Genomic DNA, 60,948 nt, shown 5'->3' on the forward strand with positions numbered 1-60,948 from the left:
GGGGACAAGGAGTCTGTTTCTTGGTTTTGTTAAGTCTGGGTCAGAACACTTTATCAGTCAACAGGAGTGCTAATTTGCCACCAGCCTATCAAGTACTTAGTAGGCTATGGCTAGGCAGCACAAGAAAACAATAGCCAAAGACTTAATAATCAGCCATCGACACCTCAATCAACATCTTAAAAGCCATACAAAATGGGCACCATATATAAATACCACACACAGAATAGCCAAAGCACACATTCTGCTAGAGAGAAGCTCCTTGAGGATGGGCTCCAGAATGTGTCCAAAAGCTCGGAAGGCAAAATCTGTGTGGCCGACCTAGATTGATCCTGGAATAGTTTGGGTTCTCCAAGAAAGCCAGTTCATCATGCCTCTAATTAAAAAATGCATTCTGCAAAAATGTATTCTATATATAAAAAGGGGTGGGGGGGCAGAAAATCTGTTCAATAAGAATGGTAGACTTACAAAGGAAAGATGGCATCTCCTCCCATAAGTTCTGCAATTAAGGAAGGATGACTGCACAGCAAACTCCTATATCTACGATGAGAAGATCTTAACCTTTAAAATGCGAGTGTAAAGTCAGGGAAAGCTTTAAGGGCTTAGATTTTGATATCATGCTTTCTTGGATCATCAGACCGAGGCCTAAACACAGGGCAGGAGATCAATGGGACTCCAGGTTTGTTACTTTACGTGCTTCTAGGTAAGCACAGGATATGAAAACATTTAAAAGAAACCTGCATTCAACCAAAGGTCCGTTTCTTTTTGTAAGAAAGACCAGCAGGAAAAAAAAATGTGGCAGATGCAGAGACTAATGGGGAATGCAATCCACAATCTTAGATGACCTAAGTAGCCTCTTCCAGCTCTAGGGTTCCATGAAGCTCGACTATAAATATAAGCCACTATGCATAAAAGCTAAAACACCCTGCTAATGTTAGGAGGAAAAGATTGATTCATGCTGACAATACATCTCAGCCAGGACTAAAAGGAAGCCCATGTGCTTGAAAGTTTCTAAAAAAATGGGGCAATTGTCAGCAAAGCAAAGGCATTTATCCACCGCTACAAGATTTATAAGAAATGAGAGAGGATCTGATCGTTTCAGGGAGGTTTAATTGGAATAATTGAAGTTTTTAATATCCCTCTGATTAGAATTCATTTTGCCAATTGAAGAGAATTTCCAACTCAGCAATATGTAAACAAAATACAAGAGGCCAGAAGCCATGCCTTTTATAAGGCATGGCCCACATATCTCTCTGTGTTGTTGTTTTTTAAATTTCTAGGCGAAATATCTTCCTATCCATATTCCTTTCCAAATGCCGAACAAAGATTGCCAGACAAATTAGTGAAATTTTTATGACTGTCAGCTTTGGGGAAATTGTTTTGGAGTAAATTTCCATCATGTCTTCACCTCCAACAGCAAAACAAATACACATATGGCAGTCAAAATGATGCAAATCTGAAAGGATTAAGAAGAAAGTTTACAAAACATCAAATAATATTAGAAAAGGTTAACATGAATTATTACAATACAGGATGAGCAAGCAAGGCCACTGCTCCACACCAGTTTTTCTCTCACATCAGTTGTGCTAAGAAAGGAGGAAAGGAAAAAGAAGAAAGGAAGGGCAAGGCAAGGCCAGGACAGAACAGGACAGGGAAAGGAAGGGAAGGGAAGGAAAGCCAAGGAAAGGAAGAAAGGAAAGGAAAGGAAAGGAAAGGAAAGGAAAGGAAGGGAAGGGAAGGGAAGGGAAGGGAAGGGAAGGGAAGGGAAAGGAAGGGAAGGGAAGGAAAGCCAAAGAAAGGAAAGGAAAGGAAAGGAAAGGAAGGGAAGGGAAGGGAAGGGAAGGGAAGGAAGGAAGGGAAGGGAAGGGAAGGAAAGGAAAGGAAAGGAAAGGAAAGGAAAGGAAAGGAAAGGAAAGGAAAGGAAAGGAAAGGAAGGGAAGGGAAGGAAGGAAAGGAAAGGAAAGGAAAGGAAAGGAAAGGAAAGCCAAGGAAAGCCAAGGAAAGCCAAGGAAAGCCAAAGAAAGGAAAGGAAAGGAAAGGAAAGGGAAGGGAAGGGAAGGGAAGGGAAGGGAAGGAAAGGAAAGCCAAGGAAAGGAGACATATTTTTCCACATGTAAAATAAGTATGATGCTTCCATCAAGCCTCATGGGGAAATTATGGTGATGATAACATGGGATCCAGATAACATGGGATCCATATTTATTTCAACAGCAGCCCCAAAAACTTTATTAACAAGATTAGAGGCACTTCCACGTTATTTTTGTCTGATGCAGTGTTTCACAACTTTTGGTATTTTAAGATGTGTAGATTTCAACTTCCATAGTTCTGGCAAGGAAATTCTGGGAGTTGAAGTCCATAAATCTTAAAGTTGCTGAAATTGAGAAACATGATTTCATGTGATCTGTGCCATCACCTGTTCTTCTGGATTCTACATAAGACAAGCAGGCAAATTCTAGCCAAAAGAATGAGTGGATGCCAATTTGAGAACAAGAGGAAAAACAAAGTCAAATAGCTGAGCATTTTATCTTCCTAGGTTACTCTTTCAGATCTCAAAGTAGCCATGTTGGACAAAAGAAATGGTACCAATGAAATTAAAAATGAGATTGCAGAAGTCAAATACCTTAGAATAGAATCTTGGGCATAGCTGTCTAGGGAATTCTGGGAGCTGAAGTCCACAAATCTTAAAGTTGCCTTAGAAGATTTCAGGGGAACTCAGAAGGTTTCAACAAAGTGTTGTTTTTTTAAAATACATGGCAATTGTTTATTGATGAGGTACTTATAATATAGTTCACATGCAATCTAATTCTACCCAACTACCTTTTCTTCCTCCAGCACCGCTTTGCCACATCCTCTTTTCAATTCCTCCCTTGGTTGAACCACTCCATACATCTGATGAAGTAAGCTGTAGCTCACAAAAGCCTATGCTTTTTAATAGCATTTGTCAGTCTGAAAATAACTCCATGCAGAAATTTGATTGTAATTCTGCTTTCAGAACTCAATGTCTCTAGCTCTTTTTTAAAGGATTCATTTTGATTTAATATTTATATTTTATTGTCTTTCAGAGTTTTATGTCCTTTTGTAAAGGTTAATGGACCATATACAATAAAATATTCCACTCTATTCTTGTGGCTTTCTCCAGCTCTGAAAATCCAAAAGCCATTAGTCCCCAATCTGTCTCCTGCCTGGAAAGCACTCAAAGCTGTGTTCAAATTTAAAAAGGTAACAAGCAAACAGCAATTGATTGCCATTCGAGCAATAATAAAACACGATAAAAATGTACTCAGAGAACAGTATTCAAGTAGAGCAAAAATGAGAAAGCCATAGCTTCCCTGGATCTTCTTGTCTATGACCACGGTTACTTCAGAATAAATAGTCTTAATATTAGTAAAGTAAACTATGCATTATGTTGAGGTATTAAGATTTAAGAGCTGACCAGCAGCAGTAATAGCTGCCAGCTGCTGTAGGTTTGGTGTAAGTGTAAGGCTGGTGCAATTGAGAATGAATCAGCATAGCATGGGTTTTTTCCCTTTAAGACTGGGATATGTTCTATCCCTTTAAGAGGTGTTTATATAAGGCAGCCATTAGAGAGCGCGTTCTCTCTCCTTGTGTCCTGTATCCAGAACAGAGTTTCTCAGTGTAGAGTTAAGAAGGCATTTGCCTACAACATATATGTTTGTATATAACACCAATGTCTAAATCTCTGTGTGCTTTTGCTCCTGGGTTATCCCATGATGGTAGTCATGCTACAAATACTCTGACAGATTAGATTATTTTCCTTTGTCATCCCAGCACCACATGGAATGTTTCCTGCTAATGATAGAGTGTTCTTGTCAGTTTCAGGACATTTTGTCCAGGGTGCCATAGGCATTTTTTACCCCAACCATGTTAATGACATTCTATGCAAGTTCATATCTCTAATCTAGAGAGTATGTTGCAAACCAACGTATTGTTGCTGATATTTCACCAACTAGGAGGCATTTGTATTGCATTGACACCAGTGATGGGATTCAAATTTTTTTACTACCAGTTCTGTGGGTGTGGCTTGGTGGGCGTGGCAGGGGAAAGATACTGTAAAATCTCCAGTCAGAGGTGGTATTTGCCGGTTCTCCAAACTACTCAAAATTTCCGTGACTGGTTCACCAGAACTGGTCAGAACCTGCTGAATACCACCTCTGATTGACACCATTAAGATTATTGTTGTTGATCAATTATAAAAACAGAAAGTCCAGTTGCCTCTTGAAAAAGCACCTTTGGGACAACCATGACCTGGATGACTGATAATTTCCATAGTCAATTATGGACAGTTATTTTCTTTAAGTGGGTTCTTCTTTCCTGACTCCCAAATTCCCAGTTTAGACTTTAGCACTGGGCTTTACAGATAGTCTCCATCCGAGTACTATCTAGGCTTAGCTACCTAATTTTTGTAAATAGCCAAAGCTAGTTAGGGGCTACTATCAAACTGTGACTTGTAATATCATTATAAAACAAGAAATTTCCAAGGGTTTTCCAAAGATGCAATCAGAAATCGTTTTATTAAAGGCAGTAAACCCAACAGAGCTACTTGTAAGTAATTGGAAGAATGTTGAGTAACTCAGTATTTTTTTTTCCTTGTAAATTTATTTCTACCTTACTTTCCAAGCATTTTAGGAAGAAAGCTAAAGGCATATTTCTTATAAATAGATCTTTGTAAACTGATTTTAAAGTGATGTAATGTAATATTTATAAAACATTTTTAAACACAAGAATCCAAGGTGCTCATGAGCTGATAATATATTCATATATGCATAAACACCTGCAAATACCTGTCCCTCCTTCCCTCCCTCCCAACTCCAGTTAGATGCAAGGAACACTCAAATTCATAATAATTTCAGAAACAGAAAATCGCAAAAACATAGGGAAAAAATAAATAAATTAAAGGAAAATATGCAACATAAAAATAATAATGTTCACAATTATAACCATCTGAAGACTGGAAGGTGAAGTGAATTACCATTATGATGGTGTGAGTGTTTTATAACAATGCCTGTTCCTATATAATGATGAAAAAATATACAGTGAGCAGGAAACAATGAATCACAGAAATATCAGAGGTAGCATTTTAAAAACAAAGGCTTGGTCTTTCTCTTTTTTAGCTCTTGTTTAAAAAACATTAGCCATAGAGCTAAAAATGTAATCTTCCTTCAGAAGAAATTCTACAGATGGAAATAACTTTACTTAGAACAAGGTTAAAAGAAAGTTAAATTCAATTTTAAAGGAAGGAAGCTACTGCCATCTGGTGGATTGTGATATTTTTCAGCTACTGCATTTTTTGTTTTTAAGACCCCCTAAATACATTCCCAAACTAGCTGTACTAAGTCTTTTTTTTTCAGAAAAGAGGATTATGTTTCTCTCAGGGCCCTTCTAGATGATCAACGTATAGCAAGACAAACCTCCCAGTTGCACATTTGATGAAGGCAAATGCTTTCCCTCAAATTATAACTTCTATTTCCTTAGTAATATAGCATTCCGATGCTCACAATACACGCAGCGACATTGACCTTTTGTGATTTATTTATTTGCAGACTGAGGATGAGACCTTGGAATGGGAAGGACCATCAACTAGTAATTAAGCTCATCTTTTATGTTCAGAAATCCAAGCTGCTCCAATTGTTCTGCCGATAAACCTGAGAAGCAAAAGTGGCTGAAACTCTAGAAAAATAATGATGGTCAATCTAGACAGAAGAGATTTAGAACAAGGCAACATTTAATGTTTCAGGGAAAATAGGAAGTATGTGTGCTTGGAGAGAGACGGAGGGAGAAAGAGGGAGGGAGAGAGGGAGGGAGAGGGAGAGGAGAGAAAGAGACTAGGAGAAAGGGGGAGAAGGAGAGGGAGAGGGGAAAAAAGAGGGAGGGAGGGAGGGAGGGAGAGAGAGGGGGGTGAGAAAGAAAGGGAGAGAGGGGGGAGACAGAGAGAAAGGAAGAGAGGAAGGGGAGGGAAAAGGAGAGAGAGAAAGTGATGGTCAAAATTTGGTTGCTTGGCATCCAACATGTATTTACAATGGTATAGGGTTCTGAGGTCATGTGACCACCATTTACAGCCTTCCCAGACAGATTCTGGCAGGCTGTCAATAGAATTAGAATTCTTTTATTGGCCAAGTGTGATTGGACACACAAGGAATTTGTCTTGGTGTAAATGCTCTCAGTGTACATAAAAGAAAAGTCAAGAATCATCAAGAATCATAAGGTACAACATTTAATAATCATTATAGGGTACAATAAGCAATCAAATCATACTAGGAAACAGTCAATATAAATTGTAAGGATACAAACGACAAAGTTATAGTCATACATCACAAGTGGGAGGGGATGGGTGATAAGGAGTGATGAGAAAATTAATAGTAATAGTAGTGTCACGCCCTTGTTAGAGTCAGACTCTGAGGGAGAGGAGGAACAGCCGACAGGGACTGGAGGTGTGACTCCAGATGTTGTGGAGGAGGCTGGGGAAGGGTAGAGACTGACTGGGCAGTCAGAGGAAGAACCAGGCCCATCCCCTCTTCATCCTAGGACATGCATAGAGGAATGGAGAAGGAAACAACTTGGCTTACAAGAGTGGAAGCAGCCATGATCCTCTTCATTGTTTGCAGCTGGGGAGAATAGTATATAAGTATATTAAAACACAGTGTTGCTAGAAGCAGAGTGTGTTTTATTTTGGGCTTCAGTTATCTTGGTTGGCATCCTTCCAACAGACTGTGCCTTGTTATCTCCTTGAAGTTAGTAATTACTTATCCTGGTCCATTGTGGAAATTCCTTCATTGTAGTTTGTTTTGGTTTTTTATTTCACCTTTATCTGCTGATTGAGTTCGGAATGTATTGCTTTCTCTTGAAGACTATTTTTGAATAAATTTAATCCCCAACTGAGAATTATTGAACAGTGGGGCCAAGTTGGAGGCATTAAAGGACATTTATTTATATTTTGGATTTTATTACATTTGTATTACACTCCGGATCATCACAAGTAGTGCAGACTTTGTAAATAGTTGGACAGTGTTAAGGGAATTATTTGTTTAGCACAAGGGACTTCAAACTTGGCCAATTTAAGACTTGTGGACTTCAACTCCCAGAATTCCTGAACTAACATGACTGGAGGAGGAATTCTGGGAGTTGAAGTCCAAAAGTCTTAAAGCTGTCAAGTTTAAAGACTCCTGGTTTAGCAGAGTGATGGCATTCAGGAAAAAACTGTTCTTGTGTCTAGTTGTTCTGGTGTGCAGTGCTCTATAGCATCGTTTTAAGGAAAAGCTTAAAGACCACATGATTCACTTAACAACTGTGGCAGAAAAACAAAGATTGCAAAATTGGGCACGTCTCATTTAACAACCACATTGGTTAACAACAGAAAATGCTGGTCTCAGTTGTGTTTGTAAGTCAAAGATTACCTGCACTATGGTTGCTATGACTTCATTTTTCCAGATATTTACACACATGGACGATTAAAAAGGGAGCAAGACTATTGCTCCATTGCTCTACTCGACTGTATGTCCATAAAAAATGTAACAAGGATTTGACTGGCTCCAGGCTCAGCTTTTTGTTTTTGTACCAGCTTTGAAACAAAATCTTGGTAACATCTGAGTCTTCTCTAGACCTCAGTAACCCTTGGAACAGGTATTTTAACTTTACTTACTAAACTGTCAGATATATCTTTTCCCCCATGTCCGTTTCTTTCGGATATCAGCATAGGCAATGAAATATCAAAGCATGGTTTGGACCCAAAGAAGTGGAATAGCAGAAAGAAAGTATCAAAACTGTTTTGGTTGTGAGAGGCAGAAATGTACCACTAAGCTGGCAGGAATAGCTAACACCCAAGAAGATAGGCTCAAGATCCAGATGGATCTTGATAGACTAGAACATTGGGCCCTATCTAACAAAATGAAATTCAATATAGAGAAAAGTAAAGTCCTACACTTAGGCAAGAAAAAACAGAAGTACACATATAGACTGGGTGAAACCAGGCTCAATAGAAGTAACTGTGAGAGGGATCTTGGAGTCTTGGTGGACAACCAGCAAAATATGAGCCAGCAGTCTGCAACAGCAGCCCAAAAAATACAATCCTAAGTTGCATTAACAGAGGGATCCAACTGAGATCAAGGGAAGTACTAATACCACTCTATAAAGCCTTAGTAAGACCACACCTAGAGTACTGCATCCAGTTCTGTTCACTTCATTACAAAAAAGATGTTGAGACTCTATAAAAAGTACAGAGAAGAGCAACCAGGATGATTAGGGGACTGGAGACTAAAATATATGAAGAACAGTTACAGCAACTGGGCATGGCTAGTCTAGTGAATAGAAGGACCAAGGGAGACATGATAGCAGTGTTCCAATATCTGAGGGGCTACCACAGAGAGAAAGGGGTCAAGCTATTTTCTAAAGCACCCAAAAGTCAGACAAGGAATAATGGATGGAAACTGAACAAGGAGAGATTTAACCTGGAAATAAGGAAACGATTTCTGACAGTGAGAACAATCAACCAGAGGAACAGCTTGCCCTCGGAAGTTGTGGGAGCTTCATGACTTGATGACATGGATCTGACATGGGAGAGAAAAATGGCAATAGGACAGTTCCAAGCATCAGTAGTAGAAAGCTTGTGCAAAATCCTTCAGAAAAACGTTGCTCTTCTTTGTGCATTAGTCACCTCATGCATATTGTTTTCCTGGTCTGGAATCCGGTTGTGTGTTATTTTTTATATATATAAAAGTAAAACACTTCCTAGTTGTGGAAGACAAACTTTACCTGTGTTCCCACAACTTACAACCACATGTTCAACCACTATTCAAAGTTACAAAGTTAGTCATGTGATTGCAATTCATGCATTTGGCAACTGGCGATCATCTAAAAAGGGATTTGCAGTGTCCAGTAACCCCATGACTGTATTCTTCAACTTCTTTTGCTGATTTCTAGAGGGGAAACTCCCACCTATTGAGGAAACTGGACTTGCTTAATGACTGCATGATTTATTTAATGACCACAGAGATGTACTTGTCAACTGCCATAAAAATTATTGTAAAATTAGGTCTGGCTCAATTTACAACCACAACAACTTACGATGGAAGCTCTCATCCCAATTGTGCAGTAAGTTGGGATTAATTCCCGGAGTTCCAAGAATCAAGAAAGAAAATTATTTGAAAACAGCATTACTTGGAAATAAGTCTATTCATTGTTTGGCTTACTGGGCAATTTTTAAAAGCTCTCTGCTGCAAATGCCAGGCTACATCTAACTTGACTAGGTTGCCTGAAAAAACAAAAAAAGCAAAATTTCTCCCATTGTTTTTAGAAAATAAGTTGATATATTTATTAACCTGCTCTGGGATTAATCACTTGCCAAGTTTGTTTCTTTTGAATGGATGGTTCTTTTTTTATATAAAGCAGCAATGATGAAGCAGAATACTTTATCGGGGCTACCTAAATTTTGTGTTGACAAATGTGGATCAAAACAATCAGGCATACAGTTTTGCCAGGCTTGAAGCCACATTATTTGTCTTGTCCCCCCTGATTCTTATAGTGTAATTTATGGAAAGTGGTGGTGGCAAGACCACCAATCTGAATAATCCGCAGAGATTTTTGCGACACAAGTCGAAGCTGTTCAGATCAAGTTCTATCTAGTTGCTGGGCTTGTGGGATTTCGGGGAACTATTTATAGTCCTCAGTTTCAATGTCAGTGTCCTTTTCCTTCTGGCACAATGAACTCCATGACAAAAAGATTGGAGGCCCCTCGTTCTTGAATCCTGCAGCTTAAAGGATAACCAACAACCGTTCCAATGGTGTGATGAAGACTTAATTGATTTTGTTACCTGTGGTCATTTCAAGCAGCCAACTCTGTCACTTCAGCTCTTTTGTGGTTTCTTATATTTCTAAATATATATATTTTAGACCTTTTATCAATGCCAAGGCCCTTCTGGCAATGACTGTACTCTTTTTCTGTCCCAAGAAACACTAAATGATTTTTTTTTTACCTTTCTGTCTGTTCGCAAACGATCCAGGATCAGATTTCCCTGTAGTTTAACCAAGAAAGAAAAGCAATTAATGTAGGTTTAACATATACATACACACCCCTGGAGGACTGGGCTTCCCAATCCTTCACATTTCCATTTCTACATTCTATTGTTTGGCTCTTCATTCAAAGGTCTTTATCATGTACCTTATATACATGGTAAGCTACAAACACACATATTTAGCTAAAATTAATCATTCATATAAAACCATTGAGATCTTAGTTATTTGAATTTAATCCAAGTCTGCTTTCCTGATACATGTACAAATATAAAGATATCAGTCTTGGATCAAATTCAAATGAATGAACAAGATCTCACTTGGGACAGTTGTTGAACTGATGTTTCATGTAAATGTGTATCTGAAAGGAAACACTTATACTCCAAGAAGAGTTTATTCATTCAATAAACTCCATATGCTATTTACTTGACTCAGCTAACATCCTTATGACAAAGTTAGAAGACCAAATCAAGTCCATATTCTACCATAAAATAGTACTAGAAGGCCCATCACCCTCTTTCAGTTCAAGCTATTTCACAAGGTGCTTGGTTATAATTGAAGAAAAGATTATTACTTATATTACCTTGAGATCTGGAAGAAAAGTAGCATATCAATCTAACAAAGAAATAGAAAATTAATAACTGACAACAGAGGTCAAATGGAACTATGTTTAGAGTGAATTCTAGCTGAAAAAAAACCATTAGAAATGCGGCAGGTGTGCAAAAGATACAACTTTTTAGAAGAAAGGAAAGATAACGAAGTTTGAGAGGAGGACAAAAAAACCCAGAAACTGGTTTAGTTATTAACTGAAAAAGATTGGGTGATTAGTGGAGCTAATATTGATGACTGTTTATCAGATTACTATTTCTTCTTAACATTATGGCTAATCAATAGACATATATTATAAATGCAAATTACACCAGGTGAGATATACTAACCTACATACCCAAATTAATAAATCTGGTAGATAAATCTCAACACAAATATTCAGATGACCTAACCAAGAGTATAAAGTAAAGTAAAGAATCCAGTTCCCTGTCAGTAAGTGACAGGAGCAAGTCCTTGTTGGAAATATTACAATATTAGTCTTTCCTTGAGCCTCTAATAAGGCACAATGGATTACAGGTGGTAGATAGTAGGATAGCCTGCAGAAGTGCAGGTTAGCTGTGATAAATCCATTGCAGTGAATAAACCATTGCAAATTATGAATGTCGGTGTAAACAGAAGCAGGGAACTGTGGGAAGAACTCAATTCCATAGAAATCCAAGAATGGCCCTGTAGCAGGCAAGTATGAGCTACTTAAAAGTCCAATTCCAATTTTTGAATTGCAGTGAATGGTGCAGTCATTAGAGACAAGATAAACTATATAGCCTGGGCTCATGACCATGCAGTCATATAAGAGAGTCCAGCAACTCTACCAGGTAAGGCATTGTGAGGAAGAAAACTATGGCAAGCTATTTCTTCAGGTATGCTGAGAAAACTCATGGAAAGAAAACCATCAAGAAAGAATCTCATGTTGCCAAAAGATGGGATTTTCCAGGGCTAGTGGCAACTCTTCACTACTGAGTCTTTTCCAAATAGTTGTAGGAAACATGAGATGATTGGATCTAAGCCTTTAAGAAGTCTACTTGCTGACTCAGTCAGAACTAAAAGACAAGGGTGAAGCTTAATGAAAACACTTAAAATGGGAACATGGAATGTCCACATTGTGAACCAGGGAAAGTTGGATACTGTTAAAGTGAACATGGCATGAACTGAAATTCCTGAAAAAGTGAACTACAGTAGAAAGAACTGAGATATTTTTAATCAGACAAAATCAAAATTCAATTCTGGAAAAGACAGTCATTTAAAATAGCATGGCAAGTATTGTAACATGTACCATTGCATGCATAATGCGATACAACCCTGTCAGTAATATAATAATTTCCTTCAAGAATGGACACCCATTTTCACAATTTTACAGATGCATACACCAATGATGGATTACTGAGGAAGAACCGTTGAAGAGTCGGTGAAATACTAAAACAAAGTCATGAGTCCAATTTTTAAAAAAGAATGTTCCAATTATGATCATTATTGGTGACATTAATGTGAAAAGTGAAGTCAGAGTTGGACTGAAAACAGTTGGAAAATTAGGAATCCACAACAGCTAATAGAATTCTATGTAAAAATAAAATAAAAAATAAACAAAAGAATTATATGTAGAAAATGATCTATGGCTAACAGATTATTTTATCAACACAAAAGACAGTTTTATATCAGGAACTCTCCAAATGGACAATGCTATAATTGAATAGATTACATCTTATGTTGCAACAGATGGCAGAATTATCTGCTGACTTGCAAAATACTACTTGGTGCTGATTGTAGATCAGATTCGCAGCACAGCAATCAGAAAAAAAATGCATTAGCCTGAAAAAGACTAGAAAGGACATCATACCAATGAGATACAACCTTGAACATGTTCCTGAAGAATGTAGGATTCAGGTTCGAAAGAGTCAGACCTGAATCTTGAAGAAGAGAGTTTGAGATGTGCGGGAAGAATTTAAAATAATTGTACAAGAGAAAGTTGGAAGGCATTTAACTAAATCCAGAAAGAACAAAAGACACACTGACTATCAAAGTCATTTCCTTGTTCAGGAAAGAAAATTAGTGAAAACCAAAGGAGATCTTAAGAAAACTAGAGAGTTTAATGAAAATTTCCAATGGCAGATGAGAAGACATAAAGTGGTATAGCCATACGCAAACCCTAGACAAAGAAAAATGTGGCAAAATAGAAGAAAACAACAACACTGGGAAAGCAAGGAATCTACTGAGGAAAATTAGAGAAAGCCATTATTATTCCAATATCTTAGTGAACATGCATGGAAAGGATTTAATGATGATGGAACATAATTTGAAAAACAAAGATGGATGTAATACATCCACAACCTTAAAGAGGATTCAGATATGATTGTATTAAAGAGTGAAGCATATCATGGATTTAAGATGGAAGCCGAATAGGCTAACTAGAAGATAGGAAAAGCCAAAGAGGGAAATGAAATCTCACCCCTTAGCTTAGCCTGATCTGATGTAGACCACTTAAAGGATGTGAGGGACCTCCAGTGTATCAAAAGGGATGATTGTAAGAAACAGGGACCATGAAACAAAATTCCTCTCACATTCTATCTCATTCAATGGGATCCTTTCATCCTTCAAACATTTTCTCATGTATGCAGGAGCTCTGGTGAAAAGGAGAATCTGTGGGGAGAGGGAGACATCTTTTTAAATTGAATCCTTATATGTTTAAATAAAATCTAACAAAATATTTGTCTGCACTGCTGCCAAAGCTAGATGGTTTATTGTATATACCACCTCATCTCTATGTTCATGGCTTCTTGGCTTCGCTCCCTTTATTTCTCAACTTGGCTTCTAGACAACCCTCCTAACCATACTTGCTTCTCTGTAACCTGTTGTTTTTATAGGGTTTATAGGTTTATAGGTTTATTGTGTGTTTACTTTGATCAACAATGCTGGTAAAAGGTTTTTACATATGGATGCCATTGTGGGTGGTTTTACATGTTCCAGTTTGGCTGTGAACTGTACTCCTGTTAACAATTAAAGAGAAGAGTTGTAATGTCAAAATGTGTTAACATCACTGTATGAGCATAGAGTAATATTGAAATTTCTTTCTTCTTAGATTTGGTTTCTTATAGCAACTGCTGTAGACCCAGATCATAACTTCCAGGGCAAGGTAGTTCTAATTAGCCTTCCCAGAGTTATATATATATTCTATTCCCTTTCAAGCCCTGTGCAGATCAAATATGGTGTTGAGATTTGGCACAGGGCATAACTTGGTGGGCCCTTTAAGTATCTATGGCTCCAGGACAGCTGTCAAATATTGACAGGTGTTGGCACCAATCAAGGTGTCAAATACAGAGAGTTGAAATGATTCTTCTAACATCAGGAGTGTCTCATCGAGAAACACTGAATTATTTACATCCTCAAGAGGCTTTCTCTGTATATAAAATATCAATGGTTTTAAGGGGAAAAGAAAACAAATTATTCCACACTTATGTGAAAGCCCTCAGATGAGGGACACTATGTTGAAGCAAAAGATATTAAGAGTCTGGAGCATCACCTGATGTATGTTTGAATTCCTGCATAGAAGTCAGCTCCTCATAGACATTTGTTGAATTGAATATATACATCATTAACCACATCATTTCTGCACAAGTCAACCCTTACAATTCAGTATAAATCTTTGTTGTATGGACTAATGTGAAGTGTATAAGTATAGCAGCAACACACATTGCTGTCTAAATATAGAATTCATGTAAATATAATCTACACTGACTCCTGGGTTGGAATTGATGAACTGTCTTCTTTTAATTAGATTCACCAGATAGCCTTCAGTCATAGGGTACCGAGAAATTTCTGCTTGTGCAGTTTTAGCATGCCGAGCATAATTTTATCCATTATGGTCAGGTCCTTGTCTGGCAATTTTTTCCCTAAGCTCAGAAGTCTCAAACTTTCTAAACGTTTTTTAAATGAAAAAGCTTAAAGCCACTGATCATTTTTGTTGCTGTCTTCTACATGTATTTGCATTAACTGCAGCCCTTGGATGAAAAAAAGATCACCTACTCCTGTCCTAAATTATTTACTTCTAACGTCATTAGAAAAATTGGTTTTCAAGAATGAGAGAGTTACAGTACTAATTAATGTCACTGTAGCCATATACCTGATATCATTCCAATATTAGACCCAGAAAAGGTTTTATCTCCCCATCTCTCAAAACTTGAGCAGGCAATTTCTTCCTATGTTGTTATTCTCTAAAGAATAAGAAGAAAGTGCTAGTAATTTTAATTATTTAATAGAGTCTATTTAATTTTCCTTAACTAATTCATCTAACCCCTTCATTTCGCCTAGCAATCTTATGGCATTTATTTAGCAAAGCTGGGAAATGCTTAGAGTAGATCATCCATTATAAATAATTTAGGATTATTTATGGATGATATTTCTGAGTAAGCTTCTGGAAAATGTTTCCGTTTATTTTCATTTACTTCCAATTTTAAAGCAATGACAATTTACTGGCATCCATTCTTACAATGAAAGTTTGACAGAAATGTAATCAATTCCAGGTTTTGTTTCCACATGCTTGAGAGACATGATATAACAAATGAGTGTAAAAAAAAATGATTTCCATTTTATATTGTATTCAGATTCTCTATATTTACCTATTCTTTCTTTCTTTCTATCATCCATCTATCTATCAACATCTACCATTTATCACACATAGACTATTATATATATTGTTCATGAAGCTATCATTCAAAGCTATAATCCTAAAGAGTTTTTATTTTTATTTTCTCCAGTCTTTCAGTCTTCAGTCTTTTCTGTAAACTGCACCTAAGATTGTGAAAAGAAAAATATCTTGGAGCATGATATCAAAATCTACAATTCAGTTCGGAGAAATATTAAGAAATATTAAAATCCCCACTGAATAAGCACATTCTAAAATACATATTGCCCCTACATTTCTGTATATATTGTACTGTATATACATATATGTATATGGGAGGACCTGAAGCTCAACAGTTAAAAATTCTGAGCTTATCAGCCGGAAAGCTGACAGCCAGAGTTTGAGATCTGAGCACTATGTGAGGGGTGAGGTCCCGCTACTTGCTCCAGCTCCTGCCCACCTAGCAGTTTGAAAGCATGCAAATGTAAGTAGATAAATAGGTACCATTTCAGTGGGAAAGTAACAGCATGCTGGCCACATGACCATGGAAATTGTCTTCAGATACTGCTATCTCCCTCAGCTAAGAAATGGAGATGAGCCCTGCCCATAAAATTGAACATGACTGGACAGGGGAAACATTTACCTGTGCCTGTAAGTGTATGGATGTGTCTATTACGGTATCTAAACATATACACACACATATATGAGATGTGTGTGTGTTTGAATTAACCATAAATAAGTAAAAGCAGACATTTCTATAAAATTTGTATAACCTACTGCTAGATGCCTTTACATAGGCACAAAGTGCCTGTGCTGTAAAAGTCTACAGGATCACTATAATCACTATTAGATATCTACAAAAGTATCAGAAAAATTATAGCAACTCTATGCAACTATCAAATAGTAATCTAGTAATTACTACTTGTTATAGCTCAAATATACTATGCCCATCTCAATGGGTTGTACAAATTACTTTGTGTGATTCAAAAATAAAGAATTTTTCTCTTTCTCCAAATCAAAAGAAGCAAGCTACTTCTTTTTTAAAACAAGCAGGTGAGCAATCAAGTAGTAGATTCTTTGTTAAAATAAATCTTAATAAGAATTTCTAAGCTATCATTTTGGCTGAGAGTTGAAGTCCATACAGCTCAAACAGTAGTGGGATTCAAATTTTTTTTACTACCAGTTCTGTGGGCGTGGCTCGGTGGGTGTGGCAGGGGAGGGATACTGTAAAATCTCCCGTCAGAGGTGGTATTTGGCGGTTCTCCGAACTACTCAAAATTTCCGCTACCAGTTCTCCAGAACTGGTCAGAACCTGCAGAATACCACCACTGATCTCGAAGTTGAGTCACTCTGCTTTAGATTAAATTATTGAGAAAGATAGAGAAAAATAGCTATGGGGTGCCTATAATTTTAGTGTCAGCATTCCAAGTAAACCCACATTACAATTCAGAACTCCAAGACAAAGTTCATCAAAGTAAGAATTTATTAGAGAAGTCATGTTGGCACATCTGGGGAAAACCTGAATCTAAAATCCTGCATTTTCCCCCAACCACACTAAAACTCACACCCTGCCCTGTCCATTGACATTCATATCACATGGCCTGATCAATCTCCTTTCTCAGCTGCTGCCACAGTTCGGTCATTCCCCTCCAGGTGCCAGCAGCCTGTCCTTGATCTCATGTGAAAGAATGTTGTTGTGATTATACTCCCTTCACTACTTTCCCGTTCCCACAGCTCAACCATCCCCCACTGTGGCAGCCCTGTAAAGTCTGTCCCAAGATGGATCAAGGGCTGACATGCTGCCTCCCCTTAAGCAATGACAATGTCCTGAAAGGAGACAATTGACAGGAGGTTAGGGATCAAGGTCCAAAGCTCATTAAAAGAGGCTTTATAGGGTCAGAGGTGGTATCCAGACAGTTCTGACTAGTTCTGGAGAACAGGTAGTGGAAATTTGGAGTCCTTTGGAGAACTGGCAAATACCACCTCTGACTGGCCCTGCCCCCATCTATTCTCTGTCTCCTGAAATCCAGCTGATTGGCTGGGTCTTCTTTTGTTGCCCTGCACAGGAGAAGGGAGCTGGAAAGCAGGTTAGTGGGGTGGGGTGGGGAGGGAATGGGGATTTTGCAGTAAACTTCTCCTGGAGTGGGGAGGGAATGGAGATTTTGCAGTATCCTTCCCTTGCCACACCCACCAAGCCATGCCCACCAACCCACGCCCACAGAACCAATATTAAAAAAAAATTGAATCCCACTACTAAATAGGGTACTCAAAAATTGGTACACTGAGTTTTATTTAGGTGTTCAGAAGGTAGGATCTGATGATATTTATTGAAGTGATTTAAATTCCTATTAAAATAAAGAGAGAGGGGTATCCCCACCCCTATATGAAGTCCTCTCTCTCTCTCTCGCCCCGGAGTCAGATTGCAAACCAACATACAGAACGCAGGGAAAGTAACTCCTAATGTATTACCCATAAGTAGACCAATAAATGAGAGTTTGGGTGTATACCTATATCTGGCAATATTTCTTCTTCAAATCTTTACGGTTGTGCTGTAGCTTTGAAAGATTTAGTGACATAAATGATGATGGGGTGGTACTTATTATTACTAAAACTACCAATATGCTTTCTATGATGACTTACCAACATCATCATGCTTCTGAAAGGAGAAAGAAACCACAGCTCAGGATGATATATTTGAGCTAAATAATGGTTCTGTGTTATTTGTAGGCAGTTTATCAATCTTTGTACCACCCAGGAAGACAACAGTTCAGTCTGGCAGGAATATAATTGTGTGCTGAGCTCTTTCAAAGTCAGGAAGATAACTAGAAAGATCTGCCTTATAGGCAGGTCATCGAGAACAGAAGAAGTTGAAGGCCTTTTTAAGTCTGAACAAAAAGTACAGTAGAAACCTTCTTATTTCCCCTGTCTTATACATTTGGGTCTGGCTTTATGGCAGGTTAGCATGTTGATATGCCTAAGAAGTGGAGAACTACAATATACAAAATGATTTTCAAGCACTTCTCTGGAATTTTATTTTACTTTTTAAATATGATTTTCTTAATTACAATAGTAAAATAATGCAACCTTTAAAAAGCTAAATTTAAAGAAAGAGAAGAGAATAAAAAAAATAAGTGCAGGAAAAGAGAAAAAGAAAACAAAATAAGTAAAGGGAGAATAGTCCCCTCTAGTGTTCATTTTCTTAAATCATCACTTATCTTTGTTTTGAATAAAAGCAAATTGCCAGGCGAACCCAAATAAATCTGTTTCCCATGAGGTGTTGTTTGTTTTTTATAATTAATTCCAAAATCTTATAGTAAATGTCAACATTCCAAGCTATCTGTGCCCTTAATCCATTTATAACTTTTTTAGATCAAACTCTTATTTATCTGCTTGCTGTTTATTTCAAATTCTTTTAAATTCTTAAGCTTGTAATCAGTTTTCCTGTTGTTCAGAGTTGAAGATAAACTTACCTGATGAAGACTTTCCAAACCTGTCATTCCAAAGCTAATAGCTCTAGAATAATTAACAGGCTATTTCGGAAAAAGACAAGAGAGTGAGGCTTGTGGACGTTGTGCTCTTTTAAAGCTCTCTGCAGTGATTGCAAGCAAGGTGGCTGATTCCATCATCCCAGTACTCCAACTCATAGAAAAATCACTTCCTGAGGTCTTTTCATGAGGAATAGCCATCCAGAAGACATATGGGGGATCTCCGGTCCTCACCTTATCTGGAGAGGTTCTAAAGAACAAGTTTACTCACTAATCCCTTAGTCTTTACTACTTTTGCAGAACTATTTTCAATTCACCATATCTCCCCAGGAAGTCCATCTGGAGTTTTATTTTCATAGTTTCACAAGAAAGATGTTTTCAATAAAGACTCGCAATGAATCTTCCCTAGTTTCTTGGACCATAAAGGCAAGTGGGGAAGAAATGTACCGTACTTTCAGACTTGCAAGATTCTGTTACTATAACTTTACAATAAAAGTAGAGTTAGTTCGTACTCATGATTGGTTCTTGTCAGGACTACCATTAAGGGCTGACAGTGGAGGGAAAGTGGAGAGAAGCCTTAGCCATTGACCACATACATTCTCTCCAAGATGGCTGCCTCCATATCTTGAGGGACAACAATTGTTCTATCCTTTCAGGCAAGAAGTCTTATGATTGTTGATCAGGACAAGAACTACGCAGCAGTTTAAGTGTAGAATTATACAGGAAAGCCTAGGCTGCAATCCACGTTTAGCACTTGAAGCATTCTGGATGAGTCAGGTGCTTTTCAATCCAACCTACTCTATAGGAACATTTTTCTTAAGATACAATTCAAGATGAAAGTGCTAGATCAGAGGTGTCAAACTCAAGGCCCGTGGGTCAGATCTGGTGCTTAGATCTGACCCTCAGGACCATCCTAGAAATAAAGAAGGACCAGCCCACAATGCCTCTGCCAGTGAAAACAGAGCTTGTGAGGGCCATGCACAGTCCTTCTGGGTTCCATTGCTGCTGCCAGAGAGCTGCAAGAGTATACCCCCCAGCCCCTCCCGGGCCCCACAGTGCCCCTGACATGAATGACATTAAGCTGGACATGCCCACACTGCCTATGCCCACCCTGGACATGTCCCCCCAACCCCTCCAAGATCAAACAAACCCTCAGTGAAATTGAGTTTGACATCCCTGTGCTAGATAGATCATCTGAAGCTCCTGGAGGAAAAATGAGATTTAAATCTAATGAATAATTGTTTTTCCCAAAGACTTATTAAGTGGACCACTTTATATATCAGAAAGGGAATGTCATTTCCCTGAACTTAGGTTCCTGCTAGATGCCCTCCAAACACTAGAAGTAAGAACAGTTCTGATAGAAAAGGCAGAGGAAGGTATACATCAAACCAGAACCATTATGTGAAAGACAAAATTCCTAAATACTTTAGCTTATTTAGATTCTAAATAAAGTTAATAAAAAGGTGAATCACTGATGAGCAAGATAGGCTGGAAACATACAGGTAATTCTCAATTTACAACAGTTCATTTAGTGATCATTCGAAGCTACAAGGGCACTGAAAAAAATGACTTATGACCATTCTTCATACTTGCAATCGTTGCAGCTTCTCCATGTTGACACAGTCAAAATTCAGATACTCATAGTTATGACGGTTGCAATGTCCTAGGGTCATGTGATCACATTTTGTGACCTTCTGACAAGTGGGGTAACTAGATTTACTTAACAACTGTGTTACTAAGTTAACAACTGTGATGGTTCACTTAACAACTGCTGCAAGAAAGGTTCTAAAATGGGGCAAAATGCACTTAGCATAAATGCTTAAATGCTTGCTTAGCAGCATAAATTTTGGAGCTCAATTGTGGTGGTAAGTCAAGGACTACCTGTGCGTCACAGTCAATCATGAAGTGATGGGAAGGCATTCTCACTCTGATCCACCAAATCCCTTCTCCTCGCTTTCTAGTTGGATGGACAGGACGCTGGTGGATTGAGAGGGCCTAGTGCACCAAACTCTTTCATAATGGTGGCAATGACAAAAAGCAGCTCATCTCCTCCTCTGAGAAGCAGGTTTAAGCATATAGAGATTATATACTTAAGTTATAAATAGAGAAAGAAAGATTTTCTTCGTCGTGATTGACACTTTTGGGTTTTGCTCACTCTTCAGGATGACTTATGGTATTTCTGCAATGAGTGACATCCAAATGCCGTTTGCTATCGCAGCCCACTGGCGCCTTTTCATTCTTACAGTTTACTGATGTGCATCGATGTATGGGTATGCATTAATGAGGTCACTGCACAAAAGGGCACGGTGATATGATTGCATAATCGCATCAACACTTCAGTCAATATGACCTCTAACCTGTCAGAGTAAAATGCCTGAAAGGTGAAGGGAAAAAGGGAAATGGAGCTGAAAACTGCACCAGGCAGTGAGCAGAGCGATCAAAACGATAATCTGAAGAATAGTTTGGTGCTTGATATTTATTACGATCCAATTTTTCAGAGCTGATAAACCCAAGCAGATATTCCAAAGGAGCGGATGAGGTGGGGGAATAACATTTTAAACTCTGTAGGAACAATTACATTTCATTCTGTAGAACAGCATGGGGCCATCTTGTGGAGCCTTTGAGGGCTGTCATGGTTGGAGCTATCTATGCATGGAAGTGGAGGGTTTTTTTTTAACTTGGGATTTGGGAAGATTTTCTTGGCTTTGAAAACAATGTTGGGTCTGCGTGAGTAAATATCAGTTATTTTCATCAGTTCTGGTCAGAAGGGGGGCCACTCATGCAGTCCAGCCCTCTATAGAAGAATCCAGATAAGGCTGAATCTTAATATAGAGAAGGCAGATGTTCCAAATTCTTAACAGAGCCTTTCGGTGGAATTTAATTCGGTCATACACTTATACCCAGGGACACAGTGAAAGACCTCCCTCTGTTTTGCATAAACTTTTGCACCTGTCACATGTCAGACAGACATCTTAAAAGGGAGTGGGGCTTCAATCAACCATCTTGCCCCACTGGGATTGGCCATTCTGCTCATGCTGGCAGAGAAGGCATTCTGCAGGTCCCATCAGCCCAATTATTTCAGCTGGTGGGGTCCAAGAGGAGGGTCTTCTGTGCTGTTGCTCCTACCCTCTGGAATATCTTGCCCCCCTGATGTGAGGTTGGCCGCAACTCTCCCATATTTTCTTAAGGGCCTAAAGATGTAGCTCTGCCAATGGGCTTGGGCCCCCAATGGGGGAACAGCTCCGTTGATCGAGTAATAATAGATCCTGCCTTCCTCCCATCACTCCACCCCGCCCTCCCCATGTATCCTTGGTTTTAATGTCTGATTTTATTTTTTTATGTTTTAGTTGTATATGTAACTGTAAGCTGACCAGAGTTACCCTATGGTAAGATGGGCAGCCAATACCTTTTATGAATGAATTAATGAATGAATGAATGAATGAATGAATGAATGAATGAACGAACAAACGAAATCATGCAGTTGAGTCCAACATCTGCGCCTTTTGGGTCCCCTTCTTCTGGATGCCCTTGCCTATTCTGTTTACCCTGAACCCAGCTTAATTGAAGAAAGATCCCTGCATAAGCTTCTCTGAGCTTGCAGAGAATAGGCAGGATATAAACTTAAGCAATATATGTAGGCATAGTAAAAGCAAGGCCCCAGTATTTATACTTGTTAAACTACAGTATATTGTTATTAGCAAACGTGTGGTGTTTTTATTCAAACCACTTATTTCCATTTTTTTCTTACAAATTACTCTTCTGGCATTGCTCACTGTCTTTATTAGTCAGTATAATATTATCAACCTTACTAGATGCAGCAGACTAGGCAATCAACTCCAAAGAAAGATTGAAACATGAGATGAATATGGACATTAGCAGGGCAACCAAAGTTTAGTTCACTCTGTAGTCTTCCCCATAGCTATCTATGGTTGTGGGAACTGGAGCTTAAACAAGCAAGACAGGAAGAAAATGGACTCATTTGAGCTGCAGTGCTGGAGAAAACTTTTGTGTATTCTTTGGACAGCAAAGGTGACCAACAAGCAAATACTGGACACATAACACCAGGCGTGTCACTGAAAGGCAAAATTACAAAACTCTGTTTCGTATATTTTGGTCATGGCGTTTGGGAGAATTCACTGGAGAAAGCAATTGTGTTTGGAAGTGTTAGCAATAAAAGGAAGCCAGGCTACTAAAAAACATGGTGGGGAGGCTACCAACAAAGCTGACACCAGCCAGAGAGTAGAACAACTCAAAGAAATAGTGCAAGATCAGAAGATGTGGAAAGACCTGGGCCATAAAATCGCCAAGAATCAGACATGACTGAATCAGACATCATCATCATCATCATCCTTCTTATAATTCTATGAATTGAAAAATGAATTATTATCTGTTGTGGACTTGACATGTTTCACTCCTCATCCCTTTGGTAACATCGCTTGTATATTTCCATCAGGGTCTTCTTCCTTACTCTCTACAAATATATACATTTTTTTTTCCAAGCAGCAATTAATCATATGTAATAAAATGGCCCTCAAGCGTACTGGCATATTGCTTTCCAATATGACAACTTAATGCTGGAGACAATATCTCAAATGGGTCATGTTCCACTGCAGCACAACATAACCAATTTCCTGTAGTCTAATCCATTTTTGAAACAAAACCAGACAGAGCAAAAGCTGGCAAAGGAAAAGATACACGCGGAGTTATCTGAGAATGAATAATATTACAACCCCGTGTATTTTGAAGGGAGGAGAGAGAGCGCTATCACATGAAGGGATGGAAAATTGCATGCTTGTGACATTTGTCTAATTAGAGGGGGATGAAAATTCATCTTATTTTTAAAAGGCTTCCAGGAAGTTCCCCTCCAAGCAGTTTCAATCCAACAGAACAGCTGCCTAGTTCACCGAAAAGTTAAATTCAAAGGATAGTTTCAGATCACAGTTCCAGTCATTTGCCTGGATTAAAAACCTTTTCACCGTAAAGCAAATTCAGAAAGAGGTGAAGTATCTCAAAGAGATCTGCCCTTTCCAGTATCTCCAAGGAAGCCACTCAAGAACACAGAAAGGCTGAGGAAGGGACCTATTCACACATTTATAGACTCAATTGTTGAGAAAATTAATAATTATACCTAATGGATTATGCTTCTTTCATGCCTTATTGACTCCTCCCGCATTCACATCATAGGATTTAAAGAACATGAAAAGAAGGATTGAAGATGGTCCCTTAGAAAAGCTCTCCCCATTCTGCTAGTTTATGATATTAAATACTTGAAAAATGTTCCTTCCCAGTAGAGGAGAATCAAGTGCCAAAAACAGAGAAGTTGCTATTGTTACTTTTGCTTGCCCTGTGATATTATTTGAGTCTGTGTAGAATAAAAAGCCAGTGAATTCAACTTTTCTCAGTTCTAGGCTTTCTTTGGTTTTTTTTAATTTCAGGAGAGGAGCAGAACTCTCTAAGTTCCACTACCATCCCATCATCTCATTAGTCAAAAATTAAACAGATTGAGAGACCTCCTTCCAAGGCATCAGGCCTACTCTTGGGTCCAGCACTGGCATATGCTGGGAATAGCAGAGGTGTTAGCTTGGGGCACTATCTCAGAGGTAGAGAAACTAGAAAAAACTTGTCCACACCGAAGACGACTGGGTAGCCATGAGACGGCAGCAAAGAATGAGAGTTAGTCATCTGGTGGTTCCTTCATCTGTACACACAGAGGCTCTCTGCTGTAGCGGTCCCCAATTTTCCAGCTATGAAAACTGTCTCTCGGTGGTGGGGATGGGAGACAGAGGGGATGGTTTTGCACACGCATGGACTGCTTGCACAAATGCAGCTTTGCAAAGACGCACTCACCAGCTGCTTGTGCAAACTGGTTCCCAACAGATGGAGGCCCAGCATCAGGATGTGGACTGGAGGCTGGACACCCCTGATCACATGTCCGAAGTCTCTTCCACCAGCTGTTCCAACCTCACAGGTCATGTCACCCGGGGTAGTCTTCTGGGGGTTTGCAGGGGTTCGGGAGAGCCCCTAGCTAAGATTCTGTGCAGTTTGGAGAACCCCCAAATCCCACTCCTGACTAACCACACCCACCCTGTCCCACCCTTCCCAAGAGTCCCCCTATGGCCCGTTTTGGATGCAAGAGAGACTGCAGAGCCCGGAGAGGCCTTTTTTGACCTCACGGAGGCTCAAGGAAAGCCTCCAGAGCCCAGGGAGAGAAAAAATGACTCCCCCCAGGCCATGGTGCAGGAGGCCAACTAGGCCATGCCCACCATGGCCACACCCACCTAGCAACTGGGCAGAGAACCCTTCGCTAAAATTTTGGAAACCCAGCCCTGATGTCACCCTATGCAAATGCTTAGGTTTTGTCCAAAATATATACTGCTCAGGAATAAACTACATCTAAGGTTGGGTTGGAGGTAAAAGTAGAAGGGTTTGGGGTCTTCTATGCCTGCCCTGACTATATTTACACTACTAGTTTCACCATTATTAAATGACAAGGAAGAAATTGCTTTGCTAATCTGGTCTGATCCTCTTGGAACACATTCATTTACAAGCTGTAAAAAAAGCAGTGACAGCTAAAAAGATTATAGGGATGCAGGCCAGAGGCTCCAAATTTCAGTAGAATCAAAACCATGTTGATTCTGAGTTTTTAAAAAACACAAAACAAACGGAACGAAGAGCTTTTTTCCCCTTTGCATATATTCAAGCAATCATTTTGTTATTCTGAGAAATTATAGTGATTCTGCCATTAGCAGTACATGATGTATAAACGGATGTGAGGAAGGCGCCTTCTGTTTCTTAGCTTGGCTTGATTTGCAGTCACCGTAATCACAAAGTTTTGCACTTGTTTAACACAAGTCTGATTTTGGCTGAAAGGAAATCGGTGATCTGCATTGTATATTAGGGCATTCTGTGGCAATTAGCACACAAGCAATCTTGCCATTTAGGGAATTAAGAGTCAATGATGAGCTTTTCAGTTAATTCAATAATCTTATTAGGCTTGTAAACTCTTGACTGTAAATGGTGACATATATTAGTATTGGAGAGGGGGTATGTGGTACAATGTCAATTCTAGACCTAAACTTTCCTTAAGGAATTAATTCTATCCAGTGTTTGCCTAAATGTTATTTTAATCAATATTTAAGCAATTAAAGGCAGCAATATTCTGAACATTTTACAAGCATCCTTTAAGCTGAATGGTCATTTTGCACTGAAGTTTCAAGGAATCTTAGAGCTAAAAACAAGAGCATTTAATCTTTTTTATGTGGGGATCCTTAATCACTGGATTAACTTGTCATTGTATCAGCCTCATGGCTTTACTTTTAATTTTCTTAATGCAGAGCTGTCGAATATAAAGATGCATGGATTGTGTCATTAAATGCTTTAGGCCCATGGTGGGGCTGAATTTATTTATGCCCAGGTGGAGAAGTCTCTGTTTACTTAAAACTGTCTTTTTCTGGCTTCCTGCCTACTCTATTCCTCCAATTATGTCAAAACAAGTTGTCAGTGAAAAAGAAGAGAGGGTCTCTGTGAGGAATAGGTAGTTGTGCCACACTGTACATCTGAATATATTTTGATGGTTTCATTGACAGGTTTTCTGGATGGGCAGGGAGGTTCCCTATTACTGGTATGGTGGGGGAATGCTTCACAGGTGCCTGAGTAGCTATAAAATCATCTCCTAAAAACTGGAGATACCTAGAGTGTTATGTTCGGCAGGTCGGGCTCATAGAGACGAGAGACTCAGGTTCAGTGAACAACAGCTCTTTATTTTACAGGCTAGTCCCGAGTAAAAAACAGCACTCAAGGTGGCTCTTCTTACAGAGCTAGCCGCGGCTAGGCGGCCAATGACATCGCTTTGAGCTTCCCACGATTGGTTTCATCCAATCTCGGTAGGCTCCTAGTGAACCAATCACAGCCGTCCTGACTGTCCAATCAGGTAACTGTCTTTGTAGACCAATAGGAATGCAGGGTTTCAAGCCTGCTAATATGGAACACCCCTCCCCTCTTGGTTTCGTCCAAGGGGCGGGGTGATGTAGTCGTGTAGGTAGGCGGGTCTTCGGACCTGCCTACTTGACCTGCGCATCTCAGTAGGTCTCTGGTCATTGCCTGGTTCAGACGGGCTCCGCGTCACTCTCAACCATCTCGGTGGAACCGCCTGGAATGGTGAGTCGGGCCTATAGCTGTGACTCCCACCTGGTCTGCCCAGGTTGGTCGAGTCATTCACTCTGCCGCTCTGGGCTGAGTCGAGCTTGTCTGGCTACTCCTTTCAGGTGAAGCACCCGTCTGCAACGGTTCTGTGTTTTCAGGTGAGTATAGTTGGTTGATTGTTTGGCTTCTGATTGGGGAGTGTTCTGCTTGCGTTAAGAGTTTTTCTTTTTCAATGTTTGAGGTTCCCCTCCCTCTGATTTCTTTGTTACCATCTGTGGGAGGTGTGCTGGCTAGCCTTGACCGTAACTGGTTGATGTGTCGCTTCCAGCTTTGCCCATCAGTTGTTTCTAGGCAGTATGACCGGGGTCTGGTTATTTGGGTGATCTGTGCGGGTACCCAGAGAGGGTCTCCGGTGAAACTTTTTGCAAAAACAGTGTCGCCGATGTTAAATGAATGGTGTCGGCTGGTGGAGCCTGGGGGTTTCTCTGGATTATATATGGGGTGTAAGCGGTCTAGTGGTGAACGGAGTCTTCTGCTCATAAGTAATTCCGCTGGGCATTTGTTTGTGGTTGTGTTAGGTGTAATATGTTGTATGAGTAGCATTTTATTAATTTTTTCCTGAATGTTGCCGTCTTCTATTTTTTTTGTATAGTTTTTTTGGTAAACTGAACCATTCGTTCTGCCCGCCCATTCGCCGCTGGGTAAACGGGCGATGTTAAAGCATGTCTGATGCCTCTATCAGACAGGAATTGTTCGAATGCCAGCACCGTGAACTGTGGTCCGTTGTCAGACACTAGCTTGTCTGGCAAACCGTGTGTGGCAAAGAGTTTGTTTAGTTTCGTTATGACGGCTTCAGTAGCTGTTGTTTTCATAGTGCTAACTTCCAGCCAATTTGAATAAGCATCGACGGTAATCAGAAATATCTGTCCTTTAGTGGGGCCGGCGAAATCTATATGGATCCGCAACCAGGGGCCTCTAGGGGTTTCCCATTCCAGGGGTGGTGCTGTGGGGAGGGGGCAGATCGTGTTTGTTGGCTTCTGTTGCAAGCGGCTACCCATGTTTCAATCTGCTTGTCCATCCCTGGCCACCAAGCGTAACTTCTGGCCAGGGCTTTCATTCGGATGATGCCTGGGTGCCCGTCATGCAACATGTCCAGTAGTCGTTTTTGTAAGGTTTCTGGTATTACCACCCAGTCTCCCCAAAGTATGCACCCTTTTTGTGAAAAAAGTTCAGTTTGCCGGTTCCTAAAGGCTTTAAAAGGTTCGGTTTTGTTATTTTCTGGCCAACCTCTCTCTACCCAGCTCAGGACTTGCGCCAGCCGCTTGTCTTTTTTTGTTTCGCAGGCGATGTCTGGCATGGTCAGGAGTGGGCTGGGTAAAGTTTCTATTTGAAGGACTGGTATCGTGGGTGCTGGATCGTCTTGCATGTCTGGAAGGGGGGAACAGCTTAAAGCATCAGTGTGCAAAATGTCCTTACCGGGTCGGTGCGTGAGCTGGTAATTATAGGCGGCCAGGAACTCAGACCACCTAGTCATCCTAGGTGACAGGATGTTTGGGGTGGCCTTGTTGCCTGCCAATATGCCTAGCAGAGGTTTGTGATCAGTAATGATTGAAAAGGTCCTACCATAGATGTATTCGTGGAACCTTTTCACTCCGGAAATGATCGCTAGGGCTTCCTTGTCCAGCTGGCTGTAGTTTCTTTCTGGTCTGGACAAGGTTCTTGAAAAGAAGGTGATGGGTGCCTCTTTCCCATTCAGCAAGGTATGACTGAGGATTGCCCCAACTCCAAAAGGCGATGTGTTGCATGTAACTATCAGCGGTAGGGTTTCACTATATTGGATGAGGACTGCGTCAGAGGTTAAGAGGTTTTTTGTCTGTTGAAAGGCGTTTTCCTCCCATTTTCCCCAAGTCCAGGAGGCGGTTTTATCCAACAGTCTATGCAATGGTTCTGCCACGGTCGCCTTTTGGGGTAGGAAAACATTATAAAAGTTAATGAGTCCTAAAAATGCCTGAAGTTCCATCTTGTTTTTCGGTCTGGGGGCTTCCTTGATGGCTTTGAGTTTTTTCTCGGTGGGGTGAATTCTGTGTTTGTCTAGGAGGTACCCCAAGAATTCAACTCTCTCGGTGCATAGTTGGCATTTCTCTTTTTTAACTTTCAGGCCAGAGTCTTTGAATTTTTGTAGTACTGCCCTTAGACGTTTTTCTAGTTGTTTTTTATTAGCCGCTGCCACTAGCACGTCATCAAAATAAGGCACTACTCTCTTAATTCCTTGTAGCAGCCTTTCCATGAGGCTTTGGAAAACCCCGGGTGCGATGCCGATGCCGAATTGGAGGCGGTTGCATTTAAATGCCCCCCGCTGTGTTACAATCGTCTGTGCCTCGGCGGTTTCTGCATCAACCGGCAGCTGTTGATAGGCTTGTGCCAGGTCAAGCTTTGCAAAGACCCGGCCTCCCCCCAGTGAATGCAGGAGGTGCTGAACTACTGGCATGGGGTAGGCACTTTGCTGTAGGGCATGGTTGAGGGTGGCCTTATAGTCCTCACAGATTCTTATGGAGCCATCTGGCTTGATAGGGGTGACTATAGGTGTTTCCCAGCGGGCATGGTCAATAGGCTCTAATACCCTTTGCGCAATGAGCTTATCTAGTTGCTCGTCAATTTTGGGCTTGAGCTCAAAAGGCACTCGCCGCGGTTTGAGACTGATGGGGGCAATGTCTGGGCTGAGATTGAAGGAGATTGGGGACCCCTTGTACTTGCCTAAAGTGTCGTCAAAGACCTCTTGGAAGTCTCGTGTGAGCATTGCCTCCCAATCTTCTTTGTTTGTGTGGTGGATGCCTGCCATTTCTATTCCTAGTGGCGCGAACCATTGTAGCCTGAGCAGGCTGGGGAGGTCTTTGTCCACAATGGTGAGTGGCAGTATGTTGATATGGCCTTTGAACGTGATTTTGAAGTGCCCGATGCCAGCTACGGGAATGCGGTTCCCTTGGTAGTCTCTGAGGATCAGCTTTTGGTCACTTAGCTCATGTCGGTGTATGCTGGGTATTAGGCATTTGATGGTGTGCCACAAGACCATGGAAAGGTAGGATCCGGAATCCACCTCCATGGTGCATGGTTGGTCTTTGATGTCCACCACTACGCGTACCTTTCAGGCATCTATGGTTGAGGAATGGCCGATGACAACCATTTGGTGGGTCTCTTCTCTCCGCGGCACCTCGTTGAATCATTTGTTCTGGCCATCTCGGCTCCATCGGCTGTCAGTCTGGCGATCCCGATGCTTGGGGGGGGGCGTCTCATCATCTAGGGGACTGTGGTTACGTTTATTTTGGCATACTTTTGCGATGTGCCCCCACTTCTCGCAATGCCGACAAATGGCATCAAGGAAATGGCATTCAGAATGGGGGTGATCGCCTCCGCAGCTGGCACACTGGAACCCTGACTTACGACCCCGCCGGTCCCGTCGATCGCGTTCCGACTGGAGTCAGTGGATCTCTTCTTTCTCATAGTCGCTGTCAGAGAGGGATTCGATGTTGCCGTGGTGGGTGGTGGTGGTGTGTTTCTCCGATGTTGAAACCATCTCACTGACAGGATGGCAGTCGGTTCCGTTTGATCACCGCATCCGGGCCGCCGATTTGCGGGTGGCTTCTGCTGCAGTCGCTTCAGCTAGGGTGTCGGAAAAGGAGATATCACCCTTGGCCATCAGCTTGCTTTGTAGCACAGGGTCTTTTAGGCTGAGGACGACCCGGTCTCGCATGGCCTCATCTAGGCCAGTGAATCCACACAAACCTCCAAGGTCCCTTAGATCAGCCACGAACTCGCTCATGCTCTCGCCCTCGCGCTGGTCTTGTTGGTAAAAATCATGCCAGCGAATGAGGGTAGGCACGGCCGGGGCGTAGTGATTTCGGAGAATGGGTGCGAGGTCGTCCCAATCCATTGCCTTGATGTCCGCGGATTTTGCCAAAGCCTTGGCCATTTTAAACATGGCGGGCCCGCAGTGTGTTAAAAATACAGCCCATTTCCGATTGCCATTGGCATCTTTCAGGTTGCTGCATTCCAAAAACATCTGAAACCGGGCGATGTACGACTCCCAGTCCTCAGTGGCTGGGTTAAAGAGTGCGGGTGGTGTGGGGTTGCTGGCCATCTTGATGGTTGTTTTCGCACCATTTGCCACGTGCTGGATTGTATCATTGTCTCACAATCCCATCCTCATCGCCAGTGTTATGTTCGGCAGGTCGGGCTCATAGAGACAAGAGACTCAGGTTCTGTGAACAACAGCTCTTTATTTTACAGGCTAGTCCCGAGTAAAAAACAGCGCTCGCAGCGGCTCTTCTTATAGAGCTAGCCACGGCTAGGCAGCCAATGACATCACAGCCCAATCAGGTAGCTGTCTTTGTGGACCAATAGGAATGCAGGGTTTCAAGCCTGCTAATATGGAACATAGAGGTCAGCTGAAATTTCTTAAAAAGAATATAAGGATTGCTGTGATAAGACGACTAGGTTACAACAAATAAAAGGAATCTGTCTGAAGAAAAGAAAGCTGGAGGAAGAATCTCACTTTTGGTCTGAGAACATTTCTAGAAATTCAGAATTCTTCCATTTATTTTACTGCATATGCCTGAGTTTGAGTACTGGAGTAGTTTCAAATTTCACACCACACATTCCAAATCAATGCAACGTATAGGTTCTGCCACTTGCTACAGTTTCCAATTATTATTTTTTTCATTTCTTAATATTCAGTTGTATTAAGAATCAAACCCCCCTTTTATGAGGCCTTTCTCTGGTAGAGAATCTTAAATAGCATCTGCTATTAGTATTCAGCTAAACGTTTCCACCTATCTTTTTGTTGGTCCTTGAACTATTCTTAACTCACTCCTTACTTCTACCATGTGAATTTCATTCATTAGGATTGATTAAAAGACCACCAGAGAGGCCTACAGTTGCTTTTGGTTGTTTTTCTTTTGTTCAGCACAGAACAGAATAACAGAGTTTTAGTCCAACCCCCCGTTCAAGCAGGAGACACTATACCAGGGGTGTCAAACTCGATTTTATTGGGGGCTGCATCAGAGTTGTGTTTGACTTTAGGGGGCCGGGGTGGACATGGCCAGAGTGGGTGTGGACAGCTCCATGTCACTCACGTTGGAGGTGCTTGTGGCAGCCTGAGCACTCTGCCAGTGAAAACAGGCTCTTGAGCTCTATTTTCGGCTGCGATGGCTTCCTGCAACACTCTGCCAGCAAAAACGGAGCTCAGGAGGTCTGTCCATGGGCCTTGTTTTCATGGGCAGAGGCACCGTAGGCCGGTCCTTTGCTTTTCCTAGGGTGGCACCCATGGGCCAGATCTAAGCACCCTGAGAGCCAGATCCAGCTCCCGGGCCTGAGTGTAACACCCTTGCCCTATACCATTTCAGACAAATGGTTGCCCAGTCTCTTCTTAAAAGCCTCCAATGCTGGAACATCCACAACTTCTGAAGCCAAGCTATTCTACTTGTGATATTGCGCTCGCACAAAACGCTGACACGACACGGAACTTCTTCAAGGCAAAGCAGTTTATTGTTACGATTTCTGCAGAAAACGGGTTCACATCCAAGGCAGCGGGATGGAACACAGAGTTAAGTTAAACACACATTCTTATACTCCCAACACAAAGAAGCGAAGAAGCGAGATACAATGTATCAGCAATAGGAACATTCTGTTGCTTATCTATCTGGAACTTTGCACGTATACTAGCTAAGCAATAACCACCTCCTTGTTCTTTGTTTCTCCGAAAAACCGCTGAGGTTGCTTTTTGAAACACACACACACACACAGTGGAAAAGTACAAGATGCAAAATAGAGAGCTTATCTAAAATGGAGTTACATTGGTTCACTTCTCACATACTGATTATTTGTTCTCACTGTCTGAAAATTTCTCCTTGGTTTTCTCCTTGATTAGTTTCCATCCAGCTTTTTGTTCTGACTTCTGCTGCTTTGGTTAAGTTCAGCCCATTAATTCTGTTTGTTCTTCAAATCTTTATATGGGTGCGATGTCTTTGGGTGTTTTGGAACTGGGTGCTGACGCCAGAAGAGTATTCAAGGCGAAGCAAATCATACTTCCGTTCCATATGAAAATACTGTGATAGCCATGATACTATTGCTTAGGTGTATTTATTCAGAGAACTTCTCATGTTGCAATACTGCTTTCAGTGTTTCGGTGCAGAACACACAGACACACGTACACAATTAAAACAGAATTATGATAAAGAAGTCAAAAAATCTTCATGTGCCATGTTTTTAATAGGTTGGTGGGTTTTATATGGTTACCTTCTGGGATCTTTGACTTGGCTTATAACTGAAGTTTTACCAACAGCTTAAAGGGTAAAGATTAATGAAAAGTTTATAAATATAAAATTAATTCCCAATCAAGCCAAGAAGTCTTGGGTGGGCCAAGAAATCAGGGGTGCCACTGTTTGATGCTTTTCAAGAAGCAGGAATCAAGCCAAATCTATCATTGTATGATATAAGTAACAGTGTGTCTCATTGGGCCAATTCATAATATATTATGTCTGTTATTCCAGCAATGAACACAAATGCTGCAGTAGTCTTGAAGCATGGCCATGCTTTTACAGGTGAGAATTACATGCAGGGGATATTGGATTCTGAATGTCCATTTTTAGTCTGTGACTGATCTCTGCCCTGCATAAATGAGTCAACGAGAGTGACAGAGGCAATAGAGTGTGGCAACAAACCACAAATAGGATCTAGCAGAGTTGGTGAGAGGACAGGAGGACTTACAGCCAAGAATGTGGAGGCAGCTGACTGTGTTGGAGTGCTTGCATTGGTGCTAAAAGGAAGCCATCTCCAGTATTCCAACACTACATTAAACAGAAAATAGTGATGTTGAGCTTTTGGATTAAAACTGACCATATATCCTTCTGCTGAAGCCCTTAGAAATAGTTGCTTAGTCCATTTGGGTAGTTTGATTGAGATCTTGGTTGGGTAACCTATTTTTTTAAAAAATGGTTTGCAGACTGACACAGTTGAAATGCCTTGTTATATTTCTGAGATATGCCAGACACACATCCCTAGTCTAAAACGTATTGTGAGAATTGTTTGTAAATGCTGGACCTTACATTACCCCAGAGCATTTCTCTATATGCTAGTGATGAGAAAATAATTGGCAGTCCTACAAATGCAGTGATTTTGAAACTGCATTAAGAAATGGTTCACACAAGCCAACCAATAGCTGACATTGAGCAATCGGCATGATAAAAGTTATGAAAATGCTCGGAAGAAAGGGGGGAGGGAGGAAGGAAGGAAGGGAAGAAAGAAAGGAAGGGAGGGAGGAACTCTGATTTTAATAATCTGGGTCCAACACTTGGCTCGGTTTTCAGTAACCAAGATATTCAAGTGATTCCTGAATTATGAGCCTGCTGAGAGAAAGGGGGAAACGTCTGACTTCCTGGAGGATTTGAGAGAGGCATGAACCCATTCCTGAGAGTGAGGAGAAAGGGGAGGGCGAGGGCTTCGTTTCCCTTCTGCCCATGCTCCTGAGGGGCTGCCCAGGCCTTTGCACATGCTGACATGACAAGGGGGAGACAGGTGCAGGGTTTGCAATAGCTCCTCTGAGAGGCAGCTCCACCTCCCTTGCCTTATTTACAGAGCCACCATCTGCTCGATCTAAAAGGAGCAACCATTCAAAAAATGACCTGCTGCTGGAGGGGAGTTGGTAGAGCAGCGGCTGCTGATGCTAACAGGAACAAGGTGGCAGCTGCTGGGCATAAAAGTGATGGAGCTGAAGGGCTGCCGGCTTGACCATGAAGTCGAGCGGGGGTGCTGCATCCGATCTGGAGGAGCTGGAGAGTGGCAGCAGCGAGAGCAGTTCGGGTCGCTCCCTGCCCGGCACCGGGGCCCAAAGCAAACGCAAACGCAAGAGCCCTCGGCTGAGTGGTCACAACAAGCAGAGGCAGGCAGCTAATGCTCGGGAAAGGGACCGAACCCACAGCGTCAACACCGCTTTCAGCACCCTACGCACACTCATCCCAACTGAGCCTGCAGACCGTAAGCTGTCCAAGATCGAGACCCTGCGCCTGGCCTCGAGCTACATCTCGCACCTGGCGAATATGCTGCTCCTACAGCAGCAGCAGCAGCAGCAACAACAGCAGCAATCCAGTGGGAATTTGGCGGAGGAGGCCTTGCTTGTGAGGCAGCCCTGCCTGCAGTATCAGCCTCTCCTGCAGGGCAGCCCTGCCTCGGGGAGCCCAAGATCCATCTGCACCTTCTGTCTGAGCAACCAGAGAAGACAGGTAAGGCTGGCATCGGGCTCTCCCTGACCCCCAAATCATGACCCACATGGAGATGGCCACTGCACTACCACCTCGCGTCTAGAAGGTGGCAGTGTTTAGACATCCTTGCCCCACATTTTAAATCAACTTGCTTGATTCAGATTTTGTGCTTTTTTCACTGGCAGAAAGGGGTACCTGTATGGCATGAAGGGAAGGTAGAACTTAATCTTTACATTAACAGCATGCCAAATATCATAACACAGACAAACCTTCTTTTAAGTGTCTTGGGGTGCCCTCTAATTCTTGAAAAGAGAGTGCTTCTGAGCTCTTTTTAAAGACAGGTAAGGTTTTTTTTTTCATGGGAGCCTTGAATATAGAAATGAATGAACAAAAGCTGCATTTGCCTTCTTTTGTAGCTTGGAAAAGTAACCTTCTGTGTTCTTTTTTATAAGCAATCCTTAGATTGTTCAGGTCCTTGAGTAGTATTCTTTTATTGTATTTCTCACAGAGACTTTTTTTATGTTACGCTCCCCTCAAGAGAACTTTAAAAAAACAACCTTTTCCGTTTCAGGGTTTACATTAAACAAACAAAACTAAAACAACAAACTTAGCCTTAAAAATGAACATGGCTGACTGAAGGTATAAGTAAGGATCTGCAAGTAACACTAACCAGCTGAGAGAGAGAGAGAGAGAGAGAGAGAGAAAGAGAGAGAGAGAGAGAGAGAGAGAGAGAGAGAGATAGATAGATAGATAGATAGATAGATAGATAGATAGATAGATAGATAGATAGATAGATAGATAATGATAGATATGATAGATGAATGGATGGATGGATGGATGGATAGATTGATAGATATACAGATAGATAGATAGATAGATAGATAGATAGATAGATAGATAGATAGATAGATAGATAGATAGATGGATGGATGGATGGATGGATAGATAGATAGATAGATAGATAGATATGATAGATGCATAGATGGATGGATGGATGGATGGATGGATGGATGGATGGATGGATGGATCTATCATCTATCATCCATCCATCCATTCATCCATCAACAGACAGACAGACAGATTATCTATCATCTATCTATCATCTATCATCCATCCATCTATCCATCGACAGATAGATAGATAGATAGATAGATAGATAGATAGACAGACAGATATTATTTCAATATCTATGTGTCTACTCACTCTCTCTATCTGTGTGTGTGTGTGTGTGTGTGTGTGTGTGTGTGTCTGTGTGTCTGTGTGTCCACACACTGGCCTGATCTGCTCTGCCTCTTATAGAACCAGTGAAATGTTTACTGGCCACTGGCAACAGACATGAAACAAATATAATATGTGTTTATGTGTCCTGCTGTTTAATAATGGATGCTTTTGGTCCTATTTGCAGCACAGAGAACGAGACAAACACCTGTCACTTTAAAAAAATTTATGGATGTTGATTCAGATGAGCTGCTTGTGTAAATGCTGGACTGGGCACAGAACAGCTCTAGGTAATAGCTTGGCACTCATTTCATACTATTCGTGTTGAAATTGTGCAGTTATTTTGATCTTATTTTAAAAGGCGGGGGCAAAAGAGTAACCACGATTTGCGCTTTGTTTTCCCTTGCAGCAGACCGGTTCCCAGGGCTTTTTTGAAGATGAAACTGAACACGGTGAGGAAAGTTGCACCTGGCGCGGCAGCTATTTTTGTGCAAGAAATGCTAACCCTAAGCAGCCAAGCTGTGATACCGATGCCTCCCAAACTGATGTCACATGATGGAACTTGAGCTTCACAACATCCAGCATCTCCTTATCGTGGAGATTTCAGACCATCAGAGCTTCTAACCACAACTGAACACACCAAGGAATGGCATGTTTCTCTCTCTCTTTTTTTTTTCTTCAAAGACTCCCTGGCTCCTGCCAGAAAACCCAAAGGTTTCCACTGAGATGGAAGGTCTGTACCCAAATGGTAGCCACAATGCACATGGGGTCCCAGTTTATCCAGTCTCAATGTGAAAATGATGCTCCCTTAGGTCACTCCTCCGATCCTAGGAAACTATTAGTTCCTGTGTAAGCATATCATCCTGTTCTATCTAGCTAAATAGTCCAAAACATCTCTAGAAAGCATCAGGTTGGAAAAGTCTGCTCTAGCCAGTCATTGGGTTAAAATGTGGGGCTTCCAATGTCCTTTCTTGTTATGGGTGATCACAAGCTCACTGTCACAGGATGAAAATGGAGCGGGACAGCATGATTTTCTTTAGATTAACTGTGAGTCATACACAGGTAGCCCTTGACTTACGATAGTTCGTTTAGTGAATGGCACTGAAAAAAAGTGACTTACGACCTTTGGTTAACACAACCATCTGCACGGTCACATGATTAAAGTTCAGATGCTCGGCAACTGGCTCCTATTTATGACGGTAGCAGTGTCCTGGGTTCTGGCGATCCCCGTGTGATTCACTTAAAAGCCATGTTGCTAACTGTGGTGAGAAAGGTAGTAAAATGAGGCAAAACTCACTTAACAACTGTTTCATTTAGCAACAGGAAATTTGGGGCTCAATACTGTTCCTAAGTCAAGGACTATCAGATTATGTAAGAAACAAAGAACGGCAGCATGGTAAAGCAATGGAGAAAAGGAAGTAAACTGCTTTTGGACAGCGTAACTTAGAAAATGATTTGCTTTTTAGAGTTATAATATACTAGCCATGGTGATGAGAACGAACCTTCTCCCTTCTGTCTTCTCAAGCCTTGTCCTTTGGGAAATATTACATAATGAGGTTTCCTCTTTCCCTCCATTAATGGTAGGAGAAACTAGATATATAATGACTCCATGGCTAGTTCTGAGTAACTACTTGACCCATATACAAAATTTGGCATGAAGACCTGAAGATCCGTAGCAGACATAACATCCAGGATTGACACAGATATATCTGAAAAGCGAGAGTTGTTTCGTGAAGCTGAGAGATGTCGTTGAGGTCTTCCTTATAGCAATAGGATAGTAGCCAAACTATAAACGAAGCTGATATTGCACTATCCAATTGGGTCAGTCACCAGGACCAGAGGTGTAGTCTTCTGAGCTTTTGGACTCAAGCTGGAGCCCATCCTCAGGGAACTTCTCTCTAACAGACACACTTTACTAGAGAGAAGTTACCTGAGGATGAGCTCCAGCATAAGTCCGAAAGCTCAGAAGGCTACACCTCTCATCCCAGAGACCAACTCTGATTGGATCCTGCAACAATATCCTGGGACACCTAAGTCGCTTTCATTCATGAAAGCTGATACTATCCAAGTGCTTTGCAAGATGCTCTATCCTTTCTCTTTCCTCTCTTTCTCCTTTATGGGAATAAGATTTCTCAACCATCTTTTTGATGGTATCTCAGCCAGGCTGAGGGTTCAAGTATAGGAGCTTTGTTTTTTCACTATCAGCAACAGAATTAGAAGATATGGGTTTCCTCTACCCATGGATAGATTATTTATGCAAATTAGATTGTTTATTGCCTTGTGTGTTGAACCTTTCCAAAGCTAGGAGAAAATTCTGGAAATTAGCCATACAAGTGTGTGAAGAGAAGCAGCCTTTGAAACAGCCCTCTTTTCTTGTTTTTTTAACTGCAGCTGTGCCTCGTTGGGCAGCTGAAGTTGAAAAATCAGGAAATAAAGGTCAGGTAAGAGCCCAGGCGGGCGGGTGGGCCAAAACATCAGCAGACATAGAACCGGTTCTATGTCTGCCGCTCTTCAGAGCTACCGGTTCTACAGAGGTGGACAGAACCGGTAGAAATCCACCCCTGGCTCTTACCCATTCTTTACATCAGTCCGGCTACCTTGTACCCACTGTAACACTGCAGTAGGAAAAAGCTAAGGATGACCCATTGCAGGTGGGCCAACGATGTCCTCATTGTCCTTCAGAGATGACAATCTCATGGGCATCTGTGCTGCTGTCCCCATGCAACTCTGGTAGTGGAACAGGTCAGAGTTTCTCTCCCCCTCTGTAATGCAACTCCAGCTCTCTATCCCTTCCCCACCCCAGTAAAAAGCCACTGACTTTGCTAGCCTTCTTCTGTAGGAGTTATTTTATATGGGGAAATATTTAAATTTTGATACTTGTCTCCATATGCATGATGACATGTCCAGGCCAGGAATGAATAAATTAATGAAATGGAATTCTAATAGCCTTTTTAAAAGGCCCTGGTTCCTTTCTAATATACGGACACTTCATTCTTAGAGCTGATTTATGCATTTCTAGCAGCTTATATATCAAATATTAAGTTATTGCTTCTACAGATTTTCCATTACTTGTGGCAGGAGCAATATGCGTACCTTTTTGAGTCTCGGCCACAGATGCTATAGAAAGCCTTCATCCAATAGATAGCCTTACAAAAAGCCATGTAAATTTAGTAAATAAATAAATAAAATAGCAAGGCACCCTCATATTGAAATGAGCCAAGCATGTCAGAGCCCTCCTTACAACAAAGCTACCTTTAGCTATAAAGTTGGGCCCAAGGCTTGTATTGAAGATCCCTTGACAAACTGGCTTATGAAGTAGCTCTTGCAGAAGATGTCCTTTTCCTGAAAGTCCAGTTGCCTCTTGAAAAAGCACCTTTGGGTTTCGTGGAAGATATAGCCAGACAGGAGCAGGCTCGTAGATTTGAAATTGGAGAAGGGCTACATGGTGAGTCACGATTCTTGAAAAAGTATAGGATCTTTCTAAATTAGTTCATCATTGAAAATGTTCCCAAGCGCTGTCGATTATTGCTCCTAGATTTCTCCCACATCGTTGCTATGCATTATATTTGATGTCATCTCTTTCCTGCTTGTTGTGTAGGCCTGCAGTCTCTGTTTTGAATTAGACTAAATCTGTAAAATAGGTTTTACATTTTCAAATACAGGCAGAATAAACCAAAATAAAGTGGAAATTATTAGAGAAGAGAGTTGGGAAAAGAGCCTCTGAATGTATGTAGGGCTTATGTACACATAGAGCAGCGATGTCTGGATTCCTTTAATATATTTTCAACACCGGGTTTCTTACTTCTGTCAGAATTAACAAGCCACCAATTACAGTTTCACAGCATTCGTTAATTTTTAATTGTCCCAATCAATACTTTACAAGTGGATTCTTGTAAAAGTAATATGCTGTGGCATATATTTAAAAATCTAATTGAAAATTTGTTGGTCCTTTTTTCCAAAGAACAATATAAAAGAGAAAGAGATTATTCTTAACTAAAAAAAACAACTAAAGCGAATACCACACATTCAAATTTCTCTATTTCCATCATTTTATTAAATAAACCACCAATCTTGAAAACTATGTCTATATATGATTTATATGCATTAATAAAGCTTGAATTCAGATTAATTCCATCTCAGCAAGCTACAAAGATGCCAAAATAACACACATGCACACACACACATAATGGCATCATTGCTCGACTGCCCCCTTTAAGATTAGAATAGAATAGAATAGAATAGAATAGAATAGAATAGAATAGCATAGCTTTATTGGCCAAGTGTGATTGGACACACATCAGTATTATGTCTCAAATATGCAGTCATGGCATTTGGTATTGTCACACCTATAGCTCCCTGAGCCATAAATAATCATGATGACACACTATTTTTTTTTCCAGAAAGTTAGTTATTTCTCTCCTTCTGCCATCCTCCATGCTCCATTGGACATGTAGCTGCCTTATGTTATACTCAGCAAGTTTGTTCACCACCACACAATGTAATTTGTGTGATGTCTGCATACTTATGATGAAGTCACTTAGAATTGGTGGACAAGAGTAGACCTGCCCTCTTTAGCTTTCTACTTAGAGGGGCATATTTCTGATCTAGTACATTTTCTGTCTCCTGAGACTAGACTAGGGGTTGAATATACTTTCTAAGATGTGCAAAGTACCAAAAAGAACATGGACATATTGGCAGGGACATACCTCTGCTTGTTATTTAGCAGGATCATCTAAGCCAAAAACCATTTTGATCTCTGCAAGTCATATAATGGCTATTCACCACAATGAGAATAAAGAAAAATACGGTATCTATTATATGGAACATATTTTTGCCTACCAAGTCATACAAACAAATTCTGGTCATATATCTCTTTTTCATATGTGTATGTGGGAGAAGTTTTCAATATCACAGGGCGATCATAATGTGAGAGATTAGGACTCTTATATGTTTAGAAACTCTCTTTGATCATTATGAAATAGGAAGTGTGAGGGAACATATTAAGGGACAACCTAGTTCTGTTTCCTTCACCTTTAATCTTAACATGATGAGCTCAAAGGCAGAAAGGATGAAGGTAGAGTATATGTCCTTATCTTGCTTCCAAGTTTCCTATTATCATGTTTCACAAGAGTAACAGTTTTAAAAGAAAACAGTTGTTCTGTAGATGTAAATGACACTCTATTCAAAAGTGGCAAAGGTTACAGATTTGGCTTCAGTTTGCCTTGATAAAATGCTTCTTGACAGGGAAGTGATACCATCCCCCTCACCAAGGAAGGGAAATGATCCCATGAGGTGCTTCACATGATATAACTATCCTATAGTTAGAAGAGGCTTTTCCATCTGTCGCAGATGGAGACTGTGAGGCAAAACATAGCTTGTTTGCTTTGTATTTAAGGATGGGGGCGGCTATAGGCACACATTATTTTGTGTACCAGCTTCGGTGCAATGATCTAAATGCATCACTAACAAATCACCCTTTTAGAAACTTTTGCCATCCTATTGGTAGGGCTAAAATAAGTTTTTACAGTTACTGCAATACGCTTTGCTTGAATCGGTCTGAAAATGAGAAGCCTTTCATTACAATTAATTTTGGTCTTTCACGTGTTCTCAGCATTTATAAATAGGGGCAACATGTCTTGTTAATTACAGTCTCCCAAAGAAACAATGCCTGTACTTTAAGATTCTCTCTTCTGTGATACAACTTTATTCTGATAACTGCTGGTAAAAATGAAAGGTTGGTAATATCTTACTCCAATTTGAGACTGCATTTACCTAATTGAAAAATGTACAATCTGGCTCATGGCTTCCACATACAGGGGGAAAAGGTTTACTGCAATCTTGAAAACAAAAATAAATAACATATTCTTCTCAGGTGGGAATAGGATTTTTTTTTTTTTTAAAGAAAAAGCAAGAGTGTTTTATTAATTAAAATCTCCCCTGGGCTTACAGTAGGAGGTGATATTTTTAAAAAGGTAAGAAATTAAAGGAAGTATGAGGCAACCTTTCTCAAAGCACATATTGGTCACCATGAATTTTATATCTACAATGAACATATTTGAACATATTTTACAATTTGCTGTTCTATGTGATGGGGGGGTAGACATTGTAGTGCCATAGAATGTGTGTGGATTTTATCAAAAAGGAAGTCACATACAAGGTCTTCCAGCTCTCGGTTTGAATATGGAGATCTGTTATCTAAGAGTGTAACATTTTAGGATATCTTCCTGCATCACGGCTTTGCTGCAATGAATGAAGCTGTACAACACAATGTTGTCTTGAAATCTAAAGGATTATGTACTCTAGTGATTATGTACTCTTCACCTAGGTGCTATCATTTTAAGCTTCCTTCAGTGAACCTATAAAAACAGAATTGAACATCATCTTATAAATAGACGTTAACAGAGTATATTGTTTTCTGAGGGGGTAAGCGTACGCATTTTCGTACTCACCTGCTTTTCATCTATTTTTATTTATGTTACACCTCATTCAAAAGCACTCAATTAACCAAGAATGTTTATGAATAATATGTTATTACAATATTATCCTGGATCCTATCAATTAGAAAAAAGGTCTGTGGTTTTTAATATGTTCTATAAGTTTTCAAACATACTACATGATTTCTTTGTAAATCAGTGAATTACTTGTATCGTACCTCAATGAAAACCTCTGGCATTTCGTATACTTTTAGCATTAATTATAAAACCTACTTTAAAAATCAAATTTGTTTGTATTCTAATTTGATAGTCTATCTTAAGATAAAATGTATTTTTGTAACATAGATGAATATTAAAGTCATTTTTAAGACTGCTTTTTTCTGCATATTCACTCTGACGTTGGAAATGTTTTATTAGCTAGAATTCGGAGAGTGAAGTACTGTGGTTGTGGATGTTACTATTGTTGCCATCTACCAGAAGAAAAGGAAAAAATGATTCACAAAATCTCCTTATTCTCACAGAAGATGTGCGTTTCAGGGGGCAGCAATGCATAGAGTAGAGTTGTTGAGGATAACATTTGAAGACTTCCAAGGCCTCTTTGCATTTCCCTGAAGGAAAACAAATAACTGTGGGAAATGTTCTTGCAAGTTAGAAAAGGTTACAATAATGGAGAAGACCGTAAGATAATGGATTATCATCCCTACAAGTATTCCTCGACTTATGACCACAATTGAGCCCAAAATTTCTATTACTAAGTGAGATAGCTGTTAAGTGAGTTGTGCTCCATTTTTTGACCTTTCTTTCTTTCTTTAGCGAATTATTGCAGTTGTTAAGTGTAACATGGTTAGTAACATGGCTATTAAGGGAATCCGGCTTCCCCATTGACTTCCCCATTGCTTGTCAGAAGGTCACAAAAGGTGATCACATGACCCAGAGACATTGCAACCATCCTAAGTATCAGTTGGTTGCCAAGGATCTGAATTTTGATCACGTGACTGCTGCAACAGTTGTAAGTCTGAAAAACGGACATAAGTCACTTCTTCAGTGCCATTGTAATTTTGAACGGTCACTAAATGAACTGTTTCAATGGGACCTGTATGTAACCTGTATGTAACTCATACACCCTTGGTACATTACTAACATCCAACTTTAAGAACAGGTTCCCTTCATTCCTCATAACCAAACCTACCAGATAGGAATTGCCAGGGAAATCTACTTGTATTGTGCAGGGAAATCGATCTAAGAGGTCACTCTTATTAGGTGTCATATATTAAGGTCTCATATATTGGAGTTGTGTTAGAAATAGATTCAAATGGCAGGAAAAAAAATAAACCCACACTGATAAGCTACTACCCATTGTTCAGTTTGCATTTGAGCACTCCCATGTTGCTGAAATCCTTTGAGATTCTTTTCTCACTGAACTGAGAATGGCTCCCTCCTTTCAGAAATAAATTGAGATCATTCTCTTTTGTCAAGCATTTTGAGAAAAGGTGATAGGGCTGTATCGTCCTTGTTGGGTGCACTTTTAATGCTTTCAGGTGTTTAATCTGATTTTTTTTTATGAAGAGGTTTGATTATTTTGATTGAGATGACAGTTATGTCAATGTCGCCAATAAATAAATAAGCAAAATTCAGCATTAAGCACCAAGACTATACAGAAAATCCCTGCAACAGTTAAAGATTGATATTGTAATCACTAGGAATTGATATTCCTTACTACTAGAGTCAAAATTTTAGGGGGGGAAATAAGTCACTAAAAATGTGAGAGAATAGTTTTGTTGAGAAAGAGTGCAGAGAAGAGTATCAAAGATGAGGTGGTATTCAGCAGGTTCTGATCAGTTCTGGAGAACCGGTAGCGGAAATTTTGAGTAGTTCAGAGAACCAGCAAATGCCATGTCTCACTGGAGATTTTACAGTATCCTTCCCCTGCCACGCCCACCAAGCCACGCCCACAGAACCGTTAGTAAAAAAATTTGAATCCCACCAATGGACTGGAGGCTAAAACATATGAAGAACAGTTGCAGGAACTGGGTATGTCTAGTTTAATGAAAAGAAGGACTAGAGGAGATATGATAGAAGTGTTCCATTAACTCAGGGGCTGCCACAAAGAAGAGGGAGTCAAGCTATTTGCCAAAGCGCCTGACGGCAGGACAAGAAGCAATGAGTGGAAACTAATCAATGTGAGAAGCAACTTAGAACTAAGGAGAAATTTCCTGATAGTTAGAACAATTAATCAGTGCAACAACTGGCCTCCAGAAGTTGTGAAAGCTCCAACACTGGAACTTTTAAAAAAGATGTTGGATAACCATTTGTCTGAAGTGGTGTAGGGTTTCCTGCCTAGGCAGGGGGTTGGACTAGAAGACCTCCAAGGTCCCTTCCAACTCTGTTATTCTATTCTAATAGAGCCATGATCCAGCATCCTATCCTTCCTCAGATGGTTTAAATTATATTTTGTAAGCACATGATCTTCCATATTCACTTAACTTGTTGGATGCATTTTTCCCCCTTGTCAACATAACTGGGTGTCCCAGTACTCTCTATTCTTCCACCCACAATTGCTATCACAGACCAACCTCTTCAAGCCATGCACTTTAATCAGAAGGCTGTGCTTACTGAGCTGGCCTAATAAAGAACAATGATGTCAAATGAAAACATTTGCCTGAGGAAAAGGCCAGGCGGTTTTCAGATGAGATGGGATGAGGCAGCTGTGGCTCCACCTGAAAGAGGACTTTGAAGATGAGCCTTCCGAGGAGAGAAACGTAATGTCCAGAATGAGGAGCAGCAAAGGCACATGGGCACGGAGCCAATAAAGCAAATACAAAACCCTCCAGGCATCAGGAAGCATTTTCTAAATGGGTGGATGCATCGACAGCAGACTCGTGAAAAATTCTTTTTATCTATATGGATTTGTATATGTATATGCTGTCTCGTTTTCTCAAGGAGGGACACCCACCCACAAGTACAAGAACTCTTAATACAGAACGTGACTTGCATCAGGAGGTAAACTTAAACCCGTAGTTAAGCAACTATCTATCATCAAAAAAAAAAAAAAACAGCTACTTCTAACCTTTTTACTTACCAAAAGGAGCTGTTGTTTTTCTTACTGCTAATTGCTAGGAGAAGAGTAGGGAATTGTTATCTGGATTGCAGTCACAGAAAACAACTATTTACAGTAGAGGTAGTCCTCAACGTACGACCATAATGGGACCCAAAGGTTCTGTTGCTAAGTAAGACAGTTGTTAAAATGAATTTTGCCCCTCCCGTTTTATGACCTTTCTTGCCACAGTTGTTAAGTGAACCACTGCAGTTGTTCAGTTAATAACATGGCCGTTAAGTGAATCAGGTTTCCCCAAGGGTTTTGCTTGTCAGAAGGTCTCCAAAGGAGATCCCATGACCCCAGGACACTGCAACCGTCATAAATATGAGTCAGTTGCCAAGCGTCTGAATTTTGATCACGTGACCATAAAGATGCTGCAATGGTTGTAACTGTGAAAAACACCCATAAGTCACTTTTTTCAGTGCCATTGTAACTTCAAACTGTCATTAAACAAATTGTTGTAAGTCGAGGACTACCTGTATAGTAATTCTGTATCCTGAAGTCCTAAAATAAGTTATTCTTCTTAATTTAAAAAAAAACAACTCAGTACAATACAGTAAGCCCTGCATATACATTTGGCCACTTCTTTCAGCCCCAGAAAGAAATGAGCGAAGAATTTGTGGTGAGAACAAGAGAAAGGATGTTATTTTTGTTAGATTTTTTTTCTTTAACCGTTAGTTTTCTGAAATTTGGAGAAATGTATAGATGGTATGGAAATGAGTAGGTGAGAAAATAATTTAACTTTTTTTTTAGTTTACATACAAAGATTTTAACCAGCTAAGGAAAAAAATATATCCTAAAGTAAGAAATAAGTTTTCCACAATAAATTAAAAATCAGCTAAAACATAAATAATGCAGTAAGGAGCCCTATAATAGCCATAGCAGTTTTCTGAATTATACTTCATTATAATACATTAATTGCTAATTTACACTTACAAGTGCAATGAATATTGCATCAGATTTTTGATAGTGTAACTGTAGAATCAAGCTGGATTTTTTAAATCTCCAGATTAGTACACATTATCGATATGGATTTGTGAAGGTTTTGTTTATTGACATACAATCCTTCTTGAAGTTGTTATCACCCTTTTCTAGTGTAATATCCCAGGCTTTGGAATGAACAATGGACTTTAGTAGAACTATTGGTCTATTACTCTATTGGTGGTTAAGTTTAACATAGAAAATGTTTATAATCCTTTTTCCTATTGCTTTAATAAAGATAGGCACAATCCAGCACAAATGAAGTATTAAATGAACAATAAGTTAAATGAAAGAAGATTAATCAAATGTTTTATAATTATTACATTTGGATTGCATCAAAGCTTCCATAAACAATTTCTATCTCTATAGAAATTAAGAAGAAATTAAGAAATTTAGAATTAAGTTAATTATAAGCTATAATTTAAACATTTACTTCTATCAACTTAAATGTTGACCTTCAGAAATTTAATTATAAATCTGTAGTCATCTAGCAATTAGGTCAAATAAGAACTGCAGGAGCCTTTTACATTCACTGCGTGGGTAATATACTTGGCTGGTCTAATAATTTATTCTTTTAGTTTTTTTTTACAATTATTTTTAATGGACATGATTAGTGCAATGAAAGAGATGGAAAACTGAAGTATTGGTGTTTATTAACTAAACTCTTGTGCTGTTTTGTAGTTCCTTCTCAAGGAGTGCTCTCATTAATCTACTTCAGCTTTGGGCTTCCTAATATTGATACTGTTTACTCTTTCTAACAGGTCAGGTTGTATCTGTTGCAACCCCCAATGAGATATTGCTCCCTTCTACACAAGTGTAAGCCTTCAAAGGTCAGCAGTTAAGTCCAACATTTTGTTCAAGTATAGAGAGGTATAAATAGAGGGTAAAATGATCATTCTGCATGAACAGGTGATGTGTGTTAGCCTTCTGAGGTCATTACAGATGGTACATACACAAACTCACTCCATGCTAGGCACAACAACTGATTAATATATTAATAAAAACATTAAAAACACAAAGTGGGGATATTGGAACTCCACAGATTTATCAAACAGTTTGTGTCATATTATAAAACATCATAAAACATTTTCTATGGTCAACTTCTGATGTTTGACTATGCTATACAGCTCAACATGGGCTATTTTTAAGGCAGATACATTCCTGACTATCTCTCTAAATTTTTAAGAACTTTACCAAGGTAGGCAGTACATTAGAGGATCTGTCATTGTTGAAGCTATTGAGGAATCTGGTAAGGAAATAACTCTGAAATGAGGATCCAATGGCTCATGTGTTGTCCTGTTTCCATTCAGACCCAGACTGTAAATTTAAATATGTTTCTTGGCTTCAATATGTTTGTTTTTCCTTTCCTTTTCTCCAAGGTCTTGTGGTGCACTATGGTCAGAAGCAGCTAGGTCTTTCTACAGGTGGGCCTTTCGACTTATACCATAGAACCCAAAATTTCAACTACTAAGCAAGTCAGTTAAGTGAGTTTTGCCACAGTTTATAACCTTTCTTGCCACAATCGTTAAGTGAATCATTACAATAGTTTAAAAATACAGTTGTTAAGCAAATCTGGCTTTCCCATGAAATTTATTTGTCAGAAGGTTGCAGAAGATGACAATCACCTGACACCAGGATGCTACAGCCATCATAAATATGACCCAATCCATATTTTGATCACATGACTATGGAGATGCCCTTACAGTCCTAAGTGTGAAAAATGGTCATGTCACTTTTTTCAGTGTTGTTATAACTTTGAACAGCCACTAAAGAATTGTTGTAATTCAAGGATTACCTGGGTTTAGATGAAGTTTCCCTTTCCTCTTGCTTCTGCAACTGCAAATTACTTACTTGCAAGGCTGCCATTTTTACCATAATTTAAAGTGAATGTGGAATGAGAATCAGAGAAAGGCAATTGATACAGAAATAGATGAAACCTGGTGGGACAGAGAAATGTTACAGGACTTAATGAGGCTTTTTGAAGACCCAAGATGTACAGAAGGTGATATATTCCTTTCTTCATCAGCTTCAATCTATCTGTAGCTCAGTCCCCAATCAACACTTTTAGACATGATATTCTTCAAAATTCTCCAGAAGGCACTCACTCCCCTTCTGTTATTCTGAAGTGCCTTGGAGACAAATGCCAACTGTAAGCCATCATTCTGGTCTGAGGATCCAATCTGCCGTCTTCACACTGAATTCCCTGGCTAGGGTAGCTCATGATCAACAGTATAACAAGAGGTATGCCTAATTACTTAAAATGGTACATCCTAGTTTCTTAAGTGAAATGCACATGCAAATTCTATACAAAATAGAATTGTTCAGTATAAAGTGAGCTTTGGGGGACATAACAACATGGCTTCAAATGCTTTCATTTAATAACTGAAAAGATCAACCTGGAAACCCCATAAAGAGGAGACAGTGACAAGACAACTATGAGTGCTTTGTGAGATCAATTACTGATGCATTTCTCTAAGTCTCCTTTCAAATCATCTAAGCCACTAGCTGTCATCACATCATGAGCCCTGAATTCCATTTATCTGCTGTAGTTACTGGCAATAAATCAGATACTGGATTCATGTCCTGTTTCAAAGGATTCCCTTAACCACAAAGGGCTTGATGTGTTGTTAGTAGAAACCGAGGTATGTTTACTGAAGCCAGCTCTCTTTGCAGAAAGAACAAGCGGGAAATGGCCCATTCCCGCATCAACATTACATCAAGGTTTTTGATGGAGCAAGACTGGGACTGTGTTTAATCCAATCCAAACTTTTGTTTTAAAACATAGCTCTGCTGTGGTACCCATAAAATCAACAGTGGGTGAGGGTTAGAACTTCCTTGACCAGGGATGGGATTCTACCTGGTTGGTTCAGTTCTATATAATTGTTTGTTAGGATTCTGCCCAGTTCGGAGAACCGGCAAATCATGCCACTGGCTGGCCCCTCCCTGCTCCTCCCCTCCCTGCCCACTCACTCCTTACCTGGCATGCACACCATCCAACTTGCCTGCATTAGCCTAATTTTTGGTAAGTTGCTATTTTCCTTTTATTTTCCTACCATCAGCTGTTCCGACTATCAGCTCTCCTGGGAGATTTAGATTAGCTAGAAAGCAGGAAATCATTGGATTTCTTGCTTTCTAGCTAATCTAAAAACAGAACTGAACCTTCCTTAGGAATGAAGCTTCTATTTTTCAGTGCAGACTCAGGAAGCAGATTGCAGAATGGTAGATCTCTAAGTGAAACTGTGATTCTGTGAGCAACTCAATCTGCCTGCCTGCTTTGCCTTGTTTTGGGTAAAAGTTGCTCTTTTTTAAATAAAAAATTCAATATTTACATAATGGTGTGTTGTGAGTTAATTTTGTGAGTTTGCTTGCAAACAAATTTTATGAGTTTGCCTGCAAGCAAATTTTATGAGTTTGCCTGAAAGCAAATTTTATGAGACAGGCTCAGGTAGCAGATTGCAGAATGATGGATCTTTAAGTGAATTTGTGATTCTGTGAGTAACTCAAGCTGCCTGCCTGCTTTGTCTGGTTTTGGGTAAAAGTTGCTCTTTTTTAAATAAAATGTCAATATTTACATACAAGCCACATCCACCGAGTCACGTGACCACCAAGTCACTCCCAGTCAGCAAACCACACCTGCCCAGTCACATGACCACCAAGCTACACTCACAAATTAGGCCACGGCCACAGAACCGGTTGTTAAGAAATTTGAATCCCATCCCTGTCTTTGACATTATGCTACATGACTGAAGAAGGGGAGGGAGAGAGAGACCATGGGCTTCCTATTTGTAGAGTGAATGTAAAAGTATATTCTTCACACAGGAAGAAAAGCTATTGTGCAAAAGAGCAAAGAGCAAATGGAAAGTGTAAGCATTTTTTAAAAACTTCTACTTTGTACATTCTTGCCCTAAATAATGACTTTTCAAGCATACTATTTGAATCATCTCAGAAAGCAGCCAATTCCGGCTGACGAAGAGAATTTCAGCAAGAATGCAAGAGCTCATTTTTTGTGTTTAAGTAGGCTACTTTTGTCCATTACCAGTAAAATCTACCAAAATAGATTTTATTGAAACAACCCAGTTACATAAAATAGCATTTTAGTAGAATTTTTTTCAAAAAAAGTATTGTAAGCCAAATAGGTAAGAAGATAAGATAAATTTATTGTCATTGTTCTCAGAAACCTGAGAACAACGAAATAAGGTGCTCTTTCACAACATACAACTGAACAACACCAAAAGACATATACAAATAACAATGTAAAACAAATTAAAACAAATAACAGTTAAAAACTGTACAACCAGGATATATATATGTTAAGACCACCAGATTCATAACTCTGCATTTATGTTGATATAGATGGTATTCAGCTTTGTTCGGGCATTTTCCCATGTCATTATAGTTGTGCTTTTAAAGTTGTCGCAATGTTTCGGCAGAATCTCATCTGCCATCATCAGGCTTCTGTATTGTGTTCATCTTTGAGTCAGTCTTTTACAGTTGTTTCAGTTTTAAATTTGGGGCTAGCCTACTGCTGTGCCAGAATGGTTTTTTCCTCATCCTGATTGGTTGGGAGTCTTGGTCTGTGTTTATTGGTCTTGGAGTTTGCTGTGTTCTGCTTGATTGGTGTTTCTAATATCTTCTGTCTGTTTTGTGGCTTTTTTTGTGTGTCTTGATTGGATGGCAACATTGTGTTCCTGTATTGGAGGCTTTTAGTGCAGCTTGGCTCCGAGTAAATGGATGGCTATCATTTGTTAGGAAGCTAGGTTTCATCTGGGTGCCTGGTTGGGGTTTGTTTGAGCTGGAGGTATCAGGGGGGATCTGTTTGTGCCCAGGTGTTTGCCTGGTTAGTGGTGTGGAGATTTTTTTTGTTTGTGAGTGCAGGCTTCCAAATAATTGACAGTCTGGTGGAATCATCTCTTCTATTCATGCTTTCAGGTCTTCCTTTCAATCTCTATGGCTTCTCTGATAATTCTGTGGCTGGGGTTTTCTATAGTGGCTAGGGTTTTGGTGTCATTGAAGTTGATATATATATAAAAGATAGTACTTCACATGCATGAATAGCTTGGTGCCCATCCCCTTTCATAGTGCATAGAAAATACAGATATGGAAGCTGGGTGAGACAAAGAGTGAGATAACAGGCAAGTTCCTTTGCATGGCTTTCTACTGTAAATGAAAGGCATATACTTGAAAGGGCACTTAATACGATCAAATATCTGTTGGCAATTCTAATTCATTCTCCAGAAAACAGCAATGTGCATTAGTCAAAGTTTAAAGATGCTCTCTCTTGCTCCTACTATCTTTTTCTAATCCATTTTTTTTTTCATTTTCAAATACAATTGCTACTATTAAAATATCACACTTACTACACATTTTGAAAGCCATATGTCCGAATATACTTAAGATTCTAAACTTTTGCTGGTAATTCAATAAGGATTTTGGGGAAACTGAGATTGTTACAGAAAAATAATCCTTTATATTATACAAATATTATAATCTTTTTTAAGAGAAGCACACAGCCATGTATGCAAGAAGCTGATTTTTATGTCTTTATCACTGATCCTTTGCAGATACACATCTATTGAACAACTACAATTATAGTTTTCTTTCTTTTTTAACAACAGGCATGTGTCACATGGAGTGGGAAATCCTTTAATCATCTCATCTGGTAGTAAAAATCTAAAATCAATAAATCAAATATTTAACCATGTATCATTTTTAAGTAACATCCAAAATGGATCTCCAGAAATGGTTCCACTCTTTGCCTAATGACAAGACATTGGTTTTCCCCAAGGCACGATGAGATTTTCCAACAAAAGTTTGAAAAGAGAAAAACAAAATGAAAAATATCAGGAAAGGAATGGACCTCCAGTTTTTTTAAGCACATTTTTTTTCTGGTAGTACAGGTTTTAAGCAACAATTTGTAGAATCTAAAACATGACAGTGAAATAATAGAACAAATCCATGATTTTATCCTTAAGCAAACTGAAAATAATTTCCTAAAATTTTCAAATGGAATTCAAATGCATGCTGCAGTGCCTGATTGTATTTTACAGAAAGTGGAATGGGTTGTTTGAAAGACATAATGGAAGCTCGAGGTGTATTTAAAGAGAAAATAGAGTTCTATTTTAGCTAAAATGGGTTTATAACTATGATGATAATAGCAATCCTTATTTTAACCCTGAGTGATTCTCCCGTGCTTTGAATGTTAATCCCAAGTCCAATTTTTCCTTCCATTCCTTTTTTCTCACTGTTTTGTTATAGAGCATCTTCCCTATTACTACCTGTCATTCACTACTTTTTACAGTTATAAAGGAATTCTATCTATCAGCTTTTTACAAGAGCAAAAATTGTTAAAAGATGAGAGAGGGAGGGAAGGAGGGAGGGAGAGAGAGAGAGAGAAAACTAAATTTCTGTTTTCCTCAGCAAGGTTATGAAACTCAAAAAGCATGTTCCATATTTGAGAGATCAAATATGATTAGTTTTGCTTTTTTCTTCTTCTCCAGAAAGAGTTGATTTTTATTTATAATCTATTGCAAATATTTCTAAGTTGCAGCCTTTTCACTGTAAGTTGCAGTAACAGAACACCACCTAGTTTTAGATAATTAAAAAGAGAAGAGATCATTTAAGAATAGCCAGACCTTATATCTCTATAAACTTAAAGAAAGCAACTGAACAGAATTATCATCACCATAACTCTTCTTCAGTATCTCACAACTGCAGAGTAGAGACAGGGCTGTGAAAATTATTGTAAAGAGTATCCTAATCAGTAGGATCCAGTACAATTAAGAGTGAAAAAAATCCATGTTTCAAATTGGGGCAAACATTGCATCTCTAGTTATCTCTGCATGCTGTGTTGTGTGCATCTGTGCACACATGTGTTCTATATACATTTTTCAGGCAGCTGTTTTCAAAAGCTCCTTGCAAGTTCTGCACCCAGAAATATCAGGGGGAAAACACCTACTTCAGAGGACTTCACCCAGCATGGTTTCAATTGGCACTGCCACAGAGCATCTGGCTTGAACTATCAATAAGGAAACTTTCTACACAACTATATGTCTAGATGGGAATTTACCAGTGGTGGGATTCAATTTTTTTTACTACCGGTTCTGTGGGTATGGCTTGGTGGGCATGGCTTGGTGGGTGTGGCAGGGGAACGATACTGCAAAATCTCCATTCCCTCCCCACTCCTGGGGGAAGGTTACTGTAAAATCTCCACTCCCTCCCTACTCCACTAACCTGCTTTCCAGCTCCGTTCTCCTGTGCAGGGCAACAAAAGAAGACCCAGCCCATCAGCTGGGACTTGGGAGGCAGAGAATAGATGAGGGCAGGGGCAGTCAGAGGTGGGATTTGCCAGTTCTCTGAACTACTCAAAACTTCCACTACCAGTTCTCCAGAATTGGTCAGAACCTGCTGAATACCACCTCTGGAATTTACTCATAGATTTCTACATATGGGACTAAGAATGGACAAATATGTATTTCATCTATTTGCGTTCCTTTTCTTAGAAAGCTAGTGTAGGGATGGTCAATTCCATCACTTTTAAAGTGATTTAATGGATTCATAACACCTTACCTAACTAAATATCCCAGAAACTCTGATCTCTTTTATGTTCAACTACTTTTGTCTGATCAGTATGATCCAGTTTCTCTTAACGTAGCTATGTTTTATGACACTGTCTATAAAAGTAGGCAGACTGTGGTCACCACTGACGATTTCATGATCAGTTGAAAGATATTATTATGCCTTGTTCGGTACTGTTTTGCTTTATTTTAATGTTTAATTTTTTTGTCCTGGTCTATGACTAATAAAGACTGAATTGAAAAACTGAATAGAATTTACAGTGATTTCCAGGCAAAACCGCTTCAGAATTAAAAGTATGGGAAACCATACATAACATACATACTTGCACTAATCTGGGATAAGGTCATACCACTTGTCAAAGGAAGAAGCATAATAATATTAAAATCCCAACCTAAGTTTAGACTGCAGTTAATAAACCAAAAGATACCATCACTTAGTTTTGACAATGCAATGTGATGTGTTTTTATCGTGCAAATTCTCCTTGAGCTAAATTATGTTTCTTTCCAGGTAAACATATAAACATTATCAGCCTTCCTATGGATTATACATTTAAACATATGATTTTTATATTGTTATTTTTAAACATTTTTTTGCTTTTACTGTAAAATTTGAAGAAAGTTTTCTATTTATTAGGAAATTATAGCCATCCATTTACTCGGAGCCAAGCTTCACTAAAAGCCTCCAATACAGGAACACAATGTTGCCAGCCAATCAAGACAAAAAAAGCCACAAAACAGACAGAAGATATTAGAAACACCAATCAAGCAGAACACAGCAAACTCCAAGACCAATAAACACAGACCAAGACTCCCAACCAATCAGGATGAGGAAAAAAACATACATATACATACACATACACATACACACACACACACACACACACACACACACACACACACACACACACACACACACATATATATATATATATATATATATATATATATATATATATAATATATATATATATATATGTTTTCTGAGGTTCTCTTTATATGTAGATTTTTTGTTGGTTTCGCTAGATTCAGTATGGCACGTTGATGAAGTCTCATCATCACCAGTCTGTCTGCTCTGTGCTTCTCAGAGTAATACTATTACTATTACTCTGAGAAGCACAGAGCCGGAGACAGAAGCCAAGATGATGAATGAGACTTCATCGCGCTGTAGATACTTTGAATATCTACATATATATATATATATATATATACACACACACCATACTGAGAAAAATACCATACCTTTCCTTACAATCATCATTTTAACTCAAAACACAGTCTTTGCTTTTTCTTTGTCATGCATGAACAATATACTGTGTTGCGAAGTTTTCAAACTTCTAATTCATATTATATATATCATCACACAAATTTTGGTATGAAAATGTACCAGTAGATGGCAGTATAAAGCTATGTTATTGTTAAAATTATCTGGCACTGGAAAACAAACAGGTGAGGAAAAAATTACTCATGGCGATAGTTTGGGGCTTTACACCTGGCTGATATTGTTTAGTTGAAGTTTTCTGAAAATAAAAAAGTAGAGTATATTGTTCTACAATTAGATTCACAAAGACTGGTGAAAACTTAATCATTCAAATCCAACCAAGGATCTAAGAATTATTAAGATAGCATCTGAATATATAAGGAGCTTTTTGTGAAGATGGAGTGTTCAGGTCCAGTAAATTCAAATTTTCCAAGTCCTTTAGATACAGTTGCTAATCCAGTCACAATTAGTATAATAGTGGATTTCTTTTTTCCATAAGTGTTAAATTTTGATCTTCAAGTCCTAGTATATAACATTTTTTTCCAAGTGCTTTTCCACAATCCTAGCATCACCCATTACAGCAACATCAATGAACCAGACTTTCTTCTTTTCCGTGATTGTTATAGTAAGCATGTTATAAACAAGGGTGCCTGTTTGGATTTTAAATCTTATAAAATCGAAATCAGCTTATTTTCAAAAATATTTTCAGCTTGATGGTCTAAGTGGTTCTTCCTACATTCAAATTCACGCACTGGCAAAATTGCAGTCTGATGAATAATTTTTGCAACTAGCTGCCAAAATCCTGTTTATAGTCAGTTTCTGAAATTTTACTGCAGCCATTGATTACATAGTTAATTTTTTTCTCATCCTTTTCATATCAAAAGCAACATTTACTGTTGCTTACTACGTGAGGAATTTTTGCTTTCATGCAATTAGTTATCAAAGCTTGAGCTGGTAAAGTAAAGCCTTCAGTTTTTTTTTTTCTTTAACACTCTTAGTCATAACAAACACTTTGTGAGATTTTTTAAAATCTTCTTTTCCTTCTATATTCTTCTAGTATTGACCATGCATTGGCTTATTCTTACAATTAACAAATCAGTTTGCAATTGCTTTTTCTTCTATATTTGTCTTTTACCTTTGCTGTTTTTAAGAGCTTGAGTGATCCAAAGATGCTTTTTCAAAAGGCAACTAGACTTTGTTTTTCCTTGAAGACCTTTCGTTTCTCATCCAAGAAGCTTCTTCAGTTCTTCTCTTCTCCTCAGCCTTTTGAAAAAACACCTTTGGGACAACTGTAACCTGGATGACTGAGAATCTTCATAGATGTCTATGGAGATTCTGTCATCCAGGTCACGGTTATCCCAAAGGTGCTTTTTCTTCAAGAAGCAACTGGACTTTCTTGTTTTTCTTTGAAGACATTTCGCCTCTCAACCAAGAAGCTACTTCAGCAACAAATTTGGATGAGAAGCAAAATGTCTTCAAAGAAAAACAAGGAAGTCCAGTTGCCTTATCTTTGGGACAATCTCCATAAACTTTTCTTTGATTGACAGCTTTCAGCAAGGATTCTCAATTTTGTTAATGTAGTCATTCAGGCCATGCTTTTCTTCATCCAGAGTTTGATTCACCTGTAGAAGTCCTCTACCCTCTTTAGCTCTTGGCAAACACAACTGATTAATGTAGCTTTTGGGGTATAGAACATGTGTGGTATATCATCACTGGTTTTCTTGTCTTCTGATCCAAGTTATCAACTTCTATATGGATTTAATCAACTATTCTTGCTGTATAACGTGTAAAGGGGATTGCCCGGGTATTGATTGCTTTGATGATGTTTCCATCACTTTGCTTTGATTTCAAATTTTTTCGATCTCATTTAATATATTTGGCGGTAGTTTTATTTTTTTACTTGGTTCTTTAATAAATCAGAAGGTTCCAAAACTTCCAAATATTTGTATTTTTACATATATTCTTCTGGTACTACTACCTTAATAAATCTTTATGAGCAAACTGTATTCCATGGCCTTCAACAATTTTGCCTGCCTTTATGGCTGTAACTGTACCCTTGTCAATGTCAAATTGAATTCTGAGTTCTGTTGTGTTTTTAATCAAGAAATCTGCTTTAACCGTTGTTTTTCCAAATAGTTTTAAATCATCCATATGGAAAAAATGCAAAAAAGAAAATACTCTTGTTTTAACCAATTCATAGCCACAGTTTGCCTTGTTCAAAATTGTTGTCAAAGGGACCACTGATAGCATAAAATGTAAAGGTCACCTTGAAAAATTCCACATTTAATTTCAATTTCTCCTGACTCTTCCCCATTTGCCATCCAAAAGTTCATTTGCCAAAACTTCATTTAAGCATTCATAAATTGCCAAATGATAATTCAAAAACTTTCAAGACATTTCTTAGGCCAGCTATGTGGAACAGAATTGAATGCCTTTTGATAGTCCGTCCAAGACATAAACAAATTTGTTCTTTTTCTTTAATTCTTCAAAGCCAACTTATCAATCAACAACTGGTCCTTTATTCTCCTTGAATGTTTGCAGCATCCTTTATGTTTTATAGGGAGTAACTTAGTTCTTTCTAAAAAGCTATGAATTTAATTTCCAAGTATGTCTACAAATAGCTTGCATGTGGTTGGCAAACAGGTTATGGGTCTGTAGCTTCAAGGCTCATTTACCTTCTTGTTATCCTTCTGAATTAGGAATATTCTTCCAGGTGTTACCCATTCTTCATTTTCCAAAATGCTTCCAAAAATCTGTTCATCGGATCTGCCCGTCGCAAATGTAGACTTGTTTGTGATTTTAGCCAAAATCCATGGAATCCAACAGGAGCACTCTGGTTTTTGACCTTCTTTGATTGCCTTCATAGCTTTTCTTCAGTAATTCTAATGTCTTCTGGACTGGGAACTGTTAGGTTTTCAACTTGCTTGATGCATGTTCCATTTCTTTTGTAACTCCATGTCCAGAATATTAGGGTCTTCAGAGAATTGTTTCTGGTTTGCTATAAACTGCAAATTCTGCTGGAATCGAAGGTGCCTTCCAACTCTGTTGTCCTGTTAAAGCTGCCTTTTGCAATTGACTGATGGTAATTGTGTCAATGCCAATGGTGTTCAAGTGGTCCTCAAGATGTTTTGGGATTGCACCCAAGGTGCCTATTACTATTGGTACTATCTTTGCTTTCTTTTGCAGATTGTTACTATTTTTAATGCAATTTTCAATACACTTTGTGTACAACTCCAGGTCTAATTTATTTCAATATACAGAGCTTCGGATTTGAAGATCTTGCAATGTAGTAAAAGGATTTGATATTTTAAAGGCAATAAGAAGGACTTATATGAAATAAAATGCTACAATACGGGATACGCTATTTGGAGGAAAAAATTAAGCAAGAAGCAACTTGGCCTAAGAAAATAGCTTTGAACAAGCTTTAATGCTTACCAAAATACTTTTAAAAAATATAAGAATCAAATAACTCACTAAGGATCTAAAGTTTCAAACTCAGGCACTTGAAAAAAAAAATCAGCCCAAGGATTGCGAACTAAACAAAGCGAGAAGCTAAAAACATAGGGCTGCTAGGAGCATGGGTGAGAACCAGCTTGGTGTAGTGGTAAGATGACCAACTTTTTTACAATGAAAAGGAGGACACAAATAAATTGAAGAAGAAAAAACAAAGCCACTTGTGTGCAGCGCACTCTTGTGTGCAGTGTGTGGCGCACTTTTGCATGCGGGGCATTCTTGCGCATGGTGCACTCTGGCACACAGTACACTCTGGCGCACGGCACACTGTCTCAAAACAATTCTCCTGTGTGGAGCGCATGCATCTCATAATCACGTCTCACCACACTGTACCGAGCCTTGACGAATCATCATGTCAACTACGTCACATCATACACAATGGATTGGATCGGCATCGATCAAATACGGAGATTTACAGATCAGTCTTCAAATATCAAAAAGGACATGTAGGAGGACACTTTTCGAGAGAGGACAGAACTTACAAAAGGAGGATTGTCCTCCCTAAAGGAGGATGGTTGGTCACCTTAGTAGTAGTAAAGGAATCAGGCTAGAAATTGGGACTTCTAGCCCCACCTTGGATATGAAGCCAGCCTTGGGCCAATGTTCCCCCCCCCCTTAACCTTGCCAAGAAAATTGCAAGAACTAGTCTAAAGAGTTGCCAGGAGTCAACACCGACTTGAATGTGTCATGTACACACACACAGCGGTGGGTTCTGTTGCCAAGGCTCAGGAAAATTGTGTGGGCTTCAAAACTGTTAGCAACAGGTTCTCTGCCTGGTTGCTGGGTGGGCGTGGCCATGGTGAGCGTGGCCTAGTCGGCCTCCTGCACCACAGCAGGGGGGCATTTTTGTCCTCCGCAGGCTCCGGGGGCTTTCCTTGAGCCTCTGGGAGGGCGAAAATGGCCTCCCGGGCTCTGGAGGCTCTGTGGAAGCCAGAACTTCTGGGAGGCCCATTTTTCACCCCCCCTGAGCCCCCGCGCATGCCCTGCACTTACCTGCTTCCAAAACGGGCCACGTGGGGACTCCTGGGAGTGGAGTGGTAGGGTGGGCAGGGTCAGCTAGAAGTTGGATGTGGGGGTTCTCTGAACTGCACAGAACCTTAGCTAGGGGCTCTCCTGAACCCCTGTGAACCCTTAGCAATCCACCTCTGGTCTCAACTCATAAATCGGGCCCAGAGATTTCCCCTTCATATTCAAAATCCCAACTAGTCAGCCAAAAAGTATTGCTCTCCTTTCATTTCTTGTACTTTTGATCTTTCCTCAGTCAATCAGCATTTTACAGCCAGTGAACTGCCCATGGTTTCCTCTACATCTGCAAATCTTGGTGTTGAAGCTGGCTGGGTTTCACCTTAATCTGAAACCAACTTTGGAAAACTGAAATCCCTGGTGGTAAAAAGGTTAACAGAGATTCCATAACATTTTAAAGAAGAAGGAAAGTCAAGAAGGAGGGATGAAATGCCCTGAAACAAAAAAATGTTGCATGCAGATGTCAAGGTCAAGGGGTTTTTTCTTCTCTGCAGTAGCCTGATTGTCGGTGACAATTGCAGGGAAGGAAAAAGGGAAAGTTTAATTTTTTTAAGAATCGTTTGCCAACTGCCATGTACATGTCAGAAAAAGGGGGAGTATAAAAGAAGCTAGACAGAAGGAGAGAGGTTTTCTTCTAGGTTTGAGAGGAGAAGCTGCTGGAATGAAAGGTGATCAGACATGGAGCAGAAGAGGCAACAGCTGGGAAAACCAGGAGCCAGAGGTCCCATGG

The 60,948-nt window shown here is 39.7% G+C and overlaps 1 protein-coding gene across 5 annotated transcripts; it reads left to right on the plus strand.

The window, feature by feature from the left end:
- The first annotated feature begins 34,497 nt into the window (after positions 1–34,497).
- Positions 34,498–60,568, plus strand: LOC113449719 (transcription factor 15-like). 5 transcript variants are annotated; one of them, XM_087920297.1, is made up of 5 exons: positions 34,498–35,141; positions 36,748–37,071; positions 47,612–47,680; positions 48,230–48,274; positions 60,457–60,568. In XM_087920297.1, the coding sequence occupies exons 1-2, from the start codon at positions 34,653–34,655 to the stop codon at positions 36,892–36,894; spliced, it is 636 nt and encodes a 211-aa protein (XP_087776423.1). In that variant the 5' UTR covers positions 34,498–34,652; the 3' UTR covers positions 36,895–37,071; positions 47,612–47,680; positions 48,230–48,274; positions 60,457–60,568. The 5 variants fall into 5 exon arrangements, with proteins under 5 accessions (XP_087776423.1, XP_087776422.1, XP_026576618.2 ...); XM_087920296.1 differs by lacking the exon at positions 60,457–60,568 and adding an exon at positions 48,877–50,114; XM_026720833.2 differs by lacking the exon at positions 47,612–47,680.
- Positions 60,569–60,948: the final 380 nt, after the last annotated feature.

This window comes from Pseudonaja textilis, chromosome 1 (genome assembly GCF_049901715.1).
Source record: "Pseudonaja textilis isolate UNSWEBS1 chromosome 1, rPseTex1.2, whole genome shotgun sequence".
NCBI classification, from domain to species: domain Eukaryota; kingdom Metazoa; phylum Chordata; class Lepidosauria; order Squamata; family Elapidae; genus Pseudonaja; species Pseudonaja textilis.

Excerpts from the sequence above, each read along its gene's own strand:
- LOC113449719 (XM_087920297.1), top strand. The coding sequence starts at position 34,653 with ATGAAGTCGAGCGGGGGTGCTGCATCCGATCTGGAGGAGCTGGAGAGT. Across the intron at positions 35,142-36,747 it reads TGAGCAACCAGAGAAGACAG|CAGACCGGTTCCCAGGGCTT; the intron begins GTAAGGCTGGCA and ends TTTCCCTTGCAG.